Source organism: Ictalurus furcatus, chromosome 1 (assembly GCF_023375685.1).
Source record: "Ictalurus furcatus strain D&B chromosome 1, Billie_1.0, whole genome shotgun sequence".
Lineage (NCBI taxonomy): Eukaryota > Metazoa > Chordata > Actinopteri > Siluriformes > Ictaluridae > Ictalurus > Ictalurus furcatus.
This window is the reverse complement of record NC_071255.1, coordinates 5,654,939-5,727,027: the sequence shown is the minus strand read 5'-3', so window position 1 is coordinate 5,727,027 and position 72,089 is coordinate 5,654,939. Positions and strand designations below refer to the sequence as shown.

The 72,089-nt window shown below is 38.7% G+C and overlaps 2 protein-coding genes and 3 long non-coding RNA genes across 6 annotated transcripts; 3 read left to right on the top strand and 2 right to left on the bottom strand.

Moving 5' to 3' along the window:
- Positions 1–19,801: 19,801 nt before the first annotated feature.
- tgif1 (TGFB-induced factor homeobox 1) lies at positions 19,802–24,667 on the bottom strand. Its single transcript, XM_053621686.1, has 3 exons — positions 24,434–24,667; positions 22,705–22,934; positions 19,802–21,445 (listed from the first exon to the last, which is right to left on the bottom strand). Exons 1-3 carry the CDS (start codon positions 24,447–24,449, stop codon positions 20,969–20,971), a joined length of 723 nt encoding a protein of 240 aa, XP_053477661.1. The 5' UTR covers positions 24,450–24,667; the 3' UTR covers positions 19,802–20,968.
- On the top strand, positions 24,648–44,683 carry LOC128605872 (uncharacterized). 2 transcript variants are annotated; one of them, XR_008385611.1, is made up of 7 exons: positions 24,648–24,776; positions 29,774–29,952; positions 38,329–38,524; positions 38,752–38,908; positions 39,609–40,948; positions 43,014–43,193; positions 43,367–44,683. It is a non-coding gene; the product is annotated as an uncharacterized LOC128605872 (long non-coding RNA). The 2 variants fall into 2 exon arrangements; XR_008385612.1 differs by lacking the exon at positions 43,014–43,193 and having other exon boundaries at positions 39,609–40,941.
- LOC128605879 (uncharacterized) lies at positions 29,971–31,350 on the top strand. Its single transcript, XR_008385615.1, has 3 exons — positions 29,971–30,263; positions 30,500–30,685; positions 30,813–31,350. It is a non-coding gene; the product is annotated as an uncharacterized LOC128605879 (long non-coding RNA).
- A 2,357-nt stretch (positions 44,684–47,040) lies between the features above and the next one.
- LOC128608972 (OTU domain-containing protein 1) lies at positions 47,041–49,458 on the bottom strand. Its single transcript, XM_053627263.1, has one exon. The coding sequence runs from the start codon at positions 48,908–48,910 to the stop codon at positions 47,618–47,620; it is 1,293 nt and encodes a 430-aa protein (XP_053483238.1). The 5' UTR covers positions 48,911–49,458; the 3' UTR covers positions 47,041–47,617.
- A 9,740-nt stretch (positions 49,459–59,198) lies between these two features.
- On the top strand, positions 59,199–60,528 carry LOC128608926 (uncharacterized). The gene is made up of 3 exons (XR_008386142.1): positions 59,199–59,277; positions 59,493–59,558; positions 59,700–60,528. It is a non-coding gene; the product is annotated as an uncharacterized LOC128608926 (long non-coding RNA).
- Positions 60,529–72,089: the final 11,561 nt, after the last annotated feature.

The following is a 72,089-nucleotide window of genomic DNA, read 5'->3' as shown; positions in this document are numbered from 1 at the left end:
TGTTTTTAGACAACAGCGTTGTGATTATTTCTGACGGCAAGTTTCCTGAGACATCTACGCAAGGCCATTTGAATCTGAGATCAACTACACGTAAGTCATAAAATAAACAACCTAAACATAAAACAACATAAAATTATGAATGTTTCATACTGTAAAGTCTTTCATATGCATTTATATTTTGTTTGTTTCATATTCAGAAGTTGAGGACTTCATGACTATCAGTGGTGATGATGATGATTCAAGCGCTTCAGCTGAGATATAATGTATATTTTGCCTTCTATTTTTCCCCAGCGCAAAAAGCTCTCTCACATGTTCTGTGACTTATAAATAAGAGTGATTTTGAAAATGGTGGTGATGTAGACGAACAAGCGAAATTCAACTCGGAAGAGGCCGTTTAACTTGATCACAAATTAGAGGAGATCGTCACAACGTGGAAAGAATTCTTCCAAGTAAAGACTGCTTTATTGGAAAACTTTGGACAGCTTGATAATACAGTTGTATATGATCCAGGTAGGGAATTTGTCCCTTTACTGTACAACACAGTGAACATAAAATTTATAAACATGTATGATAAATGTTTGTAACTATCTTGACATACTTATATAGATAATAAATATATAAGTAAGTATTTTTGAATGATAAGGTGGCAATGGCGAGACTGATTTTTCACTACAGCATATGCTAGACTTGAACTGTACAATTTGATGGATCGATTGAATCAGCGTTGTTTGTACACAGACAGCGTTATTTTTAAAAGTAAGAAAGGTGACTGGATGTCATCCTTTTTTAAAAAAAAAAAATTTATTGAAAGGTTTTGCATATAGAGTAGAACACACATTCATACATTTGTACATACTCACTAAAAAATATCAATAGCTAAAAATAAATAAATGAATAAGTAAATAAATAAATAAACTAAATAGTGTGATTGTGCCCTGCGATGGACTGGCACCCTGTCCAGGGTGTACCCCGCCTTGTGCCCGATGCTCCCTGGGATAGGCTCCAGGTTTCCCGTGACCCTGAATAGGAGTAAGCAGTTGAAGATGGATGGATGAATAAACTAAATAAAATTTTAATAAATAAAACGGGGGGGGGGGGGGGGGTGTCTTTTTATAGGGCTTCCCATGCCTGTAATGTTCCAGCTCACAAAGTTCACATGTGAGCCAGAATTTCCAGTATTAGTGGACATTTATTAAGTGCTTACAGCAGGAAGAAAATGAAAATGAAGCACCCCCTCTGAGAGAAGGAAAAGGGGAGAGGAAACAAGGGGAGAATAATAAATAATTAATTAAATAGAATAAATAAATAAATAATCTAAAAAATGTAAAAAAATAAGTAAAAGAGAAGAGAAAACACTCACACACTCCAAACAAACAGAGTGTATACTTCGCAAAAAGTGAATGCATAGAAGGTCCTTTTAAACTGTGGTTGTGATTGTGCTGTGAATTGGATGCAGGTGTTCATGATTAGAATGAAGGTGAGTGTTCTGGGAATTGCGGTCCATGGCGGCCATGATTGTAGGCCGCAGTGCAGGATGGAAATGTAGTCACTGGTTTGCTGTGATATGAAAGAACACTCCCTCCCCCCCTGCCCCCCAAGCGCCAAAATACTCTCCCTCCCCGGTGGCCCTGGCCCTCTGGGCAAAATGTTTATATTCACGAGCGATGTCCTCGGTGGAGCAGGGAGGCAGAGTGGCATCCTCAGCTATATAGGGATGCTGAGCGGCATCCTCAGTTACACAGAGACAGTGTCTTTCTTCACCAAGTCTGCCGGCTGAACTCGGTTGGCTGTGTCACCAGACTCAGGTGTACACAAAGCATGGTTGGCTATGTCATCAGTGTCAAGCCTCAGCACAGTTTGGTTGGTCATGACGTCTGCTTCTGGCATGAGGAGAACTTGGTTGTGCATGTCATCTCTCCTGAGCATGAACAGAACTTGGTTGTCAGTGTCAGCAGACTCGGGCATGAATATGGATTGAACTGGAATTAGCTAGAACTTGGTGTGGGAGGTCGCTCCGTCAACCTCTAGCTGGAACTTGGTGTAGGAGGTCGCCTCGTCTAACTCTAGCTGGAGCTTGGCGTGGGAGTTCGCCTCGTCGACCTTGGTCAGGAACGTGGCTTGGGAGGCCACCTCTTCAACCTCGAACAGGAACATGGCTTGAGAGGCTGCCTCTTTGACCTCAGACAGCAACATGTCTTGGGAGGCTGCCTCTTCGACCTCGGACAGGAACTTGTCTTGGGATGTCGCCTCGTCGATCTCGGACTGGAACTTGTCATGGGAAGTCGTCCCTTCCACCTCGGTCAGGAACGTGTATTGGGAGGCCGTCCCTTCCACCTCAGACAGGAATGTGTCTTGGGAGGCCATCTCTTCGACCTCGGACAGGAACTTGTCTTGGGTGGTCACCTCATCGACCTCAGACAGGAACTTGACTTTATGCTGGAGCTCTGGAGATGAGACAACATCAACCTCAGGGTCTTGTGCTGCTGGTCACCATGTTGACCTCCAACTGGGGCTTTGGCGAGGAGGTTGCCACGTGGACCTCTGACAAAAATTCAGCAGGTGAGGCCACCTTGTGTCTCAGGCTGGAGCTCTGGAGATGAGGTTGCCACATTGACCTCCGGCTGGAGCTCTGCAGGTGAGGCCACCTCGTGGTTTCAGGTTGGAGCTCTGGAGAGGAGGTCGTCTTGTAGTAGGTGGTGAATGGCCTTGCAGGTTCATTCATGTGACTGGCCCTCTTCAATAACTCATCCAGGTTGGGGGTGTACTCTGGACTCCCAAACTCTTTTATCAATAGTCCCACAAACTGAGTTACACTGACAAGACCCTTGGATTCTGACGCTCCGCCCAATGGCAGACTTGGCCAACAACCTGGGAGAGTATGAACCCCAGTCACTGCCTCTGGTCAGGCTTGGGGTGCGCCAGACTCAAAAAATGTAATTGGCAGTCAAACAGAAAATACTCAGGGTATCCGAAAAATCCATCGTACGTCTCTGGGGGATCCATGGCAACCCATTGAGGAAGCTTGATAGAGTTGAGTCTCAGTAGAGTGTTCCTAATTACCTTGGCATGATGGCTCGTTCACTTTCCTGCTGCTTCCATGTTATAGGCGAAGTATTCTGTCACATAAAGGAGGTGCTGACAGAAGCAAATGCAGGTATGGCAGTTTAATGAGACAACAATAAATCCAAAGGATAAGGCAGAAGACAATAATTATTAATATGCAGTGGTTAGGCGATCAGACAAACAGCACAAACAGGGAAGGGCAAAGAGACAAAGATGTAACCGTAAGCAAAGTCAAAATACCAGAATAAATAAACATGATGTAAGCCTTGGTAACGACAGAGACAAGGCAACTGAGTGTTTACTTCGCAAAGAGTGAATGCATAGATGGTCCTTTTAAACTGTGGTTGTGATTGTGCTGTGAATTGTATGCAAGTGTGCATGATTAGAAGGAAAGTGAGTGTTCTGGGAATTGTGGTCACTGGCGGCCATGTTTGTGGTCTGCAGTGCAGGATGGAAAATGTAGTCACCGGTTTGCTTGGATTCACTCAGATGATCAATCACGCATCCATGGCAGTTGTCCTTCAGATCTTGATTGACAATTCTGTCCAACAGTTCTCCAGTAAACGCACGTATGATGGCTAGCACGGTGTTGGTTATACACCCGTCAGTGTCATCATACACTGACAGATAGGTCAGATTTTTTTCCCCTAGGTTTTAGGACAACATAAAGTTGATCGACAAAATCAAAATTGAATGAAGTCTTGCAATATTTTCTAGTTAATGTGTACATAACTAGATTGCAACACAGCATAGCATGGCATGATTATATAAAGCTAATTTTACCTCAGATATTATTGGTCTATCTCTGTAAAATTTAGTGGTCATGACCTCTGGCTAGAAATAACATAACTATAATTAAGTTTTACTATCTAAGGGGACTAAGAGTCAAGGCTAACAGCTTGGCTTAGTTAAGTGTACTTAGTGTGTACAGGCTCGACATGGAATTCCCGTTTAGGACAACATAAAGTTGATCGACCAAGTCTAAATAGGGTGAAGTCTAAACCTCTGTTTATTGTTATATTTTTCTAGTTAATGTGTGCATAGGAAACTTTGGCATGATTATATAAAGCTAATTTTACCTCAGGTCCATCTCTATAAATTTTAGGGGTCGTTACCTCTGGCTAGAAATAATGTTATAAGTGTTACAATCTAAGGGGACAAAACAAAGTACTTTTTAGAAAAGGGCAAGCATGGGCAGCCATCTAAATAGAATTAATCAATTACCTCTGAATAATGACCAAGACTGGCGAGTTTGAGACCATGAGACCATACATGGCTGGCACGAGACTCTGATTGACATGGAATCCGAATGAATGAGCACAATTTAAAGTATAGAACAAACTAAACTTAATCAAATGTGAAAGATCAAAAGTATCAAAATACAAATAACTAGGAATCAAATACAACATTGAGGTTTTTACAGTTGGAGTCAGATTTAATTTAAGAGAGAGTCAAACAGAATTGGAATGACAAATTTAATAATCTAAATGTATTCACATTGCTTCAACAAGACTGAAACACATGGGAATCCTTCTACCACGTCAGTAGATACGGTCGTTGGACCAGTGAGTCGACCCCTACAACCCCGTCCCAACAAATTTAGATAAATAAAATAATTTGGGTCTTCCTATAATTCTTCCCATAGAATGCTATTGCTGTGATTTTGATATAATTCAAATAATTATTTATTTAAAAAGAGTATACTGTTTAAAATGAGAACTTTAAGGATTTAGCTTTAAAAAAGTATTTGTTGCAGTGACCAAAAAACAGACCATTTAACACGACCAAAAACCAGACCATTTAACACGCTGCAAAACACGTCCCGGTGTGAACAGGCCCTAAGGCAGGGCTGTCAAAGAGGACAAATAGCCCCAACTGTCAAAGAGGACAAATAGCCCAAACACTATCAAACTCAGCCCCAACACTGTCAAACAACTCTTTTTTCTCAATAAAAATAATTAAAAACTTCTTTGTCACCTTTCCATCATTCCCACAGTCACACAAGTACTATCACTGCCAAGTCTTATAAGTAAATTTAATACCCACATGATCCCATCATCATTATGTCCTTATTCACATTTTAGTCCCACACCTCATATGAATGGATCATTTTGTCCATGTCAAAATGAATGATTTTCATTCAAACTTATTCAATTGCATTTTTAATTACCCAGTCATACAAGTAATATGAAGAATGCAAATAATTTCAGACACACACACACACACACGTTAGGCTTTTGTGCACATAAAATTGAAACTATCTGTGGAGTGTTTGGTGGCTGCTTCATCAGATGGAGCTTCTTCCACAGGCTTTTTGGCTGCTTTTTTTTTTTTAACTTACCACCAGAGGGGGCTATTTTCGCCACTCTCGAAGCTTCCGAAGCTTTTCCCGGAAAAGTCCAAGTAGATAATCGCTGCAGCCTGGAGGCCTCCAAGTGGGAGGTCGCTGCCTCGAAGTGGGCGGTACCTACATCTAAGTGGGAGGTACTTACGCCACAAGTGGGCGGGATGTGGTAAGTGGAGGTACTTTGGGCAGGATTTCACAAATGAGGGGAATTTAGGCAAGTATGCGGAAGTGCGCGGCTAAATTATGACCGGAAGTAGCGATGCTAGTGAAACACACCGATTAAACTTGTGAAAAATTCTGATTTCAAACTACATATACAATATGTACACTTCATTATGATGAAAAGTGCCAGGTATTTTCTCTGCATATACAATCACATTATTCATTAGCACAGTTGGATTGTATGCATGACAAACTGCACAATCCTGAGTAAAATGCTTTGGAGTAAATGCCCTAAAACTCGTCTCATCTGCCCTTACCAGCGTAACCTGGTGGATACACAGAAAGCACATTACAAAATGTATGAAATAGTCAGTAAACAAATTAAAAACACTTCCTTTTGTCGATTCTACATAGTCTGTCAATTTATTGATATATGCTTACAAATTTAAATTTTTAATTTTAGGTAATTAATTACAGAAAACAGTGCGATTAATTAGGTAAACGTTTTTAATAAATTCACAGCCCTAAATCCACAGTGAAATGTTTACAAAATATGTCAAATAACAGACAGTACGCTATTTCATTTGTTGTTTGTTATATAAAAAAAGTATTTGGATCATATTTGGTGTAAATTTTGAACAACTGTGTGTGTGTCTATATATATATATATATATATATATATATATATATATATATATATATATATATATATAAAACATTGACTGAACTCTAAATAAAAACCTCGTGTTAGGCTTCACATTAGCTCACCACAACAAAAGCATTTCTACTTCATCATTGATGAACTGTCAAACTGGTAAAATACAGGCCTAACATAACCATTTTTTGATGATATTAACTCATTAACATTAACTGCATATGAAACATACTACTCTTTTTTGTCACTCATCTTCATTTAAATCTTTCAACGGTGTACTGGCGCTTTAATTCAGCGCGAGCAGTGCGCCAGTAGCGCGGGGGAGAAAATTTGTCTCGATGTATATATAAGTGTGTGTGTGTGAGTGTGTGTGTGCGCGCCAATTGCCATAAATGTAAACGAATAACATCAACTATTTACATTGGCACCTAACATGTATTGTGAATGTAAAGTTCAAGAATTAAAGCTCTATGTAGTGTTGGGTCCAAGTCCACCTTTGTTGAGTAAGAATGGAGACCAAGTCCTTAAACAAAAAATACCAGTATTACATCTTGCCATTGCCATTTAATATTTTTATTTCATGTCATCAGCACCCCAACATGTTTCCTATCAAAAAATGGTTTCAAAGAAAAAAAAGGGATATAATGGTATATGTAGAACTTTTATTATATTACAAGTGTATGAAAATACAAATTAAACTGTTTTGTTATTGTATCAGACTATATCCACACTATGTCCAGTTCGAGCTGACATTTCAATTATTTGATGCCTCTCCCTCACAGGTATATTGGCTGAGTGAGAAAGAGTACAGAGTAGAGTTACATTTAGCAGCATAACAAGCTTCATGCTTTATTACTGTTTTTAAGCTGTCTATAAATTACAACAATCTCATTTCTGAACAGCTCTGTTCTTGTAACTTTTTCATTTTACTTCCTAAAATTCCTATCAGCAGGTTTTATGAGATACATTTCACATTTCATGTGAAATTAAATACTGGAATCACCAAATGCTAATGTTTAGGGCTGATCGATATGATCATAATCATATTTCACTATAATGATGCATTTTCTTAGGTTGTTCTATAAGTTGTATTCAAGTCAGAAATATGATTGTTTATATTAAAATCTATTATATGATAATAAAGTTAAAAAAGTGAGAATTGAAGTGTAGAAAGCCACTTTTCATCAAATGTGCCCTGACAAAGGGTGTTCTCATTCGTCCTGTGTGTGCATACACAAGGGTACACTTCATAGAATGAAAACGCTATACAGCAAGTTTCAAGTCGCTGGGATTAAGGAAAACTGGTTTGTCTAACAAACGCATAAATCAATTGCGTGACGTGCTCCAATATGACATTTTTAACATATTTATGAAATCATATGATACTATGACATTTTTCACATATTAATGACATCATATGATTCTATTACATTTTTCACATATTTATGACATCATGCGATACTATGATATTTTTCACATATTTTTACATCATACAATACTACGACATTTCTCACATATTTATGACATATGATACTACGACATTTTTCACATTTCACTGACATACGATTCTGACATTTTTCACAAATTTATGCCATTGAACGATTCTATGACATTTTTAACATATTTATGACATCATATGATACTATGACATTTTTCACAAATTTTTGACATCATACGATTCTGACATTTTTCACATATTTATTGGAACACTCTCTAGCTCCAAAAGTATTGGAATGTAGTCTAGTTTCAAAAGTATTGAGACACGCTCTAGCTCCAAAAGTATTGGAACACTGTCTACATCCGAAAGTATCGGGACATAGTCTAGCTCCAAAATGATTGGAACACTGTCTAGCTCCAAATGTACTGGGACACTGTCTGGTTTCAAAAGTATTGTAACACTGTCTAGCTCTTCAGTATTGGAATGCAGTCTGGTTTCAAAAGTATTGGGACACTCTTTCTCCAAAAGTATTGGGACACTCTCTAGCTCCAACAATATTGGGACACCGTCTAGTTTCAAAAGTATTGGGACACGGTCTAGCTCCAAAAGTATTGGAATGAGGTCCAGCTCCAAAAGTATCGGAACATACTCTAGCTCCAAAATGAATGGAACGCAGTCTAGCTCCAAATGTACTGGGTCACTGTCTGGTTTCAAAAGTATTGGAACAGAGTCTGGTTTCAAAAGTACTGGGACAGTCTGTGGCTCCAAAATATTTGGCAGGCTGTCTCACTCCATAAGTATTGGAACTCTCTAGCTTCAAACGTATTGGAACACTGTCTAGCTTTAAAAAGTATTGGGCCGCAGTCTAATTACAAAAGTTCAAGGTTCAAGTGGTTTTATTGTCATTTCAGCCATATACAGTTGGTACAGTACACAGTGAAACGAAACAGTGTTCCTCTAGGACCATGGTGCTACATAAAACAACACACTAACCACATGAGACACAGATCTAAAAACATTCTACATAAAGTGCATGTGCAGACGTGTGCTAACAACACAGGACAGTACAGTACTACTAAGACAGGACAATAGGCACAGTAAGTGACAGTGTAGTGCTGAACAGTACACAGTTTTGGTGTGGAAGTGTCTGATATACAGGTAGTGCAAAAGATAGGTGCCAAGGAGTAATAATATAATGTAAAAATGGTATAAATGTAAACATAACATGCTATGACTGAGTATTTAGCAAATTAGCTTATACTAAATATGAACATAGTAGTAGCAGCCAGGTAAAGTGTATATGAAGTGTATATAGTGGCAATAAATTAGATATTATATTTATATAATACAATAGCAGCAAAAAATGCAACAGTGTCAATGCAGGAATGTGCAAATATTTCAATGGGAGTTGGATGGGGTTCAGTTCAGAGTGTGTGTGTGTGTGTGTGTGTGTGTGTGTGTGTGTGTGTGTGTGCATATATCAGTCCAGTCTCTGAGTATTGAGGAGTCTCATGGCTTGGAGGAAGAAGCTATTACACAGTAACACAGTAACTGTTTCACAGTTACACAGGGCCCGAATGCTTCGATACCTTTTTCCAGACGGCAGGAGGGTGAAGAGTGTGTGTGGTCATCCACAATGCTGGTGGCTTAGCAGATGCAGCATGTGGTGTAAATGTCTGTGATGGGGGGAGAGAGACATCTTCTCAGCTGTCTTCACTATCTTGCAGGGTTTTGCGATCCAATGGGGTTCAATTTCTGAACCAGACAGTGATGCAGCTGCTCAAGATGCTCTCAATAGTTCCTCTATAGAATGTGGTGAGGATGGGTGGTGGGAGATGGGCTTTCTTCAGCCTTTGCAGAAAGTAGAGACGCTGCTGGCCTTCTTGGCTATGGAGCTGGTGTTGAGGTACCAGGTGAGGTTCTCCATCAGGTGAACACCAAGGAATTCTATGCTCTTAACGATCTCCACGGAGGAGCCATCGATGTTCAGTGGAGAGTGGTCGCTCCGTGCTCTCCTGAAGTCAACAACCATCTCTTTTGTTTTGTCCACATTCAGAGACAGGTTGTTGGCTCTGCATCAGTCCCTTAGCTGCTGCACCTCCTCTCTGAATGCTGACTCATCGTTCTTGCTGATGAGACCCACCACGGTTGTGTCATCGGTGAACTTGATGATGTGATTGGAGCTGTGCATTGCTGCACAGTCGTGAGTCAGCAGAGTGAACAGCAGGGGATTCAGCACACAGCCCTGGGGGCACCAGTGCTAAGCGTGGAGGTGCTGGAGATGTTGTTCCCGATCCAGACTGATTGAGGTCTCCCAGTCAAGAAGTCCAGGATCTAGTTGCAGATGGAGGTGTTCAGGCCCAGTAGGTTCAGCTTTCCAATCAAGCGCTAAGGAATGATTGTGTTGAATGCTGAACTGAAGTCTATGAACAGCATTCAAACATAGGTGTCCTTTTTGTCCAGGTGGTGAGGCCCAGATGTAGGATGGTGGCGATTGCATCATCTGTTGAGCGGTTGGTGCGATACGCAAACTGCAGAGGGTCCTATGAGGTCGGCAGCAGGGTCTTGATGTGCCTCGTGACGAGCCTCTCGAAGCACTTCATGATGATGCATGTGAGTGCAATGGGACGGTAGTCATGGACTGAGACTTCTTCAGCATGGGGACAATGGTGGTAGCCTTGGAGCACGTTGGAATGATGGTGCTGCTCAGGGAGATGTTGAAAATGTCAGTGAAAACATCTGCTAGCTGATCTGCACATCCTCTGAGCACTCTGCCAGGAATGTTGTCTGCTCCGGCAGCCTTCTGTGGGTTGACTCTGAGTAGAGTTTTCCTCACATCAGGTTAGACACAGCACCTGGTCGTTGGGAGGAGAGGTGGTCTTCCTTGCTGCCACATCATTCTGTGCCTCGAACCGTGTGTAGAAGTTGTTCAGCACATCTGGAAGGGAGGCATCACTGTCACAGGCAGGTGATTTTGTCCTGTAGTTGCTGATTGCCTGAATGCCGTGCGCCGTGTGTCACTGATACCCTTGAAGTGACTGTGGATTTTCTGGGTGTGTGCGTGCTTTGCCTCTCTGATGGCCCGGGACAGTTTGGCCCTTGCTGTTGTTAGGGCCGCTTTGTCAGCTGCCCTGAAGGCGGAGTCTCTGGTCCTCAGTAGTGCTCGCATCTCCGCAGTCATCCACGGCTTTTGGTTGGAGCGTGTGGTGATGCTCTTGGAGACGGTGACGTCATCAGTGAGGTGTGACGTACATCACTTGCTGATGTAGCTGGTCACATGTAATATCACGTAGGTCTATATATAACGCTGTCTGTGTATGTGTGTTTGTGCATCCTTTTCTAGTGGAGGAATGTAAAAAAAAAAAAGTGGAAGAACCTTTGTTTATAGACATGAACTAAATAAAATAAAAGACAGGAAAAGTGACTCAGCAGCAGACGTCAATAGACCCTGGAAGTACAGTGGCATCATGGGCTTCCTCAACCCCTTTATGGAGGAAAGATTGGCAACATGCCTGAAGGCGTTAGTGAGCCCATGATGTCATGTGAAGTGCAGAGACAGGGAAAGGGGCACCAGAAATGAACAGCAGGCAGATGAACAGCAGCCAGATGTAGCCAGCAGCCAGACAGATCCAGTGAGCAGCCAGTCAGATCCAGCCAGCAGCCAGACAGATCCAGCCAGCAGCCAGACAGATCCAGCCAGCAGCCAGACAGATCCAGCCAGCAGCCAATCACATTGTCAGAGAATGAGACAGGAGGTACAATGACTTTGGACAGGATAGAGGCAGCACCCACCTCCAGTCCACCAACAGAGCACCCTGATGAACTTTGTTGCCACAATTAAAAATACTGCATTAAAGGAAAAATAGTGTAACATTTCAGATTTACAAATTAATTTATAAGGCCCAGGGCAGCCAGGAAGAGGAGGAGTAGGGTACAGTTAACAAGGGAATGAGGTGTGTTAGTATGCTCATTTACCCTTGTGGTTTTGTCTGCTGTACACTGCAACATTTATCATATTAACATTTCCTTGTCTTATATTATATAGAAATAAATGTTGTATAATTTATTGTTTAGAGACACTTCCTGTTTTCCTTTTTGTCATTAATTTAATCCCTCGCCATGGCAACACTATCCAATATCTGTTCACAATTTAGCATCTTCAGTGTTTTCACATCATGTTGTAATAGTTTGGTGTGAATCATATAGTAAAGGTAGTTAAAAATTCAGAGCCTGATTTTTCAAAAAGCCCACATTCAAACCAAAATAGCTGACTTCCTGTCAGTCGCAGCTAGTGACTGTAAATTAGAAAGTTGTCCGGCATGATGAGAACAATGACATTTTGAAAGTTGTCCGGCTTGATGAAAACAATATATTTTCCAAGTTTGGTGACTGTAACTGACCCCACAACTTTAGTCAAAAGAGGTGAAATTTTAAGCATGCTAAGGGCCTCAAAATCAACAGAAATTGACAATAATGTTTTATTCGTTTCCACGACCACAATATTTAATATATCTTTTTTTTTTTATATCAAATCAAACGTTTTTACAATTTTACAAAATACAATTTTAGAATGTTTTACTCCCCTTAGAGAGACCGAACTAGCTTCATTAATCTCTTCAGCGAAATCATCAACTTGTATACTAGATCCTGTACCTACATGTTTCTTTAAACAGATTTGTCCTGGAGTAATTTAACCACTTTTAAATATAATCAATTCTTCCCTTAGCACTGGCTATGTACCTAAATCATTTACATTAGCAGTTATTTAACCCCTGCTATTAAACAGAGACAGCGTTAGTTAAAGTATTAAATGACCTACTACTGGCCTCCGATCAGGGTTGTGTCTCGTTGCTTGTATTACTTGACCTTAGTGCAGCTTTTGATACTATAGATCACACTATTCTCCTTGATAGATTAAAAAATGTTGTTGGCATTAAGGGAACGTCCTCTCCTGGCTCAGCTCTTGTTTGACCGATCTGTATCAGTTCGTAGATGTAAATGGCGATTTCTCCACACATATCGAGGTTAAATTTGGGGTTCCACAAGGTTCTGTTTTAGGCCCACAGCTTTTTACTTTATATATGCTACCTCTAGGTCAAATTATACGCAAAGAAATCTAGGACAACGAAAGACAGAGAAACAGTGCAGACCATGGCTATATATACACAAGTGTGCTCATTACCAGAACGTGAATCAGGTACAGGTGGTCATGTGACATGTAGTGCAGTGGCTGATGGGAACTGGTGTCCAGAGTTTCCTGATATATGACAAACCAGAAGATACGACCACATCACCCCGATCTTATCCACACTGCATTGGCTCCCATTGAAATCTCGCATTGATTATAAAATATTATTATTAACTTATAAATCACTAAACGGTTGTGCACCACAGTATCTAAGCGACCTTTTGGTTTTCAATGATCCGCCACGCCTGCTTAGATCAAAAGATGCAAGCTATTTGGCGATACCTTGAATAGCAAAGGCAACAGCAGGGGGAAGAGCTTTCGCTTATAGAGCCCCACAGTTATGGAATAGCCTTCTGATTAGTGTTCGTGACTCAGACACAGTCTCAGTGTTTAAGTCTAGGCTTAAAACGGATTTGTTTACTCAAGCCTACCATGACTAGACTTTCTGTTATGCTAAGTGTAGTCCTAACAATCTCTTCTCTCCCTCTCTCCTTTTGTTGAGCCACACACGATTTTATGGAGATACTAGAGATCCTGATCCTTTCTCCTCTCCGGACCTGCCTGATCCGTTCGGATGTCCTACCTCTGGATGGAGCTCTCATCTACTCCAATTCCAGATTGCTGGGACTACGATTGCTTCTAAGGTTAAACAGACTTCATATAAAACCATAATGAACTTTTTTACACTATCTGTTGTTACCCAGATGAGGATGAGTTCCCTTCTGAGACTGGTTCCTCTCAAGGTTTCTTCCTCTTAACATCTTAGGGAGTTTTTCCTTGCCACCGTCGCCACCAGCTTGCTCAATTGGGAAAATCTGTATACCGTGTTTATATGTTTCTTTAAAGCTGCTTTGAGACAATGTCCATTGTAAAAAGCGCTATAAAATAAATAACTTGGATAACAACCATGGCTTGACATTATTCTGACCAAGTTTGAAGCAAATTAGATAAAAATAAGAGGGTGATTTCAAAGCATTTTGAAAAGTTACACACTTCCTGCTGCCAGTTGGTGGCACTATGACTTTGACTCACAATACTTACATCCATGTGATCGGCCTCCTTCAGCGAATATTCAGCTGAAGTTTACTCCAAATCAGTCAATGTATACAAAAGTTCTAAAAGTTATAACACACTTCCTTTTTCTCACCATAAATTCATTTCAGTGCCATGGGCAAACTGTTCAAGATATCAAAAATCCACTCGCAATTTAGCATTTATGTCTTGACTTCATGGTGACTGAGTTTGTTGGCAATTGGATTAATTTCCTAGGAGGAGTATATCAAATTCCAGAGCATGCGTTTTTCAAACAACCCTAAATAGCCAACTTCCTGTTGGGCAGAGCTAATCACGTACAGCGCGGAAGTTGCTCTGCCCGATGAGATCTAAATGTCTACCGGGATTCATACATATAGGTGCTAGTATGTATCCAAGATTTCAGATTGCATTCAAGGGGGTGCTGTAGAGCCCCACTCCCATGCTGGCGTACCAGCTTTAGCCCGGCCCTAATGGCATTCTGACCTGGGTGTACATTTTCAATGTTAATGGTCAGTTTTTGACCATTGTAAAGGCCTCAAAAAAACCCAAAACCTTGAAGAAAAAAGAAGAAGAAGAAGAATTAAGAATAAGAATAATCCTAAGAAAAACAATAGGACCTTCGCCCTTTCAGTGCTTGGGCCTTAATAATAAAATAAACAGAATAAACCTAAGCTAAACAATAAGGATGATAATAATAATAATAATAATAATAATAATAATAAGAAGAAGAAGAAGAATAAACAGAGCAGATCCGATAGGGCCTCGCAAAAGTGGTGCTCGGGCCCTAATAATAATAAATGGAGCAGATCCAATAGGGCCTCGCACCAGAGTTGCTCGGGCCCTAATTAAAGATTTGTGAGCCCATTCCAGAAGCAGTCATGCAAGCTCAATCCATGACACTACCTCCACCATGCTTGACCGATGAGCTTGTAGGTTTGGATCATGAGCAGATCCGTTCTTTCTCCAAAATTTGGCTACTTTGGTAGAGGGTAATCTCGTTACAGAACTTTTGTGGGTTATCTCTGTATTTCTTTGCAAATTCCAATCTGGCCTTCTGATTATTATTGCTGATGAAACCTACTGTGAAATATGCTGGTTAATAATTGAATAATTGCCGCTGTTTGGTGCTGGTGGTCTATGGTCTCTTATGATGATTGATGACTTCTCAAGTACGTCAGGATAACTCCAAACCTGGTTGCCTCTGCTATTAGGTCCAATTAAATTCAATTCAATTTTATTTGTATAGAGCTTTTAACAATGGACATTGCCACGATGTGACAGTGACAATTTTCATAATTTTGTCTCTGTACACAATGGATTTGAAATTAAGCAATCGAAATGTGATTGAAGTGTAGACTTTCAGTTTAATTCAAGGGGTTTAATAAAAATATTGCAAAAATTGCCGTTTTCACAGGCAAAAGTAATTGGACAAACTAACAATCATAAATATTAGGATTATTTTTAACACTTGGGTGCAAATCCTTTGCAGTCAACAATTGCCTGAAATATGGAACCCCATGGACATCACCAAATGCTGAGTTTCCACCCTTGAGATGCTTTGCCAGGCCTTTACTGCAGCTGCCTTTAGTTGCTAGTTGTTTGTGAGTATTTCTGCCTTCAGTTTTATCTTCACTCATTGAAAAGCAGGCTCAATTGGGTTGAGGTCATTGGACATTTAAGAACATTTAATTTCTTTGCCTTAAGAAGCCCTGGGGTGCTATTGCTGTATGCCTAAGGTCATTATCCATCTGCACCATGAAGCGCTGTCCTATCAGTTTTGCAGCATGTGACTGAATCTGAGCAGAACGTCTAGCTCTATACCCTTTAGAATTCATTGTGCTACTTCTATAAGCAGTCACATCATCAATAAACACCAGTGATCAAGTTCCACTGGCAGCCATACATGCTTTTGTCTTAACACTTCCTCCACATTTTTGACAGATGATATTGTATGCTTTGGTACATGAGCCCTTCTTTCTGTATCCATACTCTTCTCTTCCCATCATTCTGGTATAAATTAATCTTGCATCAGATCTGGTCAGGCTTTTTTTTGGAGGATTTTTTATTTATTTATTTTTTTAGCAAAATCTAATCTGGCCTTTCTGTTCTGTGTTACTATTGGTTTGCATCTTGAGGTAAACTGTCTGTATTGAAGGCATCTCTTAATGATTGATTTTGATGAAGATATGCATACCTCCTCCAGAGTGTTCTTGACTTGACTAGACGTTGTGAAGCGTTTTCTTCAACAAGGAAAAAAATCTCCATCCATCCACTTTCAGCTCACTCGTGCATTTCTTCTTTTTAAGAAGGTACTAAATTGTTGATTTGGCCATTCCTACATTTTCTCAGATAGGTATGTTTTTTTTTCAGCCTAGTGATGGCCTGCTTAACTTGGATCAACACCTCTTTGGACCACATATTGAGAGTTCCCATAAACAGCTACCAAATGCAAATTCAACACTTGGAATTAACTCCAGACCATTAATTTTTTTATTTGTTATGAAATAATGAGGAAACAGGCCAAACATATCCACGAAACTTGCTTATCAGTCAGTTGTCCAATTACTGTGAAAATGGAGGGACCTAAATGGTTAATGCAATGAGCCCTTTGACTTAAAGCTAAAAGCGCATACTTCAATCACATCTTGATTGCTTCATTTCAAATCCATTATGGTGGTGTACAGAGGCAAAATGATTTTAAAAAAATAATAAAAAATGTGTCACTGTCCAAATATTTATGGATATGACTGTATAAATTCAAGATATAAATGTTAAATTTATAAATTTATCCCTAATGAGTGTGACAGTAGGAAATTTACAAACTTTACAAGGACAGTAGAATTGTTGTATATGCTGTTGCATTAGGAGCCTGTTGATATTTGTGCTTTGAACATCAGTCTCTTGGCAGTTTTGATTCTGTTGATTCTGCCTTGCCAATGGTCTGAGGGTAGCCAGGTGATGAAGTCTTGTGTAGGAATTCCCAGTGGTGACTGAAGTTCTGTAATTCTTTGGACGAGAACTGTGGGGCATTATCAGAAATGACTATGTCTAGAATGCCCTGCCCGGGGCAAAATGAGCTTTCAGCTTTCTGATCACAGTAGTTGAAAGAAACATGAAAGCAGAGCTATCATCTCATATCCATGTTTTGATTTTGAAACCAAATGTCAGTGTTTAGCAAAAACAAAAAAATTGGCTTGAACCATTCCAGTACTTTTTGAGGGGACTGTACTTTCTGTCCATATGTATAATGGTGAAACTTTTACATACTGAAAAGTATAGCCAAGAACTCTTTTTCTAGTCGTTCATAGCAACGTTCTGTGTGTGTTAGTGCTCTACTTGCAAACGCTACTGGCTCACCTCTCTTTGTGTGCGCAGCACCGAGACCTGTGTCAGAGGCATCACATTGGATGGTGAGTTCTTCATCTGGGTTGTAGTATTTCAGCACTGCAGCATTTACTATAGTTTCTTTTATTTTGCAGAAAGCCTCTTCCTGCTCTTCCTGCTCACTTAGTCAGATGTCTGAGAACCTTGCACTGGTCTGAAAGATGTGCACAAAATTTAAGAGGTAAATTACCGTGAGTTTCTGAACCCCTTTTACATCCGTTGGTTTAGGCACGTGTGTTATACCTTGAACTGTGTATGGGTCTATTTTTAATCCATCAGATGTCAGGAGGTATCTGATGTAAGAAACTTCTTTTTCACAGTTTGTCAGCATTAAGTTTGATGTTTTTTCTTTCTACACCATGTTAGAAATGCTTTCAACTTTTCATCATGGTCTCTCTCAGCTGTGTCTAGAGTCTCCTCTTGTCCTGTAATAAGCACATAATCAACTAAGATTTCAACATCAACAGTTTATTCCTGGCAGGCCCTCTAATGCGGGTTTGAGCATCCTCTGAACGATCTCAGGGGGCACACTTATACCCATTGGCATTCAAAGACATCTGTACCTTCCAAATGGGAGAAGAGAATGTGGTGAGATAAATGGACTCTTCCTCCAGCTTCACAGGCCAAAACCCCCTTTTAACATAACACACTGAGAACACTCTTTAGATAGGTCAGGGAGCATATGGTTGGAAACAGAAAATGCCTGCACTTTGTTCAAAAGTCTTGAATCAATTCATACTCTGGGTCTGCCATTGGACTTCTGTACTTCTACCATACTACTCATCAAATCCATACTCCTGTCTGCTGGTGCGATGATTCCTCTCCTCTGAAAATATTACAGTTCTTACTTCAAAGGTTTCATAATGGCCACCTGAAATCTTCTTTTCTGGAATTGCACAGGTTTTACTGACTTGTTGATCTTAATTCTGTATTCTCCCTCCAGGCAGCAATCAGCATTGAATACATCAGCATATTCTGTCTTTATTTGTTGCAGTGACCACTGGTTGATTGTAGGTTTTTCAATAGTGACTATGCTGTCTATTGGCAAAATGTTCTCATAATGCACTTTGATTAGGTTCATAGCTTCACTTGCTCTCTTACAGTGGGACAGTACAGATGTTACATTACATTACAGCTTGCCCTACAGTCAATCTGAAATTTCACCAGATTCATTCCCAAGAGCATTCCTGCAAACAACTGTTTTCTTTTCTTTATCAGTCTCGATTTTGTTTACAGTCTCTGAGTACGCTGCACTGACAGTGAGCTCGTACTCATCACTCCCCTGTTCCGTTCCGTTATTTCGTTCCTTTTTTGTGACTGAGATCTACATTTAAACCACAGTAGAACTTTCAAACCACAGTAGTCTAAAACTGCCCATGCTGCCACCATGTTTCATCTTGCCTCTTCTGCTCAATAAAGACAAACTAATGAGATTAAGTGACTGTTTTAATTGACCTCAAACACTACACTCAGTCACATGGGTTGTCAGTCCCAAAGAGTGTCTCATAAAACAGGCTCTTGCTGCAACAGGATATACAATAATCATACTCTCAGAATGAACAAACCAGAGGCAACAGTGGCAAGGGAAAAACTCCCTGAGACGTTATGAGGAAGAAACCTTGAGAGGACCCAGTCTCAAATGGGAACCTATCCTTTGGTTTTATTTAAAATTATGGTTCTTCTCAACTGGAACTTGTTTATGCACCTACTGGAACATCCAGACAGTAAGGCATTACATTTATCCAACCTAGAGGTAACAAAAGCATGAACTAGTTCCCACTACCTGTGGTAAGAAGACAATCTGGTGGAGGCGTGGTGGTGTGATGCTTTGGACAATGTTCTGCTGGGAACCCCCTGGGTACAGGCATTCATGTGGACATCAATTCACCATGTGCTACATACCTAAACATCTGTCTGTGCATTTGAAATTTTATGGAGTTTTGTGGGCATCATTACATGCAAAGCAGCTGTGCCTTGCACATGCTTGGTAATTTACAGATGATTGGTATTCATCAACAAACACCCCCCAAGTATGAAAAAAATCAGCACAAACTTTTATAAAACCGGCAGAGATTTTTTGCTCTGTGTGGTTTGCACACCTTTACTAAAAGAATGATAAATGAGGCCCCAGATTAAAGTTTGCAAAAAGTTCTGTAACAACATCCTATGGACAGACACAAAGATCAACTTGTACAAGAATGAATGGGAACGGGAAGAATGGGAAGAGGAGAGTAAGGAGAAGGGAAGGAACTGCTCATGATCCAAAGCATACCACCTTATCGTATGGTGTGGGCATGTATGGCTGCTAATGGAACTGATTCCATTGTGCTTATTGATGATGCGACTACTGACAAAAGCAGCAGGATTCATTCTGAATTGTATATTATACAATATATTATAAACATATCCTTCCCCAGGTAACTTCCACTCCATGTAGGATTCATCCACAGCCTCATCTTTTAACTTAATTTATAGCATAGCGTAGCACTTTAATTGAGTGCATATCCACTTCATTTGGATTAATTCAGAATATAGCAAACTTGACTGAAAACCAGTGGCTGTACATTTTTTCAACTCCAGCAAGATCCCAAGATCATTTTGTAGAAAACAAAACTTTATTTCAACATGACCCCTATTTGCCACAAACATTGCACAATATAAAAGCGGACTCAAATCTGTTTGACACCATGTCACATGCCTACGATGCATGAACAAAAAGGTCCCAAAACCATTTAGAATTAATCGTCTTCCTCCATTTTGGTGATGTAAAAGCATCTTCCTCCTATCTGTGTTTAGTGACGTCTTAACATAATATAATATAAGCACATTACATACACATAAATTATGTAGTGTTCATTCCTCAGGCTCACTAGGGTGTAAGATGTGTGGAGAGGGTGCATGTTGGGGCTTTTGGGGACAGTGTGGAGCAGTCGGTCTTTTAGGTGTATATGTGTATTTATGTTGAGACGAGGGACACATTCACTGGCCATTTTTACACTGTACACTGAATGTTCTGAGAGAATCTCAGACTAAAGTTGTGCTACATCTGAATACCCCTCCAGAGAAAAATAAAAAAAAGAAACAACAGACTAAACACATCATTCCAAAAAGCATTTTTTTTCTTTACACAATGAAACAAACAAACAAAAAAGTATGACCTGGAACAGTAGTGATTACAGTACGTTAGAGAAACAGGGAGGAAGAAACATGACCTGCCATATTGTGCAAAAAATTAGGCAGAGTAAACTGCAAAACTGTTCTCTAAAAATGATGCAGAATGAAAAAGGAAAAAAAAAAAAAAAATCATAGAACCAAATCTCTGCAAAATGACAATGGAAAACTTGAACTGAAGATACGAGTCTCTTTTCTCAAAGATCTACAAAGTCTTTGTCTATGTGTTTTTGGTCACCTGTGTGCAAAAAAAGAAAGATATACATTTATTTATATACACCAATGAAATACAAAAAGATGTGGACTGCCAAGACATGTTAAATTGTGTATTGTACTAACAAATCTGCACCAATTGGATTTATATTTAGCAAAAATAGAAATGATTAGGACTTTATGATTCATCAACACTTTCTGTCACCAAGTCACATCCCCAATCTCCCTGCAAAGTACGCTTCAAAGGGGTTAGGGCCAGGAATGAAAGTTAAGGAAACAGCAATCCTCCATCTATTCCTCCACTTCCAGTATTTAAGCAAGCACTCGTTTCGCTTGCAGCTCCATCTCTGCAGCTCTCTTCAATGCCACGTCCACAAGCAGCTGGAAGCCACTGAAGTCCTGTGCTGTTAGGTCAGGTGGTGTAGGTGGTGGAGTGTTGAATTCTGTGCCCAGTCCTGTGCCTGATGGGCAGCTGAAGACTGCCAACTCTGTGGTCCCTTCAATGTTCGTGCCTATAGCTGTGATGGTAGTGTGGCAAATGACAGAGGGACGGGCCAGAGTGGGTGATGCGTTTTTTCTGGGGTAACTGGTGTCAATAGTTGTGTTGTCTGGGCAGGCAGGCGAGCCAGTCTCATAGCTGTCATGTTTGGGTGAGTGTGAGCTGTCACTCATGCCCTCAGGCCCCTTGCTGGCACGGCGTGAAATGGTAAACTGGTTTGGGTCTTTACCATCCTTCCGCAGCATCTCTGGCAAGAGCCTTCGACGAGCATTAATGAACCAATTACACACCTGAGACAGAACATAGCATATTAGATTATGTAGATGAAGATTTTCGGTCACTTCAGGTTTAAGGACTAACAGGATGTATAAAATGTGCTAAATTGAGACTTAAAAAGAATGACATGAAAATTCAGTATTCCAAATATTTCTAAAATGGTTTTAGTTTCCTTCCAGTAAAAAAAGTTCACTAGAGTTACATGAAGAAAACATGTTGGCAAACTGTTTTCACATACCAACATCATAATTTAAGTCAGCAAGTATTTTGTTTTATGACTTTTTAAATGGTGACCTTCTCTGTTGGGGCTGACATCTTGGGTTTTACTAAAGCTGGTAGCTCAATCCAGTTCACTGTGTGAGACTGATGTTGAAGATAGAGGCTCAAACAAATGCAAATGTGACTCTTCTAGCACCCACAAATTGGACTCATGCATGTCTACCCTAAAAGGATTGCTGTTAACTTGAAGCAGTAACAAAGTATCATGAAATTCTCTGCTACACAATGTGTATTCATGTGAAAGTGAGCTACAACAACCTGATCTGACCTGTACATATTCTACTTTTATAACCCTGATATGGTGGTACGTAAAATAGTCATCTTGTTAACATACAGGATTAGTTTTGTGAAGTTTCCTTATACTTTCTTTAAGTTTTCAAGATTACCATGAGTGTCTATAATCAACAGTTATTAAAGTACAAACTTTACCCTCTGTCTGGAAAAAAAGGTATGAGCATGCAACCATGGCTCATTGTGCTTTCAATGGAGAAGCCATCCAATGTTAATGTGTGTGTGTTGTATTATAGTCTCTATTGTTTTGGAGACAGCTGTCTGAGTGTGGGGGAATTCCTAATTACTAGTCTCTATCCCTTTCTCTCACTGAGGTGGATATGGAGGTGGTTATGCCACTGATCCTTTCAAACCCCCACCCCCTCCCCACACAAACATGAGTTAAGTAAAAACAGACTACTGTCAGCTGATTGCCAGCCTGTGAAACATGAACAGATTACTGGTCAACGATGAAACTGTAATGAAGCTGTAATTCCCCTAAATACTGAACACACTCTAGGCCTGTTCTATTTTAAGCTCACTCTTAAATGAAACTTGGCAGTCATGTCAAAGTAGGAAAACATTTGGCAATTCATTAAAATGAAATGTGTAGACTAACCTTTACTTGAGATGATTATTCTGTGCAAGACTGTCACACCGACTGACAAAGATTGTTATTTTGTGTAGACTGGCTGTTACACACTGCTTAGACAAATTTATTTACCTGAAGTGTGGAAAGGTGAGTCTGTTTTGATAGCAGTGCTTTTTCCTGTTCTGAAGGGTAGGCATTATAGCGGTGTTCATAAAGCCAATCTCTAAGAATCTGTACAGATTCTTTAGGCAGGTTTCCTCTCCGTTTTCTTTTGGCTGCAGATCCACGACTCGAAGACAGATCCAGAGGGACATCAATGTTATCCTCATCTTCTGTCTCACTGCCAGAAGTGGCCTGCATACCTACACACCACAAAGAAACAAGTCCCACCAATTTACTTTGTGCAAAATGGCTAAAGTTCAAGAGAAATTTAAAATTCTGGCCAAGTTGCTGTGCAAGCAAGTTTCAAAGAGCATGCTAATATGTGAGCTGCTGCGTGAGGAATCCACATAGGCAAATTAAAATATGTACATTTTTGTGCAATGCAATGAACTAAACAAGTAGTAATGCTGATTCAGTGTGTGGTGCGGCTTTTGTTAGAAGGCAAAATACTACCAGCCATATCTCTCTCTCACACTCCACCCCCAACCAAAAAAACCCTCCCCCAATCCTAGCACACACTCCTTTCAACTCCAAAATCACCATGACACACACACACACACGGGCTATATAGCTGCATGTTTTCATGCATGCGGTCATATCCGATCATGTGGCAAAGAGAGGCAAAGTTACAATAACTGCTATTAAACAATGTCAACAAAAATTATGTAGGCCTATAAGCACATTGAAGATATGCTAGATACACACTGGCCAAGTCATTAACATACATGTTTGACAATGTAGTATCACTGTTACAAGTTATGCTAGCTGCTAAATTATGGGAGAAGCAAAAATTTATCTGAAGACAAGAGACATTATACCACATACTATAAGTAAGTAAAAAAGATTTTTACTGGTCTTTGGCGCGTTTATGGGAAAATGGCCCAGCTGAGTGAGAAGTGAACTGACTGGGACTGTATAGGAGGGGGAGGGAGGACCTGTTGCAAATCTCAGTTGAACAAAAGAATGCGGTGTCTCACAGTCTTTTAAAGTTCCCCACACACTTTTTAGGGGCGGGAAAACTTTTTTTTTTTTTTTTTTTTTTTTAAAGTTCTACCAATGTAGCTCGATATGTTTTCGTTGATTTTCGTACAAATACTACGTTAAAAACCGAGAAGAGGAATGTCTATTGTGTGTGATTAACACGAGGTCGGAGACGCGAAAGCGTAGCCTGAGGAAACCAAACTAAACTCAACAAAGGATCTCGGGAATCAATGCCACGCTGTCCCACATGTCCGCAAAAATACATAAATAAATAAATAAATAAGTAATATCACGCTTACAATTCTCAAACAATTAGAAACCGAAGTACCTCTTCCGCTATACGCATTACTTTTGAACTTTCGCCCAAATCCCTGAGGAAAAAAAAACTAAAGAGGAAACTATGTAAGTAGTGCGACTCGGAGAGCGCCTGTCCCCAAAAACTAATAGCTCGTTGCAAAACAGTAGTTTTTTCCCCCCGCAATGGTGGTTGTTAAATATCACATGCACAAGAGTCAAACGAATGAAGCGGATCGTTTTGACAGGGAGCCAGCACATGGTGAGAGAAAACGGAGCTGTTTGTCTGAAACGGAAACAATAGCTAACACGAGGAGCCGGGAAGAAAAGCCAAGCGGACAACTTTCATTATGAATCTATATTCTGTACCGACACTTATACAGATGTTAGGTTACAGCTCAGTTTGGCTGAAAACACTACATACCCTTTTTAGGCTTCATATCCGTAAAAAATCGTCTATTCACGTACTGACGTGGCGTCGAATTTATTTCCTAAAGTGGTGTTTTTTCCCGTGCTAAATCCTCAAAGGTGTGGACTCCGTCCTGTCACTCCGGTCTGTTCTCAGTCGAGTAAGCGTTGTAATTCAGTTGTGAGACAGCCAACACATTGTCATGAACCTGGGACAACGTGTTCCTCGGTTCTGCTCTCGCCTGTGTGTGTTTGATCATGAAGCTGGGTGACAGCTATCTTTGACAGCTGCGTGACTCAGTGGCCCAAAGGTCCGCCCACCGAGCTGGGGGAAATCTTTCATCAGCGCCGAAAATCAGGTAAGAAACAAGCGAAGAATGAAAAACTTGTAAATTGTAATTGACAATTGTTTTAGTGATAAACATAAAATTGTTAACTTTTTGGCCTTCTACGGCAATGATAATGGTGGTGTTTTTTTTTTTTTTTGCGCCGAAGCTGGAGCAACAGCAAAAAAGGTTAGCATCCTGTCTTGATAGAATTAAGGCAAATTCCAGGCAAATGTTATGTAGGCCTATATTAATGGATCGTTAATATTTGTTCATCAGGCCTGCTTTTGTCATGATCTTCCCAAGTGGTCTGCAGCAAACCAAGTCAACAATAAATTAAACATTGCTTGTAGGTTGCAAAAGAAATCATTTGAAGGCAAAACAAGCGAGCGAATGAGTGTCATTTGAGACACAGCTCGGCTTGTGACAGTGCTGAAAGTACCAGGGGCGTTTCTAGAATTTGATCACTACTGGGACACAGGCCCCCCAAGAATTTTACAAAAGTACTTTAAAATGTCTAGGGGGTCCAGGGGCATCGTTTCATTAGTTAAATTTTACATTTTAAATGAATGTAAAGGGCTTTGCTAAAATTGCCTATGTAAAAAATTTTTAGGCATCAAAACTGGTTAATGGTTGGTTGATGACAAACTCCATATTTTTATACACTGGAACTCTGTTTTACCACGGTGATTTTAAACAATAACTAACAACATTAATTTAATCAATGCAAATTTACATTGACTTGACCTGCGCTAATTTCAATTAAAATTCCTGAAATAAATACACATAGGTATACACGCCGTTTGACTTTTTAAAATACAAAGCTGGCACCTGAGATCCCATCACAATAATAAGAAGTAACATTTGATATAACCTGTATGTAAAACATGTATATAATAATTTTCTTTACATTTAAAATCCACCCTCTCTAATCCTAGTCCATCAGAGCCCCAAAAACAAATTCATTATGTTTTGTTTACACAAATACCAGACAATTTACTGGAAGAGGCCACTGAAACTGTAAAATTAGCTTCTAAACCAGGGACGGGTAATTCCGGTCCTGGAGGGCTACTGTCCTGCACTTGAGCTCCATTCAGAGGCATACCTACAGGGCAGGCAAGGCAGGCAACTGCCTGGCGCCCCGCATTCTGAGATGGCCCCATCTTAAAATAATGCGCAGCAACATCTCAGCAACCCCTTCAAAGGGGACCCCTTTGCAGGGCGCTGTCACATTTGAGGACTCATTTATGCTCCTGCGTCGCCCCTCCACACTAGAGTCACACAAGCTTTAATTCCTGAAAATGAATCTGAAAAATGGGCTATATCCCCGAAGATTTGTTCTTTAGCCCCAAATAATTCTCCACTTGGAGTGGTTTGTCACTATGTAGGTCTAACTGAATGTTAGTAAAAGAACAGCCTGTAATTTTGTATCTTCAGTGAACAGAGTGTTGTATTTTATCTTCAGTGAACAGAGGCAAGATCAATCAGACAGGGTTTACATGAAAATATGTGGAAATACTTGTGTCTTATTGGCTAACGGGTCTCAATTCTGCCAAATGGTAGCTCGATCAGTCGGTCAGTGTGAGGAAAAATGGATACATGCTGATTTATTATTTTTTTTAACCAGTAAAGCAGCTGAAACTGAAACATTAACATCCTTTCATGCTGAGCAGGAAAACAAGGTGTGTAAATGTCTACACGAGTTCCAAGTAACATGAACATGATATGAGCAGAGCATAAGGACAACTAACATACAGATGTCACTGTAGCAGCTAAACCAATACAATGAAAGTTTAGTAATGCCTCCCCTTGGTTAGCGACACCAAAGTAGCCTAGTCTTGTGTTAGATAGCCAAAAAGTTTGATATTTTATCGGTCTACAAACAGTGATAGCACCCGAGGCAAGTTTTAGGATAAATTCGACTTTTTGTCCAATTTCCACATTTTTTTAAGCAATTAGCCCTCACATGCAAGAAAAAATGCATGGAAACAGTCTATTTACAAGTACATTTAAAAAACTTTTTGATAGAGAAGAATCTGGGCTCAGCCCCGTATGATTAACAATCCAGCTAACGCCCCTGTTTAATACGTTACTTAATATTAGTTAACATTAGTTGAAGATGAACATTTTGTTTCCTCACTGAGGTTTGATTTACTATTTGTAAAACACATCATGATGCTTTAAAACATAAACACTTTTTTTTAGCATTTTTGTGAGCAAACAAACTAACTAGACCATTTAGGAATGGAACTTCAAAAAGCTTTCACTGATGATGACTAAATTATATCGTTTGTGGCAGAATGGCAAATTAGAAGACATAAGCGTGCATTCTTTTAGCAATTAACAAGCTAACATTAGCGATCAAATCTGTGCCAAGTATATTAGGTCTGGAAAACAGGATGGCCTCATTCAACTTTAGAGCTGCAATAACTAATCAATAATAATCGATTATGAAAATAGTTGTCAACGAATCTCATTATTGATTAGTTGGTCTGCACGCGGCACGGGGTATGTTTACTCCTTACGTTACTTCTGTTCCGAAAACACGCTTCAGAGAGTTCACAACTAAAGTTGTCCCAAATGACATACTGTACACTTACACTATGTATTATGTACTCTACTGTCTAGTGTGTGCATTTTAGAAAGGTAATATTATCTCAAATGGAACACTAGCGGTTTTAGGTATTAACCCAGGTATTAGGTATTAATCCAGAGTCACTAACAATGACTTTCTTCAGTTTACTGTTTGTCACCATTACCTTTTATTCCCCACATGACCTCAGTCCTCATCAGACAGAGGCGAAATCATCACATGACTGAGGAAGAAAGTGTGCAACCTCCAAGTCCTCTAAGGCATTTTTAGCATTTTATATTAAACACCACGGAGAAGATCAAACTTTATAAAGTGGAGTTTGTGTAGTACGGAAGCACGACCGTGATGCTGTCGCATGTTGCTTAAAAGGTTTAGTTTAATTTAAGTTTATTGCCATTATATGCTGTATCAGTGTAAATTCTGTCGTTTATTATAACGGAAGTGATCTATTAGTAACAAGGCCGTGTTGCTGATCACACGCAGTGTAGACGCGTTGACACGCAGTGGGAACATGAGTAAGATTTGTAATGTCCAATTAAAACACAACGATCAAGAGTAAACACAAGTAAAACAATATGTCTAAAGACAGTGAGTAACAGAAACCACAAGGTGCAGTGAAACTGAGTTTTTATCATTAATTTAGTACTGTAGTTTAATTCAGTGCTTTTTGTGCGTCCATAAAAAAAAATTCATAAATACGTTTTAGTCTGAAGTTTATATTTGTAACACTCGGTTTGTGTATTTTATTTTAAATAAACGAAAAAAAAGGTACTGAAAAGTTTGCCCCCATCCGATAAATCGATTAATAATAATGATAATAATAATAATAATAATCTGCCAACTAATCGATTATGAAAATAATTGTTAGTTGCATCCCTATTCAACTTAACACAAATTCACATACTACTCATTAACACAGCGACAAGCATTAGCCTGGTAGTTACCTCCCCTCAGCTACAATGTCATATTTTGAATTATCGTTGAGGTTTCCATGGGGAAACGTTAAGGAAGGAGGAGCACAGTGAGGGGGGTATATGATTTAAGAGGATGTGCAGAATATTTTCAATTCAGCTGGCATTACAGTCAGCCTTCATAATTAAAATAATTCAAATGATGTAAATGATAATGCTCAATGAATAGGAAAGCCTACTTTAACATGTATCTACAGCAATCTACCTCATCAGACAATGATTTTATTAGGAAAATCCAGAGAAAGTAATAATATTAATAATTACCTGAGTAAGAGTAATAAAGTATCACACAACCTGTCATTTTCAACACAAAATCTCATGTACACCCCAAAAACAAACATTTCCCAACAGGTGTCTGTCTTTATTTTCACATACAACACAAACTTGCCAGCATCTGCATTTAAACAAGACAGCAGAGAGCAAAAGAACAGACTGTGGAACAGAACTGAGGTGAAAGACCTGCGTGAAGTTGGCCCCCCACCCAACACAAAACGTCGGCAAAATAGTCTCAATCGTTCGTGCTCTGTTTATGCTGTAAAAATGTTTGTTTGTGCTGCTTCGGTTTTGGAGATATTAAAAGAATATTTATAGGTCATTCTGAGGTCACTCAGCCCCCCCACATGTTCCAAATTCACCCCAAATAGTCTCAATCATTTGTGCTCCGTTTGTGCTGGTTTGTGCCGATAAAAGTTTCATTTGTGCTTCTTCCGTTTTTTAAAATATTAGACATTGAATTATGGTGTGATGATGTCACCAGCCCCCCACTCGCTACAAATTCACCCCAGATAGTCTCAATCGTTTGTGCTGGTTTGTGCCGTTTTTGCGACTGTCTTTTTTTTAAACGATACAGTTGAAGTAAAACGGTAAAATCCAAACGGCAAAACAAATCACATTAAATATTCGCATTCACTTAATTGTTACCTATCCACTGTGAGTTTTCAACTTTTAAGGGACACAGGTGTACGTGTGTGTGTGTGTGTGTGTGTGTGTGTGTGTGTATATATATATATATATATATATATATATATATATATATATATATATATATATATATATATATATATATAAAAATGGATGTATATATGTATGTGGAAACTTATGACTCAGTAAATTAAGAATTAAGCCAAAATGCTTTTACTTGTGGAATGTAATTACTGTGTACTATCAAACAACCTTTAACGCTAATAATGGACCTTTAAAAACTTTAACATAAAAACACTTAATACTGACAAGCCACGATCTGTCTTCAAACCAAGACTTGAGTGCAAACACCATCAAGCCCGACTTCCAGAAAAGCAGAGACAACTTCTCCAAGCAGGAGTAGGAAAACAAGGCTGTGTGGCTTACAACAAAAATACTTGAACTTGTGAAAGTAAATTTAAACAATGCAATCACTCTTTTGTGCATAACACAGCATGTGGGCATATTTTGTTTTTTTCTGACACTCCTGTCACTCTACTTCTCAGGTTGTCATACTTCTCCCAGACACATGGAAACCTCCTACAGTAGGCACATAATGTCTAAGAGCATCCTGGGTTAAGCCTCCTCTGAAAGCAATGACTGCCCTTAAAGCAAATCTCTCTCCTTGGAGCATCAGATTGGAGGGAAATTCACACAAAGAAAATTCTGTGGAGGTACTTCCAAGGTCAGTGTCAATCCACAGAAGTTCTCCCAGACTGTAACTGTGAGAAACTTTCCCTGTACAGAGCACTTTTCCTGGAGGAGGTTGTTTGAGTCCTCACCACTAACAATATTTCCAAAAGTGACACTATCGCAGAAAGCACAACATAAGCATTGATTAAAAAAAGCATCAAATGCACATGTGTTCAGCACAGGAATTCTTGATTTCCTGAGTTTAACAGGCTGTTGATTATTTCCATTTTTCAACAGTTCCACTTTCAGTCTTTTCCCCCTCACGGGTGAATCTGCATGGAGTCATTCAGGACAAGGAGAGAGGTATGACTACCTCTTCCTCTTTTTGGGTGGAACCACTAGGCCACTCCAGTTTTCAACAGCATCTTAATCTGTTGGATGGATGTTTGTGACAGTGTCAGACTTCCCAAAACAGGAAGCATCTATTTATGGTTTTCCGTCTGTACTGCAAGTTGTGATGTGTAGTGGATTGGCTCCTGTGATGATCACTATTGCAACAGCTGCATCTTCTTTACCTTCTTCAACTTTTTGTTTTGCAGAACAAATTCGCATATTGCCCTCAATGAAGGACAGATGTTGTGCAATTAACCAATCCACCCGAATAGGCAAGTTTTCATGCTTGAAAGGCCCGCGTTTGATGTTTATGAACTCTGCTTCAACATTGGCTGAACTTGCGGTGATGATGGTGCTTCGGAAGTGAGGGATCATTACCCCTGTCCAGAGTGGTAAGCAATTTGCAAGCCAGATTATATTGGGAATAATCTCAGGGAGGAAGTGGATATTATCATGATCACCGTTATCCACGGCGAGTGACCTACTCTCTTCACATATGTTTGTCACCCACTGCCGTAGGTCTGTCTGTGTTTGGTCAAATGGATCCACTTCTTCCAAGTCCTCACCCTCTACAACTGGAATGATTACACACTCTTTTGCAATTCGGGCTTTCAGGTATTTCTTGTACCTTTCTGATATAAGGGGGGCTCCAGAGCTGTCATTTCTCTCTGCTTCGCTGAGAGCCACAACAGTAATATGGCATAGTAGCTCTCTTGCATTGTCCATGGATTGTGACTTGAGAAGCTCTGCCATTGTCCTCATAAAGAAATCTTTAATCTTTGTGGTTTTTTCTTCAAGCAGTCCCTCAGGCTGATGATGCAGTGTGCAACATCAACTTGAACAAAATGAAGTGGCACTTTTGCTGACTCTTTACTGAGTAAGACACCACAACACTCATTGATGTAGGTCTTCAGATCAGGATGAGGAGTAAAAACCTTGACCAGAGCTCTGAGCAAAGCCAGAGAAAAGTCACTCACAACCTCTTTTGGAATTCCATTATGTCAGCCAATGTGTCATTGCATTAACATTCAATTCAATTAAATTAAAATTTATTTGTCTAGCGCTTTTTACAATGGACATTGTCTCAAAGCAGATTTACAGAAACATATAAACACATATACAGATTTTAAATGTGCGAATTTATCCCAACTGAGCAAGCCGGTGGCGACGGTGGCAAGGAAAAACTCCCTAAGATGTTAAGAGGAAGAAACCTTGAGAGGAACCAGTCTCAGAAGGGAACTCATCCTCATCTGGGTAACAACAGATAGTGTAAAAGTAAAGGAAAGTTCATTGTGGTTTAATATGAAGTCTGTTTGGCCTTAGAAGCAACCGTAGTCCCAGCAATCTGGAACTGGAGTAGATGAGAGCTCCATCCAGAGGTAGGGCATCCGAATGGATCAGGCAGGTCTGGAGAGCCGAAAGGATCAGGATCTCTAGTATCTCCATAAAATTGTGTGTGGCTCGACAGAAGGAGAGAGGGAGAGAAGAGATTGTTAGGACTGTGCTTAGCGTAATAGAAAGTCTACTCATGGTAGGCTTGAGTGAACAAATATGTTTTAAGCCTAGATTTAAACACTGAGACTGTGTTTGAGTCCCGAACACTAATCGGAAGGCTATTCCATAACTGTGGGGCTCTATAAGAGAAAGCTCTTCCCTCTGCTGTGGCCTTCGCTATTCGAGGTACCGTCAAATAGCCTGCATCTTTTGATCTAAGTAGGCGTGACGGATCATAGAAAACCAAAATTTCGCTTAGATACTGTGGTGCGAGACCATTTAGTGCTTTATAAGTTAATAATAGTATTTTATAATTCTTATCAGGTCTTATCTGACCGATCGTTATCAGTTCGTAGATGTAAATGGTGATTTCTCCACGCGTACTGAGGTTACTTTTGGAGTTCCACAGGGTTCTGTTTTAGGCCCACTGCTCTTTACTTTATATATGCTACCCCTAGGACAAATTATTCGTAAACATAGAATTAGCTTCCACTGTTATGCTGATGATACACAGTTGTATGTTTCAGCGAAGCCAGAGGACAGACAGAAGCTTAGTAAAGTTGAGGATTGTGTAAAGGACATTAGACATTGGATGTTAACTAACTTCCTTTTACTTAATTCTGATAAAACAGAAATACTTTTATTAGGCCCACGTGTAGCTAGAAGTAATCTTTCTGATCACATGGTTACTCTGGATGGTCTTTCTGTTTCATCATGTACAGCAGTTAAAGACCTTGGAGTGATTATTGACTCCAGCCTATCATTTGATGCTCATGTAGATAATATTACTAGGATAGCCTTCTTTCATCTCAGAAATATTTCTAAAATAAGAAACATATTGTCACTACATGATGCGGAAATACTAGTTCATGCATTCGTCACCTCTAGATTAGATTACTGTAATGCCATACTGTCTGGATGTTCCAGTAGGAATATAAATAAGCTCCAGTTAGTCCAGAATGCAGCTGCTAGAGTCCTAACTAGAACTAGAAGATATGACCATATCACACCGATATTATCAATACTACATTGGCTCCCAGTAAAATCTCGCATTAACTATAAAATACTTTTATTAACCTATAAAGCACTGAACGGTCTTGCGCCACAATATCTAAGCGACCTTTTGGTTTTATATGATCCGCCACGCCTACTTAGGTCAAAAGATGCAGGCTATTTGACGGTACCTCGAATAGTAAAGGCTACAGCAGGGGGGAGAGCTTTCTCTTATAGAGCCCCACAGTTATGGAACAGTCTTCCTATTAGTGTTCGGGACTCAGACACAGTCTCAGTGTTTAAGTCTAAGCTTAAAACGTATTTGTTTACTCAAGCCTACCCTGACTAGATTCTGTTCTACTACTTCGCAGTCATAATTATCTTTTTTCTCCCTCTCTCCTTTCGCTGAGCCCCACACGAATTTATGGAGATACTAGAGATCCAGATCCTTTCTGCCTCTGGATGGAGCTCAAATCTTCTTTAATTCCAGACTGCTGGGACTACGGCTGCTCCTAAGGCCATACAGACTTCATATAAATCCATAATGAACTTTTTCACACTGACTGTTGTTACCCAGATGAGGATGGGTTCCCTTCTGAGTCGGGTTCCTCTCAAGGTTTCTTCCTCTTAAAACATCTTAGGGAGTTTTTCCTTGCCACCGTCGCCACTCAGTGGCTTGCTCAGTTGGGATAAATTCACACCTTTAATATCTGTATACCATGTTGATATTTCTGTAAAGCTGCTTTGAGACAATGTCTATTGTAAAAAGCGCTATACAAATAAAATTGAATTGAATTGAATTGAATAATTAATGTGGGATTTCACTGGAGCCAATGCAGTGTTGATAAGATTGGGGTGATGTGGTCGTATCTTCTGGTTCTAGTATGGCCTCTAGCAGTTGCATTCTGGACTAACTGGAGTTTGTTTATGCTCCTACTGGAACATCCAGACAGTATGGCATTACAGTAATCTAGTCTAGAGGTGACAAAAGCATGAACTAAAAATTCTGCATCATGTAGTGACAATATATTTCTTATCTTGGAAATATTTCTGAGATGAAAGGAGGCTATCCTAGTAATATTATCTACATGAGCGTCAATGAAAGACTGGAGTCAATAATCACACCAAGGTCTTTTACTGCTTCACATGACGAAACAGAAAGTCCATCCAGAGTTACTGTGTAATCAGAAAGCTTACTTCTACAGTAGCTACACATGGTCCTAGTACAAGTACTTCTGCCTTCAGAATTAAGTAAGAGGAAGTTAATAAGCATCCAACGTCTAATGTCTTTTGCACATTCCTCAACTTTATTAAGCTGCTGTCTGTTGTCTGGCTTTGCTGAAACATACCATATCATCAGCATAACAGTGGTAAATGGTAAATGGCACACTCATGTAGCGCTTTTATCCAAAGCGCTTTACACTGTGTCTCATTCACACACACACCAATGGTAGCAGCGCTGCCATGCAAGGCGTTAATTTGCCATCGGGAGCAACTTGGGGTTCAGCGTCTTGCCCAAGGATACTTCGGCATGTGGAGTTGTGGGCTGGGAATCGAACCGCCAACCCTACGATTAGTGGATAACCCACTCTACCAAGTGAGCCACAGCCGCCCCAGTGGAAGCTAATTCCATGTTTACGAATAATTTGACGTAGATGTAGCATATATAAAGTAAAAAGCCTAAAACAAAACCTTGTGGAACACCAAATTTAACCTCGGTATGTGTGGAGAAGTCACCATTTACATCTACGTACTGATAACGATCGGTCAAATAAGACCTGAGCCAGGAGAGGGCCGTTCCCTTAATGCCAACAACATTTTGTAGTCTGTCAAGGAGAATAGTATGATCTATAGTATCAAAAGCTGCACTAAGTTCAAGTAATACAAGCAACGAGACACAACCCTGATCAGAGGCCAGTAGTAGGTCGTTTACTACTTTAACTAGCGCTGTCTCTGTGCTATGATGAGGTCTAAACCCCAACTAATACACATCATGAATGTTGTTCCTACGTAAGTACGAGCATAGCTGCTGTGCTACAACCTTTTCTAATATCTTGGAGAAAAAGGGGAGATTGGATATAGGTCTATAGCTGGACAGTTGAGAGGGGTCAAGGTCAGGTTTTTTAATCAGGGGTTTAATAACTGCTAATTTAAATGATTTTGGTACATAACCAGTGCTAAGGGAAGAATTGATTATATTTAAAAGCGGTTCAATTACTCTAGGACAAATCTGTTTAAAGAAACATTTAGGTACAGGATCAAGTATGCAGGTTGATGATTTCGCTGAAGAGTTTAATGAAGCTAGTTCAGTCTCTATAAGGGGAGTAAAACATTCTAAACGTTGATCTGATATTGCTATATTGTCATCTACAGGGTTAGTTATAAAACTGCTTGGTTTTAATTGAATAGCCTGAATTTCACATCTAATATTTTTAACTTTACCAATGAAAAAATACATGAAATCTTTGCTGCTATGTAATGATTGTGTGCTTCTCGCTGTAGTGGTTTTATTTCTAGTTAATTTTGCTATCATGTTGAATAGAAATCTCGAATTGTTTTTGTTATCTCCTATTAAGATGGAGAGATAGACTTTTCTATTCTTAGCATCACTAAGAGATTTTCTATAATTCAGTAGGCTCTTCTTCCATGCTGTTTGAAATACTACCAATTTGGTTTGACGCCATTTACGTTCTAATTGTCGAGTGGTCTGTTTTAAGGTACGCATATGATCATTATACCAGGGTGCTAGCTTTTTCTCTCTAATTAATTTTCTTTTGAGTAGAGCCACTCTATCTAGTGTGTAGCGGAGCGTTGACTCTAAGCATTCAGTTGCCTGATCGAGTTCTCTGGGATCAGACAGTGATCAAAATTTAATTGATGTCTCTGGGAGGTTATTGATGAAGCTCGATGCAGTATCTGACGTGAAAGTACGTTTTACACGGTAGCGAGGTGAGGTGGAAATATTATGATCAATACATATTATGAACGAGATAAGATAATGGTCTGAGACAACTACAGACTGCGGAAAAATTACAGTATTTTCTATATTTAATTCGTATGTTAGTATCAGGTCAAGAGTGTGACCACCATTATGAGTAGGTCTGATTATGTTCTGATAAACGCTTACTGAATCTAAGATGGACACAACCGCTGTTCTCAGAGGGTCTTCTGGGTTATCAAAATGAATATTAAAATCACCAACGATTAATGCTTTATCTACAGAAACAATCAGCTTTGTTGTCTCTGAAGTCCTCCATGCATGGGGTACCATTCTACCCTCACACAGTTCTTTGGCTATCTGCACATGCAAGTTACCAGACATCGCATGCTTGGAACAGCTAGTGTGCAGGGAGTCATCAGTGTTTTTAATTAAACACATGAGCACCATTGGGCTGTTTATTTCAGGCTCTCTGTCATATTTTATGTGAATGTGGCCATGACATTCCTTATTGTTGCCTCTGATTTCTATGGACTTCTCTGTGGCTGATGGATAGACCTTGGGTCTTTTAAAGACAAATGTGCAGGGGCTTTTCACTTCTTGCCAAATGGGATTATTTATTACATGCATCCAGATGCCAGGCTTCAAAATGATGAATTCCCTTTTCTGTGTATTAGATAACTTGTTTTTGTATTTAACTGTTTCAGGCATAAATTCAATCCATTTCTGAAATGGAACTTCAAGATCAAAATTCCAGCAGTCTTTTGGTCTGGGGGAAAGGGACCCTGGCTCAAAATCAGTGTCATCACTACTGCCACTTGTTTCATGATCACTTTCATAAATAAACCCGAAAGCAGATGTTGTCTGTTCAATTTAACAAAGGTATGTAGAGCCTTTGCAGTGATCTTTGCAGCCTTTGCAGCTAGTTTTCTAGCTGCTCTGTCCAGATGCCATTATCCTGCCTAGGCGAAGTACCACAGAACGATGCCAGCCATGGCCAAAGCAGTTCCCTATTCCACAGTTTGCATATGAAACTGAGATGTATCTTGAAAGAGCCACTGAAGACTACAAGAAGAATGGGACACTTCTGACTACCTCAAAGGTCAAGGCAGACATACTTGAGAAGCTGTCTGAAACTATATACATATTTACAGCTTATCCATCAAGTGCACAGATGAGTGATGTTGCTGAGGCACTTGTCAAGAAATATCCTTTTCTCAAGGAACTCGGCTCCTTCTTAGGTTGCTATGGCTGGCAACAAAGTATAAAATAAAAGATGGCCAGTTATTGCACCAAACTCCGAGGCTACAGTGTTCCTGAGGTGATATACAATGCACTCAAACGCAAGAGCCCTGCGGACCAGAAGTCTGCAAAGAGTATAAAAAAAAAACCTAGAAAGGCAGAGGTAAACTACCTCTCCCTTACCCAGCAGGAGAGAATTCAATTCAATTCAATTTTATTTGTATAGCGCTTTTTACAATAGACATTGTCTCAAAGCAGCTTTACAGAAATATCAACATGGTATACAGATATTAAAGGTGTGAATTTATCCCAACTGAGCAAGCCACTGAGTGGCGACGGTGGCAAGGAAAAACTCCCTAAGATGGTAAGAGGAAGAAACCTTGAGAGGAACCAGACTCAGAAGGGAACCCATCCTCATCTGGGTAACAACAGTTAGTGTGAAAAAGTTCATTATGGATTTATATGAAGTCTGTATGGCCTTAGGAGCAGCCGTAGTCCCAGCAATCTGGAATTAGAGAAGATTTGAGCTCCATCCAGAGGCAGAAAGGATCTGGATCTCTAGTATCTCCATAAATTCGTGTGGGGCTCAGCGAAAGGAGAGAGGGAGAAAAAAGATTATTATGACTGCGAAGTAGTAGAACAGAATCTAGTCAGGGTAGGCTTGAGTAAACAAATACGTTTTAAGCCTAGACTTAAACACTGAGACTGTGTCTGAGTCCCGAACACTAATAGGAAGACTGTTCCATAACTGTGGGGCTCTATAAGCGAAAGCTCTCCCCCCTGCTGTAGCCTTCTCTATTCGAGGTACCATCAAATAGCCTGCATCTTTTGATCTAAGTAGGCGTGGCGGATCATATAAAACCAAAAGGTCGCTTAGATATTGTGGCGCAAGACCGTTCAGTGCTTTATAGGTTAATAAAAGTATTTTATAGTTAATGCGAGATTTTACTGGGAGCCAATGCAGTATTGATAATATCGGTGTGATATGGTCATATCTTCTAGTTCTAGTTAGGACTCTAGCAGCTGCATTCTGGACTAACTGGAGCTTATTTATATTCCTACTGGAACATCCAGACAGTATGGCATTACAGTAATCTAATCTAGAGGTGACGAATGCATGAACTAGTATTTCCGCATCATGTAGTGACAATATGTTTCTTATTTTAGAAATATTTCTGAGATGAAAGAAAGCTATCCTAGTAATATTATCTACATGAGCATCAAATGATAGGCTGGAGTCAATAATCACTCCAAGGTCTTTAACTGCTGTACATGATGAAACAGAAAGACCATCCAGAGTAACCATGTGCTCAGAAAGATTACTTCTAGCTACACGTGGGCCTAATAAAAGTATTTCTGTTTTATCAGAATGAAAAGAGAATGAAGAAATTCAAGAACAAGAGAGGATTCAGTTGCTTACTGAAGTAAGGAAGAGGGACAACAACAAATTGTTAAAGAAAAAATGGCCAAAACATTTGCACACAGAAGAAACTAAATTGTCAAACTATCACCAAGCATAGAGGACATCAAAGCCAGATGGCCTGCTCTATTTGAGGCATCTCATGTGAGTTACTAATGCTAAATTAGAAATATTCCTAGTCCATTGTGAAGTACTGCACTGGTGGTTTTACATATTTAGCTCTTAGGTACAAAACATTTATTATGTTACTGTCAATTATTTTCTAAATCATATTTTCAAGATCAAATTCCAGAATCAGAATTAGGTTGATTCTCGCTTTTAAAAATGTTGTAAGAACAATTTGTACACAGGTTTCATTATTTATCTTTCAGATCCCGGAGGAGTTTCACTGAATCACAATGGTGCACCTTGAATCAAAGTTCATGTCCAAGCTGGATGAATACACTCCCAGGCTTCTGAAACTCTTCCAGTCCAAGGGTGGAACCATGGGGTTGAGGTTGCAGGCCATCCTACTCAAGGTATCCTTCAGTGAGTATTATGTTTGCTAATGTTTTATTTTAGGGATTTTGTGGTCAAACTACTGGAATATCATTTGCTTATTACTTAAATCTACAGGAAGTCTTGTTAGCCTGCGATTTTCTCTACAAAAAGAGTGAAATAACTGTATTCCTTTTTAAAATATGTTGTATACACTCAGTGGCCACTTTATGAGATATCCAGCTCTGTATATTTACTGCTTAAAGGTCAGTATTTGGGGTAATACGTTTATTGGCATTCGCTCTGAGTTAGATTTTCAGATTGATACCTGTTCTATAAAGGTGGAGCTACAACCAGCAGCATAACTTATTATAAAAAGTGGAAATGGGGAAACAGCTAGTCTGGCTCTGTCCAAAGTTATCTAAATTTGCCTACCAGTACATCTAAAGCTCACTGATTGACATGTTTGTTTGTTTAATCCATACAAGGTGTAAAATGTTGTGGTTTTATGGGAGTTTATGTGTTATGCACTATTTTTTTGCTGGGACCAATGACTCCCTGGAGTCACAGCTAGCTAGGAAACCTCAATAATGACAGAACGTGTTTCATTAGACTGGCCCCTGAGAAAGCACATCAGGGATACTTGATTGGGAACTGTTTACCCACCTAGTGTTAAAAATTGCAGCTTTTAAAGGTCAGTGGATAATTTTTACACCATGAACTTGAATAATGTTTATTGTTGTCATTTCAGGCTCCAAGCAATCCACCTGCGTGAAGTTGGCCCCTCAAACAATGCAAAACGTCGGCAAAATAGTCTCAATCATTTGTGCTGTAAAATTTTTTGTTTGTGCTGCTTCGGTTTTTGAGATATTAAAAGAATATTTATGTCATTCTGAGGCACACAGCCCCCCCAACCCCCCCACGCTCCAAATTCACTCAAATAGTCTCGTTTGTTTGTGCTTAATCTGTGCTGGTTTGTGCCTCTAAATGTTATGTTTTTGCGAATGTCTTTTTTTTTTTTTTTTACAATAAAGTTGAAGTAACAAGGTAAAATACAAACATGTATAATAATGGATATTGGATATAATAAATAATAAGTTGGAGACAGTGCATCTGGAAAGTATTCACAGCGCTTCACTTTTCCCACATTTTGTTATGTTACAGCCTTATTCCAAAATGGATTAAATTCATTATTTTCCTCAAAATTCTACAAACAATAACCCATAATGACAATGTGAAAGAAGTTTGCTTGAAATCTTTGCAAATTTCCATCCATTTATTCATCCATCTTGTATACCGCTTATCATTTTCAGGGTCACGGGAAACCTGGAGCCTATCCCAGGGAACATGGGGCACAAGGCGGGGTACACCCTGGATAGGGGTGCCAATCCATCTCATGGCACATAATCACACACACATTCATACACTTATTTTTTTATTCATTTTCATGTGATTCATGCGATTCATTTGCATGTGATTCATTTGCATGTGATTCATTTACATGTGATTCATTTACATGTGATTCATTTACTGATTTGCTTCTCTTTAAATCCAGTTTTAGACTGTGATATTACAAAGGTCTTTCCAGATTACTACTTGCCACACTGTATGAGATAACCCCAATAAAATTGCCTGAATTCTATAATATAATTTGTTCACCATGTTAGGTTTAAATCCTCTAAAAACAGATTCGCAATTGAATAACATTACTCTGTTCCAATTCACATCCTTCAAAGCATTGGCATGTTTTGTTTACTTTCACAATTGCCACTACTGTATTTTAGCTAATTCTTGAGTTTTACCTCATCCTATGCTGTCTTGTAATTATTATATTTTAGATGAGCATTGTAATAAATTCATTAACAGTTTTTTTTCCTTTTTATACTAACAAAGGGAAACAAAATTAAAAAGTACAATCACCGAACACAAGCCAGGACCACTACAGACATGCCAATCAACCTACCATTCATGTCTTTGGACTGGGGGAGGAAACCGGAGTACCCGGAGGAAACCTCCGCAGCACAGGGAGAACATGCAAACTCTGCACACACAGAGCCGCAGGAATCGAACCCCCAACCCTGGAGGTGTGAGGTGAACGTGCTAACCACTAAGCCACTGTGCGCCCTCTTTGCAAATTTATTAAAAATAAAAAACAAAAAAGCACATGTACATAAGTATTCACAGCCTTTGCTCAATACTTTGTTGAAGCACATTTGGCACCAATTACAGCCTCAAGTCTTTTTGAGTATGATGTTACAAGCTTGGCACACCTATTTTTGGGCACTTTCTCCCAGTCTTCTTTGCAGGACCTCTCAAGCTCCATCAGGTTGGATGGGGAACGTCGGTGCATGGCCATTTTCAGATCTCTCCAGAGATGTTCAATCGGGTTCAAGTCTGGGCTCTAGCTGGGCCACTCAAGGACATTCACAGAGTTGTCCTGTAGCCACTCCTTTGTTATCTTGGCTGTGTGCTTAGGGTCATTGTCCTGTTGGAAGATGAACCTTCGCCCCAGTCTGAGGCCCAGAACGCTCTGGAGCAGGTTTTCTTCAAGGATGTCTCTGTACATTGCTGCATTCATCTTTCCCTCGATCCTGACTAGTCTCCCAGTTCCTGCCGCTGAAAAAACATCCCCACAGCATGGTGCTGCCACCACCATGTTTCACTGTAGGGATGGTATTGCCCAGGTGATGAGTGGTGCCTGGTTTCCTCCAGACACGATGCTTGCCATTCAGGCCAAAGAGTTCAATCTTTGTTTCATCATGGTCTGAGAGGTGCCTTTTGGCAAACTCCAGGCGGGCTGTCATGTGCCTTTTCAGTAAAAGAAAAGGTAGGAGTGGCTTCTGTCTGGCCGCTCTACCATACAGGCCTGATTGGTGGAGTGCTGCAGAGATGGTTGTTCTTCTGGAAGGTTCTCCTCTCTCCACAGAGACATGCTGGAGCTCTGTTAGAATGACCATCGGGTTTTTGGTCACCTCCCTGACTAAGGCCCTTCTCCCCCGATTGCTCAGTTTGACCGGGCGGCCAGCTCTAGGAAGAGTCCTGGTGGTTCCAAACTTCTTCCATTTATGGATGATGGAGGTCACTGTGCTCATTGGGACCTTCAATGCTGCAGAAATGTTTCTGTACCCTTCCCCAGATCTGTACCTCAATACAATCCTGTCTCGGAGGTCTACAGACAATTCCTTGGACTTCATGGCTTGGTTTGTGCTCTGACATGCATTGTTAACTGTGGGACCTTAAATAGACAGGTGTGTGCCTTTCCAAATCATGTCCAATCAACTGAATTTACCACAGGTGGATTCCAATCAAGTTGTAGAAACATCTTAAGGATGATTAGTGGAAACAGGATGCACCTGAGCTCAATTTTGAGTGTCATGGCAAAGGCTGTGATTACTTATGTGCTTTTTTGTTTTTTATTTTTAATAAATTTGCAAAGATTTCAAACAAACTTCTTTCACGTTGTCATTATGGGGTATTGTTTGTAGAATTTTGAGGAACATAATGAATTTAATCCATTTTGGAATAATGCTGTAACATAACAAAATGTGGAAAAAGTGAAGCGCTGTGAATACTTTCCGAATGCACTGTATAATAAATAAGTTAAACTTTTTCTCTTGCTGCTCCCTTAAACGAGATGTTGAGAAATACAATCAGACTGATGTATTCAGAACATAAATTTAGTGAATTATTTAATTTGTAAGTAATTGTAAACATTATGTTTTGTTGCCTATTAACAACAAAGCGCCAGTAATATCACTGTTCATTTATTATGGTATTATCATTTACCCCTCCCCATACATCACGTACTAAGTTACGTTACTAAGTTACATCACTAACTGTGGTTGCTTGCTTTACGTGTCCATCAGATGGTCACTTCCTGTTCACGTGCGCTACAATGAGTCTTAATTTCTGTGAAGTAAGCGGGCACTGCAAATTTGCAGTGAAGAGCACCGTTATAGCTGGACAAAAAAGTAGTGATTGGTCACGCTACATTGCTACTGGTTTGAAAACATAACTCTGGAAAAGCGACACTATTTTTAAAGCAGCGGAGATTCTGTCATGTTACTGAAAATTTAGTAGCATCGCTACTTTTAATTATAATGAGTCTTTATTGATCACATATGCATGGTGAAATTCTTTTCTTTGCATACCCCAGCATGTCAGGAAGCTGGGGTCAGAGCGCAGGGTCACCCATGGTACAGCGCCCCAGGAGCAGAGAGGGTTAAGGGCCTTGCTCAAGGGCCCAACAGTGGCAACTTGGCAGTGCTGGGGCTTGAACCCCTGACCTGCCGAGCAGTAACCCAGAGCCTTAACTGTCAAGCCACCACTGCCCCTGGTTAGCTACTCCCCAACACTGGATGTCGGCTATATTTACATGTTAAAATAATCACTCGGACAGAATGTTAAAAGTGACAGAATACACATAAAATTGTAAGACATAATCTTGTTTTTTTCTCACGCACTGAATGTACTGCTCTCTCTCTCTCTCTCTCTCTCTCTCTCTCTCAGAGTAGCCGCAGAGAGAAGTGTACCTTAGAGGACTGCATTGGGATTGGTATCCCGCGCAAATCTCACGGGAGTGGGCAGTTTTACCTTTTCTGCGGGTGGGAGTGGGCGGTCAAAAAATATAGCATGGTCCCGAGATTTGGCGCGTAACAAGAATGGAGTCAACAAATGAGGTTGAGAAGAAAATTAAAGCGGCTATTTACGTCACAAAAACAAAGTAAGGCAAGTCTGACATTTAGAAAATTTTCAGTTGTTACTGAAAAAAATGGAAAAGAATGTAACTTTGTAAGTTGCGATAAATGTGCAAAAGTATTCGTTTACAAGGGGCACAAATCTGGCACCTTTGGGTTGAGGCGACATATCTGCTCCGTTCTCCAGGGTGCATCCTGTGTTTCAGCGCCAAAGCCTGTCGATGCTGAAATAGCGGAATATCTCACCACCTGACTCTCGGACAAACCAGATCCAGACAGTCAGTACGTTTACATGGACAACAATAATCCAATATTAACCTGATTAAGACAATACTCTGATTAAGAAACTACCATGTAAACAGCCGTTTTTTATTACTGAAAGGAAATTCTCTTATATCATGTACTCTCTTATATTATGACCTGCTATCAAATGAATGTATACATTTAATTACCTCTTTAAATAAGCTGATCAACTGCCATCCTTTCTTATAGCTAGCACATGTATTTTCTGTCTCTTGAAAAGACTTATTTTCATAGTGTTCTGTGTGTTTTGTTTTGTATCTGTCTGGCCCCTGCACCAGTAGAAACTGTCCACGCACTGCTGTTATCAAAGTGTATAAATACTCTTGGTTTGCATGAATAAACTCAGATGTCTATTTGAGCATGCATGTGTTAGTGTGTGTTCATTTGGGCTCCCCAGATCGATCTGAAATGCTCTGAGGAGAACCACACTTTTTAAGCACAGAACTAAAAGTTAATAGAAGTAATTGTAGAACAGGCTGAAAGGCATGACGGAAGATCTGAAAGGCATAATCTGAGATTCCTGAGACACATGGAAATCTAACAATTACCTTAATCCGATTAAAGTCATACTCGAAGTAAACACAAATCGAATTAAGACGTGTGGAGTATTCCTGTTTTAATTGCATTATTGACATGCATTACAGACATGTAAACACCTTAATCACACAATTAACGTCACGTGGGAGTTTTTACCACATTTTGTGACAGGACTCGTACACACATGGCAGTGCGCAACCATTTGACGGCAAACAGGAGAGCACGGTTGCGTCCGAAACTGCATATTTACCTACTATATAGTAGGCAAAATACATATGTTTCAGCTACTATATAGTAAGTGCGGTTTTGGACGCAGTCCAAGGCTTCAAGCAGTCGTCTATTTGCACATATAGCATGACAAATAATTAACTGCACTTGAAGCTGTCGTAAAATTAAAAATAAAAATACCCAAAACTGTATACGGTACAATAACAAAGACAAACTGTATGTTAATACGTGAAATTCTGGAGGGTAAGTCGGATGGCGTGGTGTGGGGAGGTAATGACGTGTGACGTTAATCGATCTATGATCTACAGCATGTAAAAGGGGAACATGAACGGAGTATTCTAAAAACAACTCATGTAAACACCTTAATCACAGTATTATCAGAATAAGGTCAGTAATTAGATTATTGCTGTCCACTAGTCAGTGTGCTTGAATGGTGGAAGTGCAACAGAGAGTGCTTTCCTGCGCTCTCAAAACTTGCACATTTCATTTTGAGTAGTCAGTGTGCTTGAATGGTGGAAGTGCAACAGAGAGTGCTTTCCTGCGCTCTCAAAACTTGCACATTTCATTTTGAGTAGTCAGTGTGCTTGAATGGTGGAAGTGCAACAGAGAGTGCTTTCCTGCGCTCTCAAAACTTGCACATTTCATTTTGGGTAGTCAGTGTGCTTGAATGGTGGAAGTGCAACAGAGAGTGCTTTCCTGCGCTCCCAAAACTTGCACATTTCATTTTGAGTATCCCTGCATCTAGTGCGCCGTCCAGGAGCACATTTAGTGTGGGCGGATGTTGGAAGCGAGAATCACAAGTCTGGGACCGCAGTCGATCAATAACATTCTCTTCTGGAGTAGGTTAGGCCAAGTGATTCATAATTTCATTAATTCGTTAAGTAGCCTATGTTTATTGTTTTATAGTATTATTTATTTATTTATTTTTCTATATGTTAATTTGCTACATAAACATGATATCTGTGAGATTTTTATTTCCTATTTATTTTACTTTTTATTTTTTTATATTTAATTTGTTTAATATTTATTTAGGTTACTTTATAAGTAATTCAATTAAATATTGTGCCTTGTTGGGTTACCAGAGTTTAACTATTAGGCTATTGTTAGGTGTGTGAGTGTTGTTACACATATGGTTAAATATGTTTTTAGGCTTCACTAGTTGTGATGTTTTAAAAGTTGATATTATGAGGCTTGATTTATTAAAGTTGATTTATTATAAGGCTAATAAAAAATTGGCCCAATGTGTTTGTCATGTGTGGTGCTTTACTTGTGCTTTTTACTTATGGTCAGTTTAATTAAATGCAGTGTCTGTTATTCTGAATGTTTAGCATAGCCCTAACATTTGTGTAAATTTTTCTGTGACAGAATGTTTGCTGGTGTGGGTGGGAGTGGATACAAACAGTGCGGGTGAGGGGGGAGTGGAACACACACTTTGCGGGAACGGGCAGTAATGGTCAGACATTCAACAGGAGCAGGATTTAAAAATCAGTCCAACGCAGGGCTCTAGTGCAGTGGTTTTCAAAGTGGGGACCTCCAGGGGGCGCCCGGGGGACCTCAACAATTTGGTGTGAAAAAGACAACCACACACACACAATCAATTCCTAATGTAATGTAAAGATGAAAGAGGTAATTATTCATAAAAAAAAAGGGGGGATTTATTGAGAATCTGTATTTTTAATGTGTTTTAAAGGCATCTTGCAAAAGGGGGGCCTCGATCAAATGTTAATGCCATTTGGGGGGGCCTTGCCCTGGAAAAGTTTGGGAACCCCTGCTCTAGTGTACCTGTGGCATGAAAGCGGAATAGCAGGAGTAGGGGGAGGGGCTGCATCGGGTGTCATATATTGACTGAAAGGATTGTATTCATATTCTATTGAAAGTAAACAGTAAAGTTTTTAACGATTTCATAATTATTGACTTATAATTCAAGCACTTTTTAAGCACCACTAGATAAAAAATGGCCTATGGTTTTCCAGTAGGCTGCTTACATTTCAAAAGGACAAATTCAATACGTCAAGCACTTCCAACACCTTGTACGAACCCTGATTAAATAATTAGATTATTACCTGATTGGATTTTTATAACTCATTCGAAAGATCTCACTAACCACTGTACAACTGCAAAATATAGTCACACAGCTTTAAATAGGTGCAAACCTATTAAAATACTTTAGCCTCAATATTTCTCTAGCAAAAACAAAACCACCACACCAACCAAAAAAAAGATTAACAACAACAACAAAAAAAAGTATAGTACTGGTTAAAAAATGTATCATTTATTTTCAAGGACAAAATTACACATATATACATACGTATACACACACACACATTTTATATATATATATATATATATATATATATATATATATATATATATATATATATATATATATATATATATATATATATATACACACACACACACACACACACACACACACACATATACACACACACACCCACACACCAGAATTGAATAAATAAAGGAATAAAAAAATATTTCAGGAAGCAGAAGTGCAACCCATTAAAATCTATTTTAAAAAATACAGCATGAGGATAAGATAACAGTACAGTATTCCACAGGAAAGGGTGTCTTTGTATCAGTGTCTCTGATCATGCAGAAATGCACTTTTTTAAATACAATTGATAAAATTCTATTAAAATGCATCAAATAAATCATGCCCTAAATCATGGCAACCCATTTAACTAGTCATATTGTATATTGTTTGCAATGTGACCAACATTTCTGGTAATAGCCCGAAAACCAAACTCTGGTTTACAAAAAAGGGTACCATGGCAATTTTGTGTTGTACTCAGAAATATATAGCCTGCAGAGCCGTTTTTTAAAAAGAACAATATAGATAAATATATATATTTAAAAATATATACTTAAATAGCTATTTTTGAAAGGTTTAAGTCATTTGAGCCAACAGTTTTTAAAAATCAACACTATGGAACCAGAAATGTGTTGTACAAATTACTAAATCCTACAAAAAAGTCTACTGAACGCCATTCTTCTCTATGTACATTTTGGACAGAGTAGCCGCCATGGACTTGGCAAGTTCCTCATCACGTTTTCGTTGCACCTGTGTGTGCAGGCACCAGTCTTCATACTCCGGGTTGGGCAGGCAGCAGTCCAGCAGCACATCATAATGACCATTACTCAGCCAACTTAACCAGATGGCTGGTTTTGTCAAGTCCTCCTCACCCAGATAGTGTATCATGGTGGAGACAGTGGGACTTGCCAGACTGCCTCCTGTGGTCAAGTAGATGTTTACATTCAGCATTTGGCTCATGGCCAGTAGTTCAGGGTAGCCAGCCCAGGCACCATCCTGTGCCGCATTGATTAGAAATTCACCGATATCACCTTCGATAATAGGACTGAACTCATCTAGGTGGTCAGCAATGTGATGCACTGTGTGCTCTCTTAGCTCACTGTGCATTGACTGCTCACCATATGCTGCTTTTGACACTGCCCGGTAGAGGCAATTTCCATCTGGGATGATGTGAAAACGGTACTTCTTACTCTCCTGGAGGTATTTGTTCTGTTTCTCCACCTCAGCCAGGTACTGGCTAACTTTCTCATTGAGGTCACTCCTGCTTGCAGGCTCCAGGTGTACATGCAGCTGCAACACTGGGTCCTCTGACATTTCATCTTCATCCTTCTGCTGACATTTCTGGTTACTTTGGCTTTTGAATAGTTCAGAAGAGTTTTCCCATTTGTAAGTGAACGGAACACTTTGTGAAAAACTTTTTGTAGTTTCAACCTCGTCAGGGACATACCCTACCAGTTCTTCATTACGCAGTCTACAATCATTTCTTCTTAACAAGCTGTGAAAATTGAGTGAGTTGCTCTCAGTTATCTTACTGTTATCCTCAAAAATGTCTGGTCTGCTCCTTCTCTGCTCAGGATGGTCACTACTCAAATCGCCGTCTGACTGATCAAGCTTGTACTCTGTACACGGAGCGCTAGGTGTATTTACAGCATCGCAGGTTGTGGGCATGTCCTTTATGATCTGAATAGGGACACACTTCTCCACACCATACGGCCTTGTGATGACAATCTCCGCTTTGGATGTGTAGAAAACGGGCCTCACCGAGGCCTCGTAGCACGAGAACGCGGTCATGTTCGCGTCTGTCCAGTTCTCCCCGCCTGAACCTTCTGCGTTGCTTTCCTTAACGGCGTTAAAACTCGATTCGAACTCTGTGTTGCCGCCAGTCGCCGTAACAGTCACCCTGAATTTTCGCGACGAGCCCGGGTAGTGCGTTAGCGCGCTGCTGTACAACTGCATTTTGCGCGTCTTCCCTTTATACTACAAGATGACAACACCTGCTAAAAATACTTCGTCATTCACAGTAGCAGAATTGTGGGGCGCGTTTCCGCGGCCTCTCTCTCCCCCGCCGTCATCGATGAGCCATTTCTCCCATCCGTCACCGCTAAATTTAGAAGAAATGCAAGAAAGAAACTCTTCCACTCCGGAGAGTGACGCAGCACCAGGCCTGAAGTGGCGAGTTGCTGTGGAACGCCAAAGAGCCATAAACGTTTTTAACACACACGGGGGTGCCGTAAGGGGACAGGCACTTACAGTAAGGCACACACAGAGGGGTCGCAAAAAATCTGAAATTTAATTGTCATGCAACTATCAACTCACTTTCATTACAAGCAGCAATGTTAGCAGTGTTGATGTTGGCATGGGCAGCAGTCTGAATAGTACCTTTTTTTGGCATTGATCACTGTTTTAGAAGTTAATTACAGCACTCAGTCCACCATTAACATCGACTGGTATAAAATAGGTCGATATCACTGGTAGGTTGGCCAAAGCTGATACCGTTCTCATTTCTTTCTCTTTTTGTTGTTTTCTCTTAGTAGCTAAACTAACCTGCTTTCAATTTATTTGTTTATTTGCCAGGCATTACACAAATGTATCCTTAGGAAACCAATGGGAGAGTGTTTTTTATTCAAATTTAAACGTATACCAGTTACCAGTTGTGCTCATTGGTTCAAAAACCATTAATGGTTCACTTGAAAACAAGCAGTCTTTCATTTAAAAACTTAAATGAAATAAATAAATCAACAAAGGCTACAGTAGAAGGCCCCTTGGTCTGATGTCATAATGGTCTCAAAAACATGTTTCCCTCAGACTATTCACACCAGGGGGTATTCCAGAAAGCAGGTTATGCGACTTACCTGGGTAAGTTTACTCAGAGTTGCTATCAACTTACTCTCTGAACATAACCTGGTCCGGAGCAGGTTATGTTCCAGGGTTAGTTTGTTTCATAGAGCTGACGGAGCATAGCGTGCCCTTTTGAAGAATATCCAGTGGACAAGGAAGCACGAATTATATGAAGCCTTTTTCATATCCAGATGAATATTTGCAGGAGTGTTACCGTTTTTTGTGAGTATAGTTAATTTATTTAACAAACCTTTTGAAACCTCACACCTTACAACGTGACACATCGTGTATCAGTGCTTAACACTGTGGGTGACGCAGAGCATGTGGAAAAGGCAACGGTGTGTAGGGCCATTCATACAGTATGCCTTGCACTCAAACGGTTCCTACACAATTTTGTGCAGTTCCTTGGCCATAAACCATGATGAGCCATTAATGAAGATGGCAAGATCCACCCACAGTGAACCAAAGAGATGGTAGGGTGGTATGAGATGTGATCTGCCAAAATAATTTTTAATTAAATGACTAATGCACAGAGTGAACAGTCAAGTGTGGTTCATTGTTTCTTTATTTCCTGTAACTGAAAAATACATTTGTATTTATTGCTTTAGCATTCAACAATAAATGACAGAATAATCATCACTAGGCAAATACAATACTTTGCCCAGCTTTAGCCAGTGCTCCAGCAATTCAATTTGAAGCCTGGCCTTTATTATGTTCAGCTTTTTTAACTCCATTTAATCTAATAGGGGCACTACAACACTACAATTAAGATTGTACACACTATATGCAGTAAAATATAATAAGCATGCATAATACACAAGTGAACCATTAACAGTAAAGTGTTATTTCAAAATGCCTTTTTTCAAATGGTGGCAGTGTTTACGGTCATCTGGAGTGTTTAAGGATATATCACTGGAAGCTTAAAAAAAAAAGAAAGTAAATAGTTATACCTAATATGTTATACCTACGTTTTACCAAGCCACTTATATCATGGGAGGTAGCTGACTCTGATGAACTGCTCCCTGGAATCCCATTGACCATGTTATGTGATGGTCAGTTAACCTTGCTTTCTGGAATACCCCCCAGGAAGCAGGCCTGGATTAAGAACACATTAGGCCCTGGGGCTATAGGCAGTAGCTATGATAATGATGATGACGATGGGGCGCACGGTGGCTTAGTGGTTAGAACGTTCGCCTCACGCCTCCAGGGTTGGGGGTTTGAATCCTGCTGGGGCTGTGTGTGTGTGGAGTTTGCATGTTCTCCCTGTGCTGTGGGGGACTTCCTCCCCCAGTCCAAAGATATGCATGGTAGGCTGATTGGCATGTCTGTAGTGTATGAATGTGTGTGCCTTGTGATGGACTGGCACCCTGTCCAGGGTGTATCTTGCCTAACACATTAAAGACATAAATGCGTTAACTCCAGATATGAAATCAAAGTGAATAGCTTTCCAGAAACAGCAACAACTTTTGCAGTCAAATGAATTCCTTAAAGAATTTACTTTAAATATGTCTTACCATTAAATACTCTTCTTTCTAACTATAGAGGAGGAGAAAGCCTCAATGATATCATTAAAATCCATGGTTCTAACAATGTTGCATTCCAGGGACATCCATGATAGATGGCTCAGTCTTTCTTGTGCCGTTGTTGATTGCAAATGAATTTTAATGAAAGATAATTTTGAGAAGGAGCTCTCTTCTGATGCATTTGTGAGGTAAGTTGAGATATATTCTCAAGACTATGTCAACATTTGGAAAAACATTTTGAAGGTCCCTTGCTCCTAGTTCTTGCAGCAATTCCCTGGCTGATGCTTTCCTTTCTTTTTTGCAAAATGCTTTAATATGTGCAATGTCATCAGCAAAATCTTCTTGAAAGTCTGTAGTGTACTTCTGTGTAATTTAACACAAAAAGAACTAAGCTCGTGATCAGTGATACAGTGTCTGGTAGAAGAGCCAGTGCCAATATTTCATCGTGCACCGGACTATTTCTGACATCTTTATCTAAAGGGGCATAGTAAGCATTCATAAAAAACCTTGCTTTCTAACTGATCATAAGAATAATAACTTACTGCTGTTGCTAACTAACTCACCTTCAATGTGTAAAGCACATGGATCGGAGGGTGAAGCTAAATGTGGGCTGCCTCTAGACTCTGCGTCACACTACGGTCACGGATGTTTTATCCGAATGTGAACCGAAGTAGTTCATTAGTTTTTAAATTTTTGTTGTCAAGTTTATTTTTCCTTTTTTGTGCACCACAACCCCCCCCCACCCCCCCCCCCCTTTTTTTTTTTTTAAACATTTGAACACCGGCAATATTGATATTTGATATCACATTTTGTACATGCAAAAGCATAACTAAAAGAGGCGTTTCCCGACTTCATGTCGCAAATTGTAAAGTGATTTTGATTGGATGGTGAATTACATCAGTCAGGCAGATTTTCCAATCATGTCTTGTATTTGTATAAACAGACCTGTATTTAACATTGTTGGAGGACTACTTCTCATTTCTTCCACAGCCAATCACAGCCCTCCTAACAGAGTAGAGTGTAGCCTATACAGTGCCATTTTGCATTCAGCCATAGAAGTATTTCTATTTCCTCACTGTTTGCACATTATACATAATTATTTGGTACGGATCCCTCTGGACGTTAAACCTCTGGCCTCACTCTTGTTGCCAAAGATCTTGGCCAGTGTTGTAACATGCTTAATTTGAGTTGACTGATGTCACACAGCTGCCATGTGAAGTTCTGAGCACGGCTGCTATATTCAACTCTGAATCATTATAGACAATATTAAAAGACAGAATTGAACAAATACAATATCAAATTACCATATCTGTGCTTCAGTTGGTTTAGAAACCTGGACTTTGAATAGGTGCAGAATATTAAAAATATAGATAATGATGTAGTTACAAAAAAGGATGGTTAACTAATTAACTAATCATGCTACTGAATAGGCACTGTTATTTCCCTTTTTTAATATTACTGTGATGTTATCAATAGTCAAATTGTAAGAAATCTTCTCTGGGCCAAAAATATGAGAGTCAAAAATTTATTTGCAGAACTCTTACAACAAAAAAACGTTAGATGCTTAAAGGAAAGAAAATTTTTTTAAGGAAAAATAAAAATAAGTTATAGCTGAAGTACAAAAAAAAGTCAAAGAAAAATCAGCAGCTTCAAATCATAGATTGTATTCTGTCTGTCTGATAAAGATCTTTTCCTTATGTTGTGAATCAGCCTGTGTGTTTTACCTCCTTCTCACTCCCTACTTTACCCTTTTAGGCCCTAATTTATACACCTTCGTAACTGGAAAATTTAGGCAACTGGCTGCTATCTAGTGTAAATACCCACTTTCTTACTTTGAAGTCTTACATAAGTTATATTCCATATAAGGTTAAATCTGTGCGATCGTTTTGTTTTTCAGGGCAGTACTTCCTCATTAGTGGAAGAACAGTAGAGTTTTGCTTTTCACTAACAGTCAGCTCTTTACTACGGGCCCGACGTCGAGGATTCGTGACAAAATCGTGAACATTCCGTTATCGTACACCGCCTGCACGCACTCTGCCAGCGTAAACAATCACATGGAACCTCAAAAGGGTCATTCACGCCACAAAATACGTCTTGTCCCTTTAGTACACAAGCGAAAACACAATACGTTTTTCACGCCATATTAGGCATAAATGACGTTGCACTATGGCGATTTCCAACACGTCAGAAATAGATAGCGTTGAATAAGCGTTGATCATGCCTCAGAGTGATGCATGATAACATGTCAAATAAGCTAGGCGTATAAAAGTGACATAAAAATGTGTGAAACTGGGGTTAATCACGCCTGAAGTTACACTTAAAAACATGCAAAATAGGCAATGTATTTAACCCTTCCTAACTGCCAGGGACTGTGTTCAGGGGCGCCGTTACGGGGGGGTACAGAGTGTGCCAGGCATATGGGCCCAGGACGCTAGGGGGCCCCAAATCACAATTTTGGATTATTTTATGAAAAAAAAAAAAGATTGTCATTTTTTTTCTTACATAGCCTACACGAACATGTTAACTAATAATATTTTAATAAAATAAAATTTTTGAATTATAGAAAGTAAGAAGTGAACATGAGCACGCTATCGTCACTTCAAAATACAACGCATGACTTTAACCGCACCAAAAAAAAAAAGAAAAAAAAAAGAATATGATGGACGGAAAGAAGCACCTGTCAGGAGCACAAAAACGAAAACGTGTTAAAAAGGAGGAATGAAGGCGTTAAAAGGATGACAGTTTCTCTTACAAACTGGGTCCTTACAAATCAAAATAAACCAATTTTATTAGTTTTAGTGTATTTAGTGCATTTAGTGCGATTAGTGCATCTGGCACTCATATCAATAGAGCACGCAACTGCATGATCCACATTGTTTGATGAAATGTTAGAAAAATGGCCAAGCATGAAAACAAGACGTGTTCAAATTTAATTGTTTTACCTTTATGTCTGAAAAATTTAGGACAAGAAGCTCTTAACTTTGCTAGCTACTTAACTTTGCTTCTTTTTTTTTTTTTAATGTACACTGACACACTTAAATGAAAGTATATTTAATTTTTGCATCAACTTAATTTATTAAATAATATATTTATTTAGCCAATAAAGTGTAATTTCTTGTCATGTAATCTGTAATGTATAATGTCATTTTTAAATAATACTTAAAGGTATGCTTGTTTATATCATTAGTTTATTATTAATAATAATGTAGTTTGTTTTTAATATAGTTATGTTTAAAGGTATACTTAAACATTTAAACTTAACTTACTGTGCTTAGCTGATTAAAATATACTTATTTTAATAATCATCAGTCGATTAAAATAACTTATTAATAACTGAACTGATTACTTGGCTGATTACAATTAACTAAGTGTATTTATAAATATGTTGAGTGTACAAAATGTTTTGCATGTATGTTCTGCAGTTTAAATGGTACTTAAAGATAACTGAAAGATAAACAAAGAATAAATAATGTGTGATTGAAAAATATCACTTTGGACGGGTTATTTTCAGTGAGTTATTAGTAATATCAGTATAAGTATAATCAGTATAGCATCTGCATCATTTCATAGGGTCATCATCCAGTAGGTGAAGAAAGACATTCACTGAAGCATACTTTGTAAGTTGTATTAAAGCATATTTAAAATGAATTTCTTTAAAATGTTCTTTTTAAATAACATGTTACACGGTAGTCAAGTATATTTTTTGTTTAAGTATGCTTCAGTATGTGAAGAAATATATTTATTCAACTGTATTTCAGTACAGCATACTAAAGCATAATTTAAAAGATTTTTTTAAATATACTTTTAAAATAATACACTTTGAAATGATGATAAAGTATACTTTTATTTAAGCATGTTTTAATATATGCAGAAATACACTTATTAAAATGTACTTCCTTACAATATGATAAAGTGGCATTTAAAATGTATTACTTTAAAGTATACTGTTTATATAATACATTTAATTAGAAATGGCAATGGATTACTTTAAAATATACTTTTTGAAAATTATAGAAAACTGTCTTTAGTTTGTATTGTAATAGAGTATATGAAAAGAAAAATGTACTTTTACTATTCTTTACAATGTTCAAATATACTATTAAAGCACTTAAGTATGCTTCCTTTTCACAGGCTTAAAAGCGTGGCAGAACTGTAATTTAATTCATTAATGTTGCTTGCCCACACCAGAGGGAGCCAGTATGACAATAGAAAGCAATAAAAACTTTAATGAGTTCTAGAGAAGAATGGACAGAAATGTGTTCCACTCTCTTGTAAATCTGTGATTACTTGGCTCACTAGTCTGCCTCACACTGAGAAAGGGACCTTTCTGGACATGGACAAGTTTATCAGGTTAATCTGGTTGTGGCTCTACCCTCCCTTGGCTCCCATCGGTAGAATGTGTGTGGTGTACTACAGTACTACAGTGGTGCCTACACAGTGTACTACAGTGTAGGCAGCATTTTTCTTTTTCTCCAGTAATGGCAAGTTTGAATGGAAATGTGGCTAGGCATACTGCAGGGCCGGAGTGGGACTCATTTTCAGCCCTGGAGTTTCATGCCTTAGACCGGCCCACTTTAGTTCACAACTGACTATATTAAAATAATGTAATTAAAACCTCAGTATATAAGTCTGCAATAGTGCACTGTTCTCTACAGCCTTGTAATTCATTGTATTTTTCAAAAATATCATAATCTCCAATTCAGTGCAAATACAGTAGCCTAAGTGTTGCTTCACAGTGAAGATTTATTTAACAACAGTATTCTTTACAACAACACAATATTTAACAGTATCAGAATCTATTTTCTGTAAAAAATAAAATAAAATAAAAAAATAAAATAGTGTTAATAAATATCTAAACCTTGAAATGAAAAAATATCAAATAAATACAAATGTAAAATAAAAAAAATAAAATAATAAAGAATAAGATAAAATTGCACTTTCTAATGACACCATTATCTCTTTTTCCTTTGCATAAGTTAAGGAAACGGCTGCTTTACAACTTCAACCCAAATATGAGAACATTAGTTAGAGGGTAAATATCCAACACTATTCTTTAAAACATCACAATGTTCTTTTCTGCAATAGCTGAATATGTATTCTGTGCAAAATTGTTCACAGATATCCAATCCTTAAACACAAATAAAGAATAAAACAAGTATTGCACCGTTCTCTGCAAGAATTCTTTTAACAGTATAACTTTCTAATGACGGCTTCATACCTTTTTCCTCTGCAAAAGTGTAGCTTCAAGGAAACATGGCCAACCCTAAAACATTAATAAATGCCTGAGCAATGCACTGGTTTCTGCAACTTTGTTTATCACAGTGTCATTGTCCAAAGACATGAAAATTTCTTTCTCAGTGCACATGAGCAATTTCTTTCTCAGTGCACATGTAGAACTTCAAGGTTCTTCTGGGTTGAAGTGCTCCTGAGTCTGTTTTTTTATGAATTTCACTGTTGAGAAGCTGCTCTCACAGGCTACTTGTGTGATGGACAATGTTAATAGCAACTTGTAGGCAAGTCCATTCACATAGTAGGCATCAGTTAGAAGATTGTACTGAGAGAGGATGAGATGAACACAAATGACACAGTTTTTACAGGAGGAACAAGTTTTGCTCTCTAGTTCGACATCCTGCTGTTCCATGGAAGGATACTCATCACTTCCTTGTGGCATTTCACTAGCTGTCCTGACAATGTAACCCTCCAGAGAGGACATCTTTAGTCTGTCCCACTGAGATGCAAGGCACATAATGTGCCAACTGTAGCTCTGTTGTCAAACTTAAGCAAACATCTTCCAGAGCTGAGCTGGGGAGTCCATTTTCCCACACATGAGCAAAGTTTCTAGGATCAAGTCAAGTCAGTTTTATTAAGGTAGTGCTGAATCATCTGGTATCATTCATTATCTCAGGGCATTTTTTATTGAGCAGGTGTAGCCTACACCATACTCTTCATCAATATTAATTCTTCTATTCTTATATTCGATCAATGAGAAATAGAGGCTGCTGCTGCTGAAGAGCTACAAGAGAAAGTTTGATACATAAACATGAATGGTGGTTTGCAGACAACGTTGTTTTGCACGGCTGCTAGCATCTTGCTGTCATGTATCAGCAAACTCTGGACTCCAGTTCCCATCAGCCACTGCACTGCACTGCACATGTCACATGACCACCTGCACCTGATTCACGTTTCTGTTAATGAGCACTCTTGTATATATAGCCATTGGCTGCACTGTTTCGCCGTCTTAGACGGCTGTGTTCAGTGCCTTAGTGCCTTAGTGCCTTAGTGCCTTAGTGCCTTAGTGCCTTAGTGCCTTAGTGCCTTAGTGCCTTAGTGCCTTAGTGCCTTAGTGCCTTAGTGCCTTAGTGCCTTAGTGCCTTAGTGCCTTAGTGCCTTAGTGCCTTAGTGCCTTAGTGCCTTAGTGCCTTAGTGCGATTGCTTCCGAACCCATCCTTGATTCGTGACAGAACGAAAGACCTTCTATTGGAAGCAGCAGTTCGCCAGGATGGACGACTGGGGCGTCAGGATGCCACCTATGTTAGTGGAGTACTTCACCACGCTACGCCAAGAGGCGGAGAATTACCAAGCTGCGCTACGAAAGCAGCAGGTCGCCAAGAATTACCTGGCCTTCAACTCACCTCCCATGTTCACAAGGGGCCACGCCACGCCAATAGGAGGAGGAGTCCGGGTACAAAGGGGAGTCTGTGGACGGGGCTAAAACCATCTCCCACCCCCCTCCCCTATTATGGATTTAGGTCAGCAAGAAGAGTCAGCGGAGAACGAAAGTCCGCCTCCCTGCTCGTCTGAGGATGCCGCTCAATGTATGTATGTTTAACCCATTAGTAAGCCAATTTTACCAAACCTGGCAGCTGGTTTTACACTAAATCATGATGAGTGTAGTGATGAGCAAGCTAGCGCGCTAACAAACTGTCTTACAGATTAATGTTATCTACCTGGCCAACTTGGCTCATTTACACCATCATAGTGAGTTTAAAGGTGGTTTGCTTGTTGAACTTGGTTAAGGGTTTTAATAACTATATAACAGTATAATATTTATATAGATTTGGGTGATGGACATGAGGTTTTGGAGTTTAATCATGTCACTTGTACTCTCCCTACACCAAAGTATCATCTGTGTCCCACTCTGTACTAACATTAGCTACACTGCTAACAAACCTGGCAACTTAGCTTGGTAGCTAATATTAAGATACAATTGTCTTGAGTAGACATTAAAATGAGTAGCTGGTAAAACATTCTCCTTTCTTATTAATGCTTAAACACGAATTATACAACTTAACAGTTAGCTGAATGCTGGTTCACTTAAACATGGCTACCCATTTTAAGGTCTCAACACAATACAATGTTTATCCTAATGTTACTAACTAATAAACCTGACTATTGGTTTTAAATGTATGATAGAAAATATTGGTAGAAAATATTTGTTGTAAACTAAGTTGTAATTCTGAGTCACATAAAAGTAATTTATTGCAGAGCCTGAGGATGTGCTGGAAGGCTCATTTGATGTGCCCTCTGTCCTCGAGGTATGTATCAGTTAGAAAGAAATAATTTAACTAAATTTGTAACCTTTAGGCTGCTTCTCTCTCTCTGTGTGTGTGTGTGTGTGTGTGTGTGTGTGTGTTAAGGTCGTTAAGCCAAATCTGCAGCTGCTGCCCACCGATCACCAAGAACCTTCAGTTGTTCTGGTAACCAATAGTTTCATTTACTTACTAAAGCAATCACAAACTTTAGAAAAGTTCTATTGTTAGTATAAAACTGCTATGATAAGCACTTATGATCTTATGAGCTGAGCAGTTTAGTTCCTCTCTTAGACTCCTTCCAGTCTGGGGTATTAGTTTTGTTTCTCTATTTCTAGTCAGTGGACATCAGGAGAGACTTCCTTGGAATGATAAGGGGTCCAGAGAGTCGGCTCTTCTGGTGTGAACCCACAGACAAAGCCTGAATCATGAGGTAATCAGTCTTTATTACTCTGATGAAGAGACTTGACATTAATGATTCTTAGATGAACACTTCTATGAAATGCAGTTGTAGCGTTTCAGCTAATTATTTGCAGGGATTCTCTTATTATACCAACACTGAGGACTGTTTACAAGTACACAGTTAAGGGATTATTTGTTGTGGCCTCAAATGTTTTACTTGGTGTAACTAATTGTGATTGTGTATAGGTCGTTAAGCCAAACTTGCAGCTGCTGCCCACTGAACCTCACCATGACCCTTCATCTGTCGTTCTGGTAACCAAACCTTTCATTTATTTACTAAAGCCAATTACAAAATTTTCCAAAGTTCTGCTGTGTAGAAAGTGACAGTTAGATGTGTTAGTATGAAACTGCTATGATATGAAGCACTTATGATCTGTGGTCTATTTTACACAGCCTCTCAGTGCCGGTGAGATGAGCAGCACCTGTTGTAATGGTCAGTTCCTCTCTGCAGACTCCTTCAGCTTCCAGTCTGGGGTATTCTACAGTGCTGTAGCTGAGATACACACATTCTTTTCTTTACAAGCTGTTTTTATTTTTTCCATTTCTAGTCAGTGAACATTAGGAGGTACTTCCTTGGTATGATGTAGGGTCTAGAGAGTTGGCTCTGCTGGTTTAAAACCACTAAGACATGCTGGTTGAACCATGAGGTAATCAGTCTTTATTACGCTGATGAAGAGAACTGACATTAATGATTATTAGTGGAGTATTTATGTGAAATAAATGTTGAGTTTCCACTAATTGTCATCTGCATGAATTCCCTTATACCAAAACTGAGGACTGTTTCTCTGGCATACAGGTAAGAGATTTGTTGTAGTGTCACAAAACCTTTGTTAATTGAAGTGACTAACTTTTGTTCACTTTAAATTGTTCTCTTAAGTCTGTATCTGGGGGAGTTACAGAAATCATTTCCTGTAACAGCATGGAGACTGTCACCGTGCCACTTGAGGACTATGTGGTAAATTTATTACAATGTCATGTGTATATGTAGATTTTTGGAATTTGTTCTGTTCATCTGTCTGCAGTGTCAATATTTGTCTGTCTCTTTTAAATAACAGCAACCCTTGAAAAAGGTGACCTGCACTTGCCTGTATTCTTCTCCAAATGAATTTATCATGTAACATGTACATTACATCAAGAATACAGTAAGTCTCTTAAAATAAAGAGGATTTTATGTATAATTTTCATGACCTTGTCAAGGCCACTGTATTAAACGGTCCAAGAGAACACATACCTTATAGTTTTTTGTTGGTTTTCACCCTTTTTTCAACTTTATTGTTTCACCTAGAAATGTTTTTGGGTAAAAAAAAAAAAGAAAAACAAAAAATTTCCAATACCCAGTGTGCACAGCCTTTTATAATTGGGAATGTGTCAGTGTTCAGAATCAATTAATTACATTCAAACTCATGTTAAATACTAATTATTATACACCTGCCATCAATTAAAGTGACTGATTACCCCTAAATAAAGTACAGCTGTTCCTAAAGGATTTTCCTGACACCTTCTTGGTAACATCCAACTGGAAAAGCCATGGGCTTATGTGGTTACATAGCAGGTACGGGATCTCATTGTTGAAAAATATCAATCAGGAGAGGGTTAGAAAACAATTTCCAAGGCATTGGATCTAACATGGAACACTGTAAAGACAATAATCAACAAGTGGAGAAAATGTCATGACAGTGACACTACTAAGAACAGGATGTCCCTCTAAAATTTATGAGGAGATCAGGAGAAAACTGGTCAGGGAGGCTGCGAAAGAGGCCTACAGCACCATTAAAAGAATTGCAGCAGTTTCTGGCAAGTACTGGTTGCTCTCTACATGTGACAACAATCTCCCGAATTCTTTATCACTGGGATTTGGGGTAGGGTGGCAAGACAGAAACCTTTTATAACCAAAAAGTACATAAAAATACATCCAATCTCCCAAAAGCATGTGGAATAATGTGTTATGATATCTGATAAGAACAAAATTTAACTTTTTAGCCATAATACCAAAAGATATGTTTGGCAAACCCCCCCCCCCCCAAAAAAAAAGCACAACACCGAAAGAACACCATTCCAGTAGTTATCTCATACACTTTCTGTCAAACTGTCAAAGTTGTTTGATAATTTGTGACCCCTCTGTTTATCATGGCTGTCTGTTCTGTATAATAAACATGTAGACAACATAAGAATTTAAACCTCTCCGTCAAACTAAGCATTACAAGCACTTACTTTGCACGGGGTCATTCGACCTGACTCGTGGAGCTGCACCACCTGAGTTCGATCCTTGGTGATTAAAATAGAGACCTATTTAACCATTGCATCAGACCCATGATTCATTTATAAATAAATAAATGTTCTTAATAATACGTAATAATAAAACCCACACTTACCACACTGTTAAGATAGACAGACTCCTCTTTGAAGTATTCCTCAAAATAAAATAAAACTTTAGCAGTGAACTAAAAAGAAAAAACAACGATTTGTTTATATTACAGCGCACAAACGCTGGTACACAGCCTCTATCTTAGAAACTTCTGCGTGACTGACTCCATTTTTAAACATAGCGTGTACGTATTGGTGGGGGATCGTAAAGCCATTAACCATGCATACTCTAAACTCATTAACATAAACAAGGGCATTAGCAAACCCTGCACCCCCTTACCCAGGAAACATATGGTTGCCAGAATGTTTACGTAGAGATCTATCGGCTGAGAAATTTAGTATCATTGTATCTCCAATATTGGAGATGCACCGATACTAAATTTCTCAGCCGATACCGATACCAATAGTTCTGCCTTTTATGCCTTCTTATAAATTAATAATGATTAAAAGAATTCTGAAAGAAATGCAAATAAAAACTTTATTCTCTCCATTTCAACAAGTTCTTCCACAGTAACACATTACTCACATTAACATGAACAAATTAACTAAATTCTAAAGATTAAAGTAAGATTTCTTAACTTAATGAATGTTATTAATTCATATTAACATTGACTGAAACACACACACAAAGTGGGGGAAATAATTATTGAACGTGTAAACATTTTTTCAGTAAATATATTTCCAATGAGGCTATTCACATGATATTTTCACCAGACATCAGTATTAACTCAAGAAATCCGGAAATATAAAGAATTCACAACATTAAAAGTCCGTAAATAAAATTATGTGTAATAAAGCGGAATGACACAAGAAAAAAGTATTGAACACGATATATATAGGGCTGCAACAACTAATCGATAATTAATATAACTGACAACGAATTTCATTATGGATTAGTTGGGTCTGTGACATCACTGTGGATAACCCCCATCAGTGACGTCCCTTCACACTGGTGAATAAAACACATCTGAAAAACAGTGGAGGTCACAGAGTGAGCTGCTGCAGGAAAAGTGCACAATCCAGGTCGTCAAAAACATGAGACTGATTTATATTAAGCGCTTCAAACAAACTCGTAATTGTATTAACGTGGCTTATCATGTCCAGATGCTGCGATAGATGCGTGTGCTGTTTAATGTGTTCCAGACAGTTTTCTTCAGCGCAGAAATGCCATTTTACATTTATATCATTAACGGTAAATCTAAGAAATTCACGCCAGTATTTCCATTTTAAATAAAGGCTCGTCCTGACAGCGAGCGAGTTTCCATTACACTTCACTGAATGAGCGCGAGTCCACGCATGTGCGTCAATCAAACAGCACGCAATAGAAAGGAAGCGCAATAACTCTGACTAAAAAATTCATTTTGATCAAATATGTTGTTTGATGCTATATTTAGAAACAAAAGTAACTGTGTTTTTATGAGAGTGGTAACTGTAATGGGGTTATAACATGCCACTGTATATAAATGTAAGAAGTGTCATACATTTACAGAATAAAGTAACAACAGTTACTGTGTTCAAATGAGTGAATGTGTGTGTTAGTGCAGAACATTCAGCCTCTTACCAGTTACTTTGTGCAAAAATCCTTTGCAGAGTGTATAGCATAACACACATACAGTAGATACATTTAATACCTTTTTCATAGCCTTCAATTTGCACAATGTTTGAAGGACAACATTGGGCAGGATGTGAAATAACATTAAAATAAAAACTGGACTTTTAAATGGTCTGCACTTATATAGTGCTTTTTCCAAAGCGCATTACACTGGTTCTCATTCACCCATTCACACACGCTCACGGTAGCAGAGCTGCCATGCAAGGCACTAACTTGCCATCGCGAGCAACTTGGGGTTCAGTGTCTTGCCCAAGGACACTTTGGTGTATGGAGTCATGTAGGGAATCAAACCGCCAACCCTATGATTAGTAGACAGCCCGCTCTACCACCTGAGCCACAGCCGCCTCCTTTTAATCCAAGTAATCGAAGAAATAATTGACAGATTTATCGATCATCATATATCTATCTATATATATATATCTATCTATATCTATCTATATATATATATCTATCTATATCTATCTATATATATATATATATATATATATATATATATATATATATATATATATATATATATATATATATATATATATCTCTCTCTCTCTCTCTCTCTCTCTCTCTCTCTCTCTCTACCTATATATATATATATATATATATATATATATATATATATATATATATATATATATATATATATATATATATATATATATATATATATATATATATATGTGTGTGTGTGTGTGTGTGTGTGTGTGTGTGTGTGTGTGTGTGTGTGTGTGTTGAAACATTAAATAGTGTTATAGCCTAATTGATAATGATCTATAACGCCTTCTATCTATAATCTACTTAAGAATTGTCATTATTTTCGATTGTCTAATGGCAGGAGAAAAGGTAGCTAATAAATTAGCAAGATTTGAAAGTCATATTCCAGTCATACTAAAATACCAAACGGATGTACAGAGAAACAAATAGTTTAAGTCACTTTTAATCCAGTTAAATAAAAGGATTAACTCCATAAAGTAGTATGTGCTTGTGCTCTTGGTGAAGCCATTTCTTCTCGTCTTCCTGTTCAGATGAAATGTACAATATAATTGGTGTTCAAGCCGGCCAATCAGAATCTAGCCGCTCATCTCTGATGAAAGGCTGAATATCCTGCCACTGTCGTTGTGGGCAGGGATCCTGTCGAAGCTCAGCACTCACGGGACGGACGAAAGGAGAGAGAGGCAGTATGAGCCTCCACGCACGAGGCAAAGTAAACACTGAGCTGTCATAGTTGTTAGATAAATGTGTCTATCAATCAAAATACCACACACGACATGGTTATGTGGCCACGATAATAATTCTAGAATTCAACGGTCCGGAGTTCGTTATTCAGTTATACCACACCTCAAGACATTTTTTTCTGTTTTTTGTCCATACTGTACAACGCTCTCTCTCTCTTCTCTGTGTGTGTGTGTGTGTGTTTGTGAGAGTGAGAGATAGAGAGAGTATACAATGTTTAATTCCACGTTTTCTAAATTCTCTGTATACAGACTGAAACAGATGTTTTGTTTGACTTAATATATATGCATATACAGTCCAGTCTGAGAGTATTGGAACAGCAAGGCCAATTCTATTGTTTTCAATATATATCGAATCCATTTGGGTGCCATGTTCTAAGTTGTTTAACACATCATAGAGGAAATAAACGCTGAAATTCTGATCTGTCATCTCATCTTTTGATGGCCTTGCTGTTGTCATGGAAAACAATCTTTCCAGCCAAAAAAATTCAGAGACAGAGGGTTGGTAGATGTCAAAAATTAAATAAATTTTATTGACACAATAAAGTGAGATAGTCTGAAGAAAGTCTAAATTATGCAAACACACACAGCCCTTTTTATACGTTTCTCCACAGCGTACTCATCTTAGGCGGGGTTTTGCATTTCCTCATTAAAAACAGACCAATCTTCTTCGCCACAATTAATTATTCATGTCTATATGTTATCTTAAATTTGTGGAGCATTTGCAGTTAGTTGTTTTCTTGAAATGGTTTTATGAGGACAAGGTTTCTTTATTTAAAAAAAAAAGAAAAAAAAAAAGAAAAAAAAAAGGTTTCACTCAGTCAGAGTCTTTGGATTTTTTCCTTTTTTTTTCTCCCTGACCTCGACAAACACTCCATTTTTAGGCTTCAATGAGTTTCTGTCTGCTTCTACCTGCTGTCCTAGCTCAAAACTACCTCCCCTTCTAAGGCCTTATCCTAACTCGTTAATTAGTATCTGGCCTCCAATTATTTGGTTCTGTGGAGGAAGATACCGGCTGGTACAGAAAAAACAATTATTGGACAGTAAGACGCAGAATTCATCTAACTCAATACACACTTAGGATATAACTTAATAAAACATTGTTCTGTGGATTTAGATATTGCTTCTAAATATTGATTACACGTATAGATTATGCTTGTTAACTAATATTGATTATTAGATTATGATTAAGTAATAATTCTAAATGTTGGTTATACATATTGAATACACTTCATTAAAATATCCAAATGGTAGTTACACATATTGGTCACACTTCATAAACATTTTCTATACTGTTCCAATAGTTTTTTTGTGGAGTCTTGTTTTAAAAATTATTTTATTTTCTAAATATTATAAATATTCAGTTACATTTTGTTAAATGTTGAAAGAACCTGATTGTTGTTTTTTCATGAAAGATTCCTTTTTTAAAGTAAGTCTCTATTTGTTCAGTGGTGTATTGTGCACAAATGTTATATTTATTTATTAAACATTTTATAGACAACCATGGTGTCGTGTCTATGTTGTGTGAGGGAAATTATTAATTTTTAGTTTGTAATAGTTTTGTTCTTGTTCTGTTCATTCTCATCAGAGGATAACGCCTAAGAAGGCCATGTCATGTCACTTAGATTAGTACAGAATGTTTCTCTGCATGCAGAGACACAAACATGTTTCTGTTCAAGGTTCGTCTGCACATCTTCTAAGAAACAAAGCCTGTTTGAACTGCCTCAAACAACTTCTTATCGGTACACAGAAGTGTTATGCTCTGTGTTTCATATATATATATATATATATATATATATATATATATATATATATATATATATATATATATATATATATATATATATATAATGTATATATAGTAGTGGTTCAGCACAAGCACTTCAGAGCGCTCTCATTATTCTATCCTGCTTCTTCTATCCTGTATTAACCATCTTTCTGTAATAAACCTTTTTACCTCAGAGGATGAGTCTGCAAGTTTTGTCAAATTTCCATGAAAGCTGTGAAGTGGGATTAATTAGTGATTTATAATAATAATAATAATAATAATATGATAAGGATGTCTAAAAACAGGTTCAAAAATGAACTCTAATGGGTCATTAATTCACTTTTAAAAGAGGGTTCTATTTAGAACCTTTTCCAAAATGTAAAAAAATTAACCTTTTGAGGTTCCTGGAGAAGAACCTCAACACAACTACCCTAGGCACACAAGTGGTTCTAAAATGGTTAAAAAAGAATAAACTTAATGTTCTGGAAGGGCTAAATCAAAGTCCTGACCTTAATCCATAATTTAGTAAGAACAAAACCAACACCACAACTGTGACACTGAAATTATGGTATTAAAAGAAGCCTCTCATGTCATTTAATGCATTAGATTACAGAAGAGCATACAGTAGCATAAGGCAAGGCAAATGTAACTATCTTAAAAAAAGATTTGCTAAAGAATAATAATGTGACCTGTCTCATCACACTTACTACTCCACCCCATCACAGACACGACCCAGAATCTGCTGCTGTAAATGAATTTCAGAAAAAATACAAGTTAATTCTGATTAAAAAAGTTTCAGTGTTTAAATGGTGCTCCATTTAAACACTGAAACTTTTTTTTATCAGAATTAAACCAGGGAAACCAAACCCTCCTGAATGAGATCTACACAGAGCTCTACATCACAGATGGACATAGTAGAGATGACAGAAAATGAAGTGAGACAGATTGAGGCAGCATCTAGGAGAACTACGACAGAGGACAAATGCAATGACATCTTTCATCTCTTATCTGAAGAACACAAAAACATCAGAACTGTGCTGACAAAGGGAGTCGCTGGCAATGGAAAAACAGTCTCTGTGCAGAAGTTCATTCTGGACTGAGCTGAAGGGAAACCAAATCAGGACATCTGCTTCATGATTCCACTTACTTTTAGAGAGCTGAATTTGATAACGGACCAAAAACTGAGTCTGATGGAGCACCTTCAGGTCTCTTTTAAGGAAATAATTTAAAAAAACAGCTTGAAAAAGGTTATAATTATCTTTGATGGCTTGGATGAGTGCCTTTTCTCTCTAGATTTCCAGAGTGTGTGATGTAACTGAATCAGCATCAGTGTATGTACTGCTGATAAACCTGATCAAAGGGAATCTGCTTCCCTCTGCTCTCATCTGGATCACCTCCTGACCAGCAGCAGCTGATCAAATCCCCTCTGAGTGTGTCGATCGAGTCACAGAGGTACGAGAGTTCAATGACTCACTGAAGGAGGAGTACTTCAGGAAGAGGATCAGTGATCAGTCTGGCCAATAACATCGTCACACAATTGAAGTCATTGTGAAGCCTCTACATCATGTGCCACATCCTAGTCTTCTGCTGGATCTCAGCCACTGTTCTACAGAGAATGTCGGGTGAAGCAGACAGTGGAGAGATCCCCAAGACTCTGACTCAAATGTACACACACTTCCTCATCATTCAGACAAACATCATAAGAGAAAAGTACTCAAAGAACCTGGAGAGTGATAAAGAATTGATAAAGGGGAGAGATCTAATGACTGGTTAAAGGCTGATTGAACTGATTGATCCTCACAGGTGTTCTGGAACAAGAAAACCCTGAGTCAGCAATGTTTAGGTTAATCAATCTAGTGTTCAGGGTTTATGTGATGGTACGTTAACCTTGCTTTCTGGAAAACCCCCTGATGATTGGTTATGTATAATAACAGTTGTTGAGTGAAGCTCGTTTAGAGATGAAGTTGAAGGTTGCAGGGAAACGAATCAACAAGTGGAGTCTGTCTGTCTGTCTGTCTGTCTCTCTCTCTCTCTCACACACACACACACACATTAATAGTTAGTAGCAGTTAGATTTCTTGGTGAGTAAAGACCACAATAGCTTAACAATGTTAAGTTTATGTTAAACGTGCCTTATGTACCTCACACACCATCTGTTAGCTTGATGATAGTACTGTACAGTTAGATTCAGGACTCCAGAACATTTATACAGTTGCGGTCGGAATTTTACATACACTCATCATGGCAATATTGGGCTTTCAATCATTTCTTTGAACATTTCTTTTTCTGGGGCAGAATGATTATACAACATACATCTTTAATAAAATACACTAAAAATAAAAAAACAAAAAACAAGAATTTGATTTAGAAGTTTTAATTAATTTGGGTTTTTCTGTAATCAACACAGGACCAAAATTATACATACAGGGTAAAAAAAATATACATACAAACACTTAGATTATTAATTCAGTGGTGCTGAAAGTTTAAAGGACCAAAATGTCCTTTAATTTGCCAAGACCAAGGCCTTTTAATTTCCTGTTAGTGATCATGATTGACAACAGCTGGCAGGTTCTCTGAGCCAACATAACAAGGGTTTGTTTGACAGCACTCATTGGATTGACCAACACACAGTACTATGGGAAAGTCCAAGGAGCACAGTGCAGAACTGAAAAAGTGGATGGTGGATTTACTCAAGTCAGGAATGTCTCTTGGAGCCATTTCTAAACAATTGCAGATTCCAAGATCATCAGTTCAAACAACTGTACGTAAGTACAAGATATTGGGAAAAGTGTAGCCACTTTGCCAAGGTCTGGAAGAAAACCCAAACTGTCCTCCTCAGCTGAGAGGAAATTGGTTTGGCTGGTCAGGAAAAACACAGGAACCACCAAGGCACAGGCCTGCCATGAACTGGAAGCTGCTGGAACATCAGCGTCACTGTCTACAGTCAAGTGAGTTTTACATCGCAATGGACTGAAAGGCTGCCTTCCAAGAAAGAAGCCCCTACTCCAAAATCCACACCTTCAAGCCCATCTAAAGTTTGTGGCTGACCATATGGACAAAGAAAAAGGCTTTTGTAGTAAAGTTTTATGGTCAGATGAGACAAAGATTGAGTTGTTAAACTACAATGACCAGAGGTATGTTTGGAGGAGTAAAGAACACTGTACCAACTGTTAAGCATGGTGGTGGTACCATTATGCTCTGGGGCTGTTTTGCTGCCTGTGGAACTGGTGCATTGCACAAAGTGGATGGAATAATGAAGAGGACTACATTAAAATTACTCAGCATAATCTCCAACCATCAGCCAGACAGCTGAAACATGGACACAATTGGGTGTTCCAGCAGGATAATGACCCCAAACACACATGTGGAATGGATAAAGCAGGCTAACATTAAGCTTTTGGAATGGCCTTCTCAAAGTCCTGATCTCAACCCTATCGAAAATTTGTGGACTGTGCTTAAAAGTTGAGTCGGGGCCATGAAACTAACAAATGTCATCGAACTTTACCAATTCTGCCAAGAAGAGTAGTCAAATATGCAACCAGAATTCTGCCAGAAGCTGGTGGATGGCTACCAAAAGCATCTGGTTCAGGTGAAACTTGTGTGTATGTGTGTGTGTGTGTGTGTGTGTGTGTGTGTGTGTGTATATATATATATATATATATATATATATATATATATATATATATATATATATATATATATATATATATATATATATATATATATATATATATATGACACTGTATGTATAATTTTGACCTTGCGTTGACTACAGAAAACCCCAAAAATAAATTAAAACTTGTGAACCAAATTCTTGTTCTTTTATTAAAGATGTATGTTGTATAATCATTCTGTCCCAGAAAAAAACAGTTCCAAGAAATTATTGAAAGCCCAATATTGCCATGACATTCATGTTCATGATGAGTGTATGTAAACTTTTCACTGCAACTGTATGTATTATATTTAACATTCTTTATGAAAGGTTTATATCTAGAGCTGTCTCTGAATATGAATCTGAGTATTTCTTTTGGTACAATGGATCTTTGTTACTGAACACAACAAAGATCAGAGATGATAACATTCCCTTCCCTAGACTTCCTTCTTATCTATTTCCCCTCCCTTCTCTTTTCTGTCCTGTCTACATAAACAAGGCTTTTTCACTCTGTAGAATAGACAGGTGTAGACATTTTGATATTTCTCTTGTTGATCTAAAGATACTCAAAGTGAAAAATAAAGAGATTATGTGAAGATCAGTCCAGTCTCCTGATTATCTTTGGTGAATTTCGAACATGGCAACACAGCATCAGTGTTTTGCAGTTGCTTATCTCCGTCTCCATATTTAAATACTATCAGAAACCTTTGGTCTGGATTAAACCTAAGAATATGGCAATGCTGTGAGGCAGTGCATCAGATTTTTTCTGTGATATCTGAAATATTTAGCCTTTTATACTAGAATCCTTTTTCTGGACTTGCCCAGCATATAATAGCATCATTCAAAATCTATTGATGAATAAACTGGTTGTAATGTAATTTGACTAATAAACTCATTAAATATCCCACAGGTAAAGTTAATTCAAGTTGGAGAAACATAAAGGATGATTAATGTGCAGGAGATTATCATTGAGTGTCAAAGCAAAACATCTGAAGATTTATAAAGGTAACATTTCCCATTTTTAAAAGGAAATTACACAATTATGAGAAAAACCATTTGTGATTTGCATTATGGAGAATTTTTGTTGATTAATAAGGAAAGTATAAATTTGGTACATTAGTAAACATGTGATTTACTAAAGTGAAAGGGTCATTAAACCCAGACTCCTGGTAATGTACTCTCTCAATGCTCCATTCACTGTATATCCACAATTGTGATAGTGATCCTGCACTAAAAATTCTAAGACTTTCAGGTCATACAAACATTTTCTTACTTCTTAAAGGAACATATATACAACAAAAATCCATTCATTGATCTTATTGTGTAACTGTGTTATCCTGGTCAGGGTTGCAGTAAATCTGAAAACTATATCAGGAACACTGGGCTCAACGGACCATGGATTAGATGCCGTTCCATCAGAGGATGTTCAAAAGGCATATATGGGTGTGGTTGTCAGGCATTCCCATACTTTTGGCCATACAGTGTAGTGAGCTATAGTTAAATGGACGCTGCAAAGACGGAGCAACATTTACAAAAATGATCTCTTCAAATTGCCTGTAAACACTGTTGGCTTGGAACGGTGTCCAGTTCGGTAGTATGCACAACGTGACATTTTAAAAAGCAAATTCTAGCTCCCATTTAAAAATCATTTAAAATGAACAGTCTTATGTTAGAGGGAGATGTCAGAGTCATGTGTCTCCCTCAGAAGTCTGGATTGGTAGATTAAAGTGGGCATTCCCACTGGTTAAATATGTGTATTCCATGCTTGGTATTGTAGAGTTTGGGGAAAAACTGGAAAACAACATAAAACCATGAATTCTGTTAAAACCCAGAGAGTAAACAATACAGTCCCATGCAACAGAATACTACAGTCCATGACAAATAATATTATAGTTTTATTTCTGAATGTCTCTTTACCACCCTTAAAAAAAATTAAAATGAAAAATGTATCTTAATTTGACAAATTCACAGGTCAAGATCCATACCATATCATTCCATGGTAGCTGAGAGTATCTGGCAACCTGAAGTGTCACTGAGGAAGCAGCACCCTTCGAGCTAACGCTATTACATTAATTTCTTCTAATCTCTATACTTTAAAATTATTTACCTTACGTTATACAAATATAACTGACACTACTTTAGATAAAACAATCGTAACGTT

Bases quoted from the DNA above. Each gene is read 5' to 3' on its own strand.
- tgif1 (XM_053621686.1), bottom strand. The intron at 21,446-22,704 runs GTAAATAAATTT...GTTCTGTCTCAG, and splicing joins CTCACCTTTCCACACTTCAG to GTGTGTAATTGGTTCATTAA.
- LOC128608972 (XM_053627263.1), bottom strand. From the start codon at position 48,910: ATGCAGTTGTACAGCAGCGCGCTAACGCACTACCCGGGCTCGTCGCGA.